The sequence below is a fragment of the Meriones unguiculatus genome, chromosome 14 (genome assembly GCF_030254825.1).
Source record: "Meriones unguiculatus strain TT.TT164.6M chromosome 14, Bangor_MerUng_6.1, whole genome shotgun sequence".
NCBI lineage: Eukaryota > Metazoa > Chordata > Mammalia > Rodentia > Muridae > Meriones > Meriones unguiculatus.
The window spans coordinates 88555577-88626583 of NC_083361.1; the positions used below are offsets into that span (position 1 = coordinate 88555577).

The following is a 71007-nucleotide window of genomic DNA, read 5'->3' on the forward strand; positions in this document are numbered from 1 at the left end:
ATCTGAAACTGAAATATGTTGCTCATGAAATAAAGTTTGATGAGGTAGATTTCAAGCATCATATCCTAATATGCCCTCTTCTGTGTTGAAAAAATAAATTGATGCTCAGCCATGTCTTAGCCATTGGGATCACAAAGTGAGTAAATGCATCCCTGTCTGCCTACTAATACAATTCTCAAATCTACATGAGATTTTTAAAGGTCTGAACTGTTTGTAACCCCAGATTTTACTGGGCTTTGACACGAACAAGCCTATTACGTGGTTTAAAAAAAATCATATTACAATCTGCTTAAGTCGCTATTGAAAATTAAACAATATATCTTTATATTTTCAAGTACAGCACAGAAGCACATGATGATAGCTATAAGTCAAATACATCTCCTCACACAGTAAAGAATGAATAGTGATTTAATTTTAAAAACAAGTGGCTTCCTAACTGATTACAAATTTTAAAAGAAGGGATAAAAGAGGGAGCCAATACATTGCCAGACTATCTTACTATGGAGGGTGTGTGTGTGTATGTGTGTGTATAGATAACACACAGGATAGACATCAATACGAGATCAGTCATAGGTAGACAGATCTAATATTCTCCCAGTCCCTTTCTCCAACGAAAGGTGGCAAAAGCTTTTATTCCACTAAGGACACATGAACTTTCAAAATTATTATCTCAGTCTACTGAACAGAGAAAAACCTTTGCCAACTGTACATCCAACAGGGAAATTCATACTGTGAATATGTAAAGGGCTCAAAAAACTAAAAGTGTGAAAAATCATCAATGGAGTATGAGGGCTATTGGGCTAAATAGACAGTGATGAACAGGAGAAAAGGGGCAACATGTGGATAAATGCTCAAGAAAATACAAAGGAAAACTGCTTTGGATTCCACTGCATCTCAGAAAATTAAAATTATGGCTTTCACAGGGAAGTGCATGCAGCTGGAGACTATTATGTTAAGCAAAATAAGCAAGACTCAGAAAGACAAATATTTCATGTTTCCTGTTCTATGTGGAATGTCAGTTTAAATTTATATATGGTGTATAGATGTAAACATCTATGTAAATCATCACAGTGGAGTTAGTATCATGAGAGAAGGGAGGGATATAGAGAAAGCAGAAATGGTGCTAGAAAAGGTTGTGCATGGAGAAAGTTTTGGGAAGAAAAGGGCCTGAGGAGGCATGGGGGGAGCAGAGAATAGAGGAAGAGTGTGGAGATGCGAAGTATAATGTTATGGATGAAACTATATGTAATGACATAGATACTCAGAACAACATATAATAATATAGCTGGGCGAAGCCTTTACAATAAAATACATTGGTGTGGGCTTACCCAAAAATTTACAGGAGGATCAGAGGCCACTATAGTTTGAGCACCCTAAACGTCCACCAATGTGATATATTATGGACACTTTTCCTTTGTTACTAGGTACAAAATAGTCTCTTCTATCTGATTGAAATATTAGACACTATTCATTTAACTATGCTTAAATATGAAAGGCAGTATCCGCCAACTTGGCCTTAGCATGAATTGGTGTGTAGTTCTTTAAAAATAATGAAATCTGCAGATCTGCTCCCTCACATCAATCACCTGGAGAATGGGACTTTGCAGGGAGGAACAGTCTCCGGGGAAGAAGCTGGTGTCAAGATGCACTTGAAGCAAACAGACCCTCAGCTTGCTTGCTTGGTGGTGAGCTTCAGCCACATTAACTTCTGTTTCATTTGTCTTTCACTGGGATGTTAAGATGTTTAATTACCTAATCTGTTGATCCATGCTCCCGGAGCACATGCTATGACAGTGTTGATTGCACTTTCTGGCAGAGGCTGCACACAATCGCACCTGAACACAATCAGCTAAGATAGGATACACTTGACTGTGTGACACAGGCTGTTACTTATTTTAAATTTTAGTTCTCTTGGTGATAAATCACTTTAAAAAATCAGCACCATTATGAGTCCATTTTCAAGTTAGCATTTCAGGATAATAGCTATATAAGTCAGAAAAATATCTGTTGTAGCAACATATGAAAATAGGCCACTCAAAAGTAACAAAAGTAACATTAAAACACTTGTAAGTTTAAAAAAAGTTAACATTCTGGACTCCAGAAAAAGTTATACATTTGTTTGTAATATACCTCCCAAAACAATTGCACCATCTTAGACTGGCTATAACAAACTATAGTCTAAAAATCATTGCCTGTTTTTATAATATCCAGTGATGGAAGTGTTAAATTTCTAACAGTGAAAGAACTTCACCACATTCCAAGCTAATATCTCTGAGTTTCAGCTTTTTAATATGCATCAGGACTGGTGCCTGATATTCTAATGCCCGGTGTATTTTGTGGACATTCGTGCGTTTATTCTTGCAAACATAAAGGTTTCCTGTACTAAGTTCTGTTTAGAGAGCTGAGCCTTATTTTAGCCAGTAGGAATTAATTACACCCATGTTCAGATCTTGCTAGAAAAAGGCCGTTGTATGAATACAACATAAAAAGGGAAAAATGTTCTGACTAAATTCCTCACCATAAAACAGAGTTGCGCCACAGCTGCCTATCAGCTTGGCTAGAGTTAAGTGTTCTAGGCTATGTGCCAGAACTGCAGAAATCATGACTTAAGCTTCTCCTGCATCTACCTCAAGCTTGCTTTGAGGGTAGCTGTGCACTTACTTGTTTCTGTTTGAAATCTGGAGTTATTTACAGGTTAGTAAGAAGGACAAAAGCAAGGAGACTCCCAGAGCCTAAATAGCAGTTCAGGACCACTTACTTATACCTCTTTTTAGGTATCTCTTGGGCCCTAGAATTTAGCCCAAGAGCATTGAGATGTATCCCTTCATAGGAGACTTGCGCAGCTAGCTCTTCCCCTGAGAGCATCCTTTTCTTCTCCTCCACAGTCTGGGAAACATTTCCTCTGGTTAGCATTCGAAGGCACTAAAATTAACACACCCAGGTTTTCTTTGCACGTCAGAGACTTGGACTATCAGTCATATCCTGTTCCCTGGAGGCCTCTATAATAACAGGGCTCTAAGACTGTGTAGGGAGGAAGTCCTGGATGAGTTTTAAAAGCCATGATAATGAGTTCTTTTTCATCATATGTCCCTTCTAATCTTAAGGCTCTTTGTTTTGCATTCTGTTCCCTGGGACACATGATAGGAATATTCAGGATTAAAGGGGTCCAAAAATACAAAAAAAAAAAAAATCACAGAAGTGCCTTTTGGCATTGATTTTATTATTTTAATTTCTTGAAGACATTAATTTTATTTTAGTAAAGTATGTGTCTATATGTAAGTATGGGTAACATGGAGGCTAGAAGCATCAGGTTACCCTGAACCTAGAGTTAAAGGCTATTGTGAGCTGTTATTATAAGATTAATGTGGATGCTAAGAACTGAACCCCCTCCATCTCTCTAGCCCAATTCCCTAGCTTATTGTAAACCTCAGAACCACTTGCTTAAGAATGGGCCCTGGTTGGCTGGCCCTCCTCGGTCAGTTAATCATCAAGACAGTCTTCCAGTGCAGTGCCCACAGGCCAACGGAATTTTATTTAAGAACTGGGAAATAGTAAGAGCTGGAGAGGACAGAGTCTCCACAAGGAGAGCAACAGAACATGAAAATTTGAACACAGGGAACTTCCCAGAGACTCATACTCCAACCAAGGAATATTCATGGCGATAACCCAGAACCCCTGCACAGATGTAGCCCAGGGCAGTTCAGAGTCCAATTGGGTTACATAGTAATGTGAAGAGGGACTGCCTCTGACATAATTTGATTGGCCTGCTCTTTGATCACGTCCCCCTTGGGGGAGCAGCCTTACCAGGCCATAGTAGAGGACAATGCAGCCACTTTTGATTTGAACTGATGGACTAAGATCAGAAAGGAGAGGAGAACCTCCCCTATCAGTGGACTTGGGGAGTGGCATGCATGCAGAGGGAGGAGGGTGGGATTGGGGGAGGAGGGGAGAGGGGCTTATGGGGGGATGCAGAATGAATAAAGTGTAATTGATGAAAATTTTAAAAAAAGGGAAAAAATAATTCAAGGACCTTAAATGACTTTCAAAAGTGGAGGAAAACATGGAGTTAGTCAATATACATGGAGCACGTCTCGCCCCTGGGGGCAATGGTCTCCTGAACCTACTCAGACCTTGGACACCACCACTGCTAGTTCTAGAACTGATGCAGGATGTTCCAACGAGGGGGTTAAGGCTTCTCATATTTCCTATAAGCCCACACCTGTTTGTTTATATCCCCCATTTTTATTCATTATTAGCCAGATAGAGCCAAGTAATTGTGGTAATGATACTTGCTTTTTTGCCCAATGCTGGAATGCTAGTGAATTTAGGTATGCCCTGGTTACTCGCATGCCTCACTGGGTGCCTGTGCCCGTTGATGCCCCTCACGCTATGACTCTCTTCAGACAGAAAAGGGATCTTGGAACTACAGCCACCACTGTTACTGCCATATCATTGGAGGCTGTTGGAGCTACCACTGGGGCATTAGCCATGAGTCATACTGGGCAGACTGCTCAGACCCTGAATAATCATTTGGCCAATGTAGCTCATGCCTTAGATGTACAAAAAGGAATTAATGCTCAAATAAAAGGAGGCTTGATGGTGTTCAATCAGAGGATTGACCTTGTGATACCCTATGGCAAATCGCTCAACTTGGCTGTCAATGAAAGTATGCTGGACTTTGAGTCACTAGCATACAACATGAGAATTTTTCCTGTGCTGCAAATCTGTCTAAACAATTGTCTAGCTATATTTTAGGTAATTGGACTGGAGAATTCGATACTACGATGGAGCAGCTGAGAGTGGCCATTGTCACGGTAAATTCTACCAGAGTGGACGCAGGACTAGCCACAGGATTATCATCATGGATTGCTGCAGCCATGAATCATCTGAAGGAAGGGGCAGGCATGGGAGCGTTATCAGGCCTTCTGGTGTTGGTCTCCTTGGTTTGCCTGTGGTATATATGCAAGATTACAGTCTCACAACAGCGTAATGCAGCCATGACCATTCAGGCCTTTACAGCCATTGAAGCAGGACAGTATCCCCAAGCATGGTTGGCTACCATAAAAAGCTAAAATGTTACGCTCAGGATGCGAGGCTAAGCACTGCACTCAGGGTCAGCCACTTTCGACCCAGAGAAGAGCAAGTCTGATTGCATGCGGGTTGATGCCCCAGATCTGCCTCTGAGAAAAAGGTATCGGACGGGTCTGATGCTCTTTGGGTGGATGACACCTAAATGAACATCGGTACAAAGTCCCAATTTATTTCTAATATCAGAGATCAGACCTCTACTCTTGCCTGATGCGTCTAAAACAAAAAGGGGGAACTGTAGAGAGCTGCATAATGCCGCGCCTGAAAGATGGAGCTGGTTTCCGCCTTCCACCTTCCCGATGGTGAGTGCTCTCTGTCACAAACAACTCCACATTTGGCTAAGGCCAAGGATCTGGCTTGCTTCCATGTATGTGGACCTATCTACATTGCCCACGTGGCAAGCTGGGGTTGGCTACCCAGAGGCTATTTAAGCTGTGGGCTGGCTTTCCCCAGGGTCAGAAGATTGTTCAAGGTTCCTGAATAAACTGCATTGATTAAAAAAAAAAAAAAGTTATATAAAGGTGGCAACAAAAGTACAAATCTAATAAAGGAAAAAGTAAACCTGAAAAAAAAAAAAAAGAAGTGGGAGGGTGACAAGAAAGTGTTAAGGATAAATATGATCAAAATAAACTCTATATGCTTAAACTGTTAAAAAAAAAAAAAAAAGGAATGGGCCCTGGTTGGCTGGGCCCTCCTGGGTCAGGTAATCATCAAGACAATCTTCCAGTGCTATGCCCACAGGCCAGTCTCATAAGGCAATTCCTCACATGATACTTTCTTCCCAGAAGACTCTAGGCTGCCTCAGGTTGACAGTTAAAGCTGATTGGAATAGGCAATTTCTGTAAACTCCGATGGCATTCCGGGAGGGGACAGACGTGTTCCATTAATTTCCTCTTTTTCTTTTTCTCCTTTTGTCGAGGATGCATGAAGCAAGCCTGCTTGTAGATGTGGTAAGGTCGACTAGGGTTTTGGCAAGGCTGCAGATATAGATAAGGGCCTCCTACAAAGTTTTTCCAAAGAACTGGGGACTTCGTGGTTCCAGATACGCTGATACCAGACACAACAGTTAGCCACAAACTTAAAGAACTTGAAAATACCAGTGTATATTAGTTGCTATGACTACTCATTTTACAGATGCTTTTCATAGTTACTCATATTTTACTATTGTTTATTTATCACATATTTTATAAGAATATGTTAATCCTAACTGAAACATAAAATATTTTATATTATATATTATAATATTTTTAATTTTAGAATATTTTAAAATATACTATTTCATATTTTATTTTATAGAGACACATGAAGAAGTGTAGCCATATGAGGTTTCTGAGTAGCTTCCACCAAAATTTAGATCATTTCACTGATATAAGACATGCATGATCTCTCAAGTGAATTTACCTGTTTTATGTTCTTTAATAACCTCCCATTATTTTTGGAACCACAAAAAACGTGAAATCAATCATAAATATGACTGTAAATTAAGAAAGTAGAAAATGAAGTGGCAAATGAACCTATCTTTTTAAACTTAGTTCTTATAACTGCTGACAAATAATAATTATGGTATTAATAGAATACAATGTATCTGTATAAAATATAGAAAGTGTCACCCCGGAAATTAACTTATCTAGCACCTTACTAACTTTCCTGATGGTGATATAATAAAGTCTATTCTTTGAAATAAAATAGATGGAGATAAACCCCATCATTCAAAGTGATGTCACATTTGGGAAGACCATTGTGGTGGTTTGTTTGTTTGTTTTTCTTTTTTCTTATATGTGAGACAGACAAAGAAATAATGTCAAAATAGAAAGACTATTATAGAATTTTTAAAAAGTGCAGCCGCATGAATGCAAAAAGAGAGGAAGCTACCAACCCAGGTGCAGCTGGGTCAGAGGGTAGTTCTAGCTTGAGTTTTAGAAGAAATCTCCCCAGTTTCCACGAGGTTGTACTAATTTTCACTTCCACCAATAGTGAATAGGGCTAGCCTACTTTGCTAAAGTCATTCTTCACTGGTTTTCTAGGAAAAACAGCTGTTCAGGATGAAGAGAGATGGACTCTCACAGCAGTTCTGTTTTACATTTTCCTCAAGGGGGGGCATCTTGAACACTTTTCAAAATGTTTATGGGCCATTTAAGTTTTGTTTTTTTTTTTTTCTTTTGAAAATTCTCTGTTCAGTGCCATGGTCAGTTCTGGTTGAGGCCATCCACAATAACAAGAACAGAATATGTCTGGCACGAATGCGTAAATCAATGAACCAGAATAGAAGATCCAATAACAAACACATACAGTGACAGCCACCTGATTTCTGAGAGGGGAAAAAAAGTGCAAAAACACTCACTGGAGAAAAAGACAGGTTTCTTAGCAAATAGTTTTAGAAAACTGGATTTTGTCTGTGGAAGAATGAAACTTGATCTTTTTTTTTTTTTCACAAGCAGAAAAAAATCAACTTCAAATTCATCAGACAGCTTAATGTAAACCCAGAAGCCTTGAAATCTCTAAAGGAAAAAGAATGCACTTCAAGACACAGATATAGGTAAGGACTTTCTGAATGAGACTCTGGCTTCTCCTTACACAGAGGCCATGCTAATTTTCTCTGCATCATTCCAATTTTAGTATATGTGTTGTCAAAGCGAGCACACGGATCTAGCTTCTCAAGACAATAATTTACACACTGACACTCACAAAATTTCACAATTTTTGCTCAGCAGTAGACTGCAAATGAAGTGAAGAGGCAGCCCATGAGCACCGAGGAACTCTTTGCCAGCTGTACCCAGGCAGAACCTTGAAAGATGAGCCATTCGGGACACAGCAGTGTCTTTTATCCATGAGTGGTCTATTACAAGAAAGATGGAATCAAGAGTCTTCTGTGTGGTTCCCATCCATTAGAAATACCTCTCCAAAAGTTGATACTCAGTTCCAAGGTCAATGCTGCTGCCTCTGAAGCTGGCTGAAAACATGCCTCAAAGCTCTCAAAATCTGTACACCTCATTCTCATTCCGGCTTGTTTTATAATCCCGTACATTCTTTCTGTCATTTGCATGTTTGCCAGACATCCCTCACCCTCTAGGATGCTATCATAATTCTTGTGCACACTCTCCACTTTGATAAACCCGGTGACTGAAAGCATTAAGTCCCAAAAAGACATTTCCATTGGACTAGTCAGAAATCTAGTGTGTTCTCACAGGACTCGCCTTGACTAGATTAGATGTGAAAGATTCCATACTAGCCCCATTACAGCCACACGTGAATGCTCTTGCTCATTTAATTGTAAGAACTTAGTATGTATTTTCATTTTAATCTTACTTCAAGCATGAGAAAACACTAAAGAGGCCTATAAAATTGATAAGCCTATGAAACACATTGAAACAATTTAGACCAATTCTTGCTCTAATCTGTTTAGGTGCTGCTGTGGATATTTAAGTGTCTGTGTGGTGTATTAATATGAATAGTGATGTCACTAGTGCTCTCCAGTGACTGCCAGAATCCCAGACTCATTTCCACATAAAAACCAAATTATGCTTGGTGTTCAGATAAAAAAAAAGTTTTCTATATTTCTGTAATTTATCTGTTCTTTATTCATCTTCACTTTTCTCTCCTAAATAAGGTCAATATGGGAATGAAAAACCAGCTGGATAGTATGGATTTTGCCAAATCAGGACCGGACGTCTCTTTTTGACCACTGGCTGAACGGATCACCATCAATGCTGTCGATTAGGTGGTCAGCAGGCTTCAGTGCACATTTTTGTTTCTTCTTACATTGAAAACTTGTAGTGATGTTTACAAATGGACAAAAAGTAGAAGAGCTCTGGGAATTTGTATAATAAAAACAACATGAGTTAATCTGAGAGAAAATTAAGGTTAAATACAAATACAGTTTTCTCTCCATAATAAACTCCTCCCTAAGTTACAGTATTTTAGATAAACTTTTGTCTTAAAGGAATGCTCCTGAATCATGAAATTATGTGTCCTACTTTTCCTCTTCCTTGGGACCCTAATCTAGCCACGTTTCTGAGTCCTGGGCTCATTTTGTGTGGCTGTTCTGTCTTAGATCTGTCGCCTGTATTTTCTCTAGTGTTCTGGGTTACAGAGTCAACAACTTCTCTCAGGGTGAAGTCGCCATGAGGAGTGTTTTCATATCAACACGTCACCACACCGAGGCCTGTCTTTGCTGATAAGGAAGACTAGCTGGAGTGAAGTTGCTGCGTCAATTAATAAAGGCATCTTGCCTAGCATTTTTGTTTTTGAAATGAATATACCTATCAGGGAAAGAGAGAATCAGGAGCTTGCTCTCAAAATAACAGTCTAGGCTTATCATAAAAGTTGTCGTTTTTGTTTAGTTTTGTTTCCTCCAAGCAAGTGCAGGTTTTTTTTTTCTAATAATACACAAAGTACATGAGCTATGTCTGTTTCAGTATGCTGAATACAAATTCAGTTTTTGAGCCTTGTGTAGGGAGTTTCTGATTAAACCCGACCAGGCACTAAAAAGAAACAATTGACAGAAAACCAAAGATGTTACATTCTGAATGACTGCATCTATAGGTGCAGCTCTTCCTCGACCTGAACCTCTTATCAATCTGTATCTCTTAGTGGTCTTCTGCACCCTGACATAAGTGGGCAGTGAGCATGTCTGCTGAGGGAAGTTGTTTGCATGAACTCTTTCACAAATTACGAAGTCCACTTGTTTCAATTAGTGGGTAAGAATCTTCAGTTCCATATGAAACAAGATGTTGCTTCCAGAAAAACTGAGTACATAAGGCTTTCCTGGGAGGCACACAGTTATAAATGCAGCTTTACTCTCTCTTAGCAGGAATGCATTTTTTTGCCCAGTGCTCAGCTGCCCCCAGTCCTCACTGACCCGATCTGTACGGATGGCTCTCTGTGAAGAGAAGAAATGATGATCTTCCCCATGTGAAAGAGAATGCTGAGTTGGATCACTGGGTTTGTATTTAGATTGTTAACTGTATCTGGACATTTTAACTGGGGATTCCACTAAGTCACTTAGATATAAACTAAAGACATTCTACTTTCCTGGGTCAGTGTGTGTGTGTGTGTGTGTGTGTGTGTGTGTGCAGGTGAGGATTACATTGGTCTGTATCCTTGCTAGTGGCCTCCAGTAAAACTTAGGAAAAACCTAAAATGTCTCACCATTCCTGTGAACAGTCATTGCATATGCTATGAGCAAAGAGTGATGATTCCCTCATCTGCAAGACTACCTTGCAAGGATGCCAAGTTTACAAGTGTTAACTGCTAGTGTATCCACATTTTACATATATATATATATACACATTCCCATCTGCTCTAACACTTGTTCTTTGCCTCTTTGATAACAGCTATTCTAACAGATTAAAGTGATCTAACAGATTAAAGTGACATCTCTTGGTGATTTTTCATTTGCATCTCCCTAATACTGAGTTTCTTTTCATGTGTGTCCTGGAAATGTCTGGGACTTCTTATTTTAAAAAAATATCTGTTTAATTCTTTTTTTCATTTCATATTCTTTTTTGTCGATTATATGTGTCCTTTATATACTTTGCATTTTAATGTGTTATAGATTATTAGTTCACAATTATTTCCTTCCATTTTAAATTGTATTTCATTTTGTTAATTATTCTCTAAGCTTTACAGAAACTTTATTAAGTCCATGCTGTTTCTATTTTACTTTTTTGTTTTTGTTTTCTCTTTTCTGTGTGTTTGGTGATAGATTTTAAAAACAAACCTGTCTTTGGTTGCTATCTAGTGAGTCAATTAAGACAAGCCCTCACTCTGTCTCCTAGGCAGGCATCAGACTCATGGTCATGACCCCCAGGAATGCACTACAACTCTGGCTCACAGCCAATCTTTATAAATTTCACCTACACTCAATTCTCAATATTTCACACCTTTCTATCTTAAGGCTTTGGGTCCTTTTAAGCACAAGGCAACAGTTCAACTTAATTTCATTTGACGGCTTTGTTCTAATCTCATAATTGCTCTCTAATTATTCATCATGTATCATAAGTATTAGTCTAAGAACTTTGCCAGACTTGCAGTAGAGGAAAAGCAATACTTGGAACTCACATTTTGTCTCTAGAACTTAGCATAACCTACATGGTTACAGAGGGAGAAAATACAAGTGTGAGATATTTCCAGTAATTACACAAACCATTTCAAAACCAGAAAAATCACCAGAAATCACCAGGTCAGAGAGAGGCAGATCTCCAACCCTGTCGTGGATATTCAAGACAGACACATTAGGAAAGTACAGACTTCTTTGGGCCATGAGCCCATGAAAGCTCCCAAGCAGACAATGACTGTGAAGAAACAAGAAGTTTCTTCTCATTTTCTCCCTGGTCCTGTATTTTCCTCCTATTCACACCTCCTGCCCTCAAGTGCAAGCTGTGAGTATGTAAGGATCCATGATCATTGATGGAAGAGGCAGGGCACAAGGGCTCAAGTATCCTCCTTTTTAAGTATATTTTTAACACATTGGTGAATTCAAAGATAAAGGAGGTTGGGAGAGGATGGAACATGTTCACAGAAAAACAAGGAAGGGAGGAAACTTAAGAGAACTGGAAACCAGGCAGGAGAAATTTAAGTGAGGTCTCTGAGGTACTGGACCACAGGTGGAAAGACAGGAGATATTTGTGAGAAAAAAAAAAAAAAAAAACTAGAAAAAAATTTACTCCAAGACTGTAAATTAAAGCCTTAGTTGAATTCTTCTCTGAGCCTAAGGAATGGGTGTCAGGGAAGGTTTCCCACACAGCAGCTGCTTACTATCTCATCGTCCATCATGAAGACCAGACATCTGTTTATTAGCTCAAAGTTAAAATGAATACCTTTCCTCTGAACACACACCTCTTCTCTTTATGTTTTATTTTTGAATGATTTTAATGAAAATAAAAATGTCATGACCTTCACCCTCCTTTTTCACTCTCCAACATATCCCAATGCCTTTATATCTTAAAGGCTTCACATAAATCCTTTCAACACACACAAATAATTAAAACACACCATGGTAATGAAACAATCATTTATTAGATAAATGCTGGATACCCAAAGGCCTCCATCATTTCCCCCACAATTGATAGTTGTTGTCCAGGGGACACAAAACCTTTGTGCATGGGCCACAGCAGGAAAGAGGGCTTAGTGGTACTTGTGAGCCAGGGCAGTGGCCACTCCAGCCACCACCTTCTGAAAGGCAGCCTGTGCACAGGGGGTGAATTCATTACCCAGGTGGTGAGCCATCTCAATCACAATCATATTGCCCAGGAGCTGTGGGAAGATAAAAGAGGCATCAACATGATAGTAGAGCAAAAATACCAGAAACTGCAAGCTCCTTTCAAATGGAATTTATGGTCATAATCTTAAACTATAGGCAGAATGACAGCTGGCTCTGCTGGCCAATTTTGATAAGAACTTTTCTGTGGCAGGCAAAATTTATATGCAAAGTATATTCTTCCCTATCAGCCTAGCCTGAAAGCCAATTATCACTAGATAAGTCTTTAGAGCTGGACAAATTAGCAGGAAAAAACTTATCTTCCTTGTTCTCAAAGCAAGTTACCAGGAAATATTTGAAAGAAAACAAAAGTTAGATAAATGATGAAGAAACGCACTTTAAAACTACAACTGATAATTAAAATTTACCGAAAAGAGGAAATCCAAACATGTTGCAAGATATTTGATCCCATTGAGAACCCCCGAGATTGTGAAGAATAAAATCCTGTTTCTTGTATTGTAGTCCAGCCCTAACAGACACCTTTAATCCAAGAGCTTTCTGTACACAGGAATCAATAAAATGAACCCCTAGGTCAAGAGGTGAGCAGGAAACCGGCAGACAGGGATTAAAGAGTAAGAGGGACTTTGAGTTGAGGGTTATTTCAGGCAACACCTAGAAGGGAAATGGCTTTTAGCTCTCTAGATCTTGAGCTTTTTGAGCTTTGAGCTAGCTTTGCCCTTTGACCTTGGTTTTTTGTATTAAACAGGTTTTTTTGCTGTTGTTGTTTTGACATGTATTTTGGGTGTTTATTTTACTCTTCAGTAGATACCTATATTTAAAAATCCATTTTTATGAACTACTTATTAATAGAGTTTAAACATCTTAAAATATTCATTCTATGAGTACTGTGCTCAAGTAGTTCTGTGCTGTTGAGTCTCAATTTCACCATTTATGAATGGAGAATGCACAACTCCTTTCACAGATGTTTCACTGAAACAATATAAACATTAAAGCACCATAGAAATGCAAAGTTAGTTCCTCTTGCTCTTTAGTCCAACAGCTATATAAACTTGGTGATAATTGTACTTTCTTTATCTTTTTCCAATTCAAAATGATGTTTTTCACAGTCTGTGATACTGTTTACTGAATTGGGACAGTACAGTTCCTCATCCATGGCTTACTCTCAGGAAATCAAATGAGCCTTTTCCAGTCCACTGCAAACAGGATCAGAGTGATTTCTTACAGGTGGACACAGGGCACAGAGCATCAAGAGTTCTGAACCATCACTGTATTCCATAGTCCAATCCCAGATTTGTCATTGATGAAACAATGAGCACACACACACTATAGGAGATGGCCTTGGGCTTTGGGGACTTAACCTCCTGGGCTAAGAGCTGAGCTAGTAAGGTTTTGGGGCTTTTTCCTCTGAGTAGGAAAGACAGCTGGTACTTTCTCTGACTCTTGAACTTGCAGGTTTTCAACCCAGTTTTTGGCTCCTCAGTCTTATCAGTAAAATAGAATGGCTGGGATTGTCGTTCATTTGAAACAACAATTTAGAACAGAGTGAAAGGAAAGAAGGAGTGTGAGTGGAGGGTAAAATGGTTGCACTCTTGGCAACACTCCCCAGGGCACCACCAGGCACCATCCAGCTACACTGCTCCCTACAAGCGCTTCCCTTTCCTTCTCACAAGAGGGTGAGCATGCAAGGCAGAGCAAGGAAACACAGGGGCCCAGCAGACTCACCTTGAAGTTCTCAGGATCCACATGCAGCTTGTCACAGTGGAGCTCGCTCAGGCTGGCGAAGGTGCCCTTCAGGTTGTCCAGGTGTTTCAGGCCATCACTAAAGGAGGTAATCACCTTCTTGCCATGGGCCTTCACCTTGTCGTTGCTCATGACAGCAGAGGCAGTGGACAGGTCTCCAAAGCTGTCAAAGAACCTCTGGGTCCAAGGGTAGACAATCAGCAGCCTAACAAGGAAAGCACAGGCAGAGGACACTGAGAGTCAGTGCCTGCTGGAGAGCAGACTTCTGTCTCCACAAGCCCAACTTCACTTGTGAGCTGCCTTGTGGCCTGGATACCAACCTGCCCAGGGCATGGCCACCAATTTCATCAGCGTTCACCTTTCCCCACAGGCCAATAACCAGGGCCTTCTGAGCATCAGTCAGGTGCCCCATGGTGTCTGTTTCTGAGCTTGTGAGTCAGCACACTAGGTCAGAAGCAAATGTGTGGAGTAATTGGTCATGCTCTGCTTTATATACCCAGCCCTGGCTCTTGCCCTCTATGCTGGTGTGAGCAGATTAACCAATGCCAGGGCGTGGCTCTCCAGGGTGAAGCTTCTGGGATGATAACCATAACCACTTAGGGTGGCTGTGGCTCAGGCTTAGGGACCACAGATCTGGGTCCTTTCTCTGAGTAGTGCTTGCTCTTACACCTGCAGCAACCCCTGGCGCTAACACATCTTCTCTGGCTACTATATTTATACTGTTTGCACCAATAGCATAGTTTGTTTGTTAGATAGTTCTCCTTTCATATTGTTACTACACAGATGAAAATTGAAGCACATTATACATCAGAAAATCGCCTGGACATTCTTAGTTTGAGGGTTTGAGGGGTTCTTCCCCATTACAGATTATGCAGCCTAAACAAGAAGACAAAATCATCATTATCCTTTTGGTTTTCTCGGCTAGCTCTCTTCAGGTCATGAATCAAACTTCAGATAGGAAAATATGTGTTCATGTATTTCAAGTCTCTGTTTTGTGTGCTCCCTCGTTTCTGTAATTTGCTCACTTCGTCAAGTGACTCTGACAAGTGGCACAGAGCTAAGCTGAACTGAGCATGCCCTGAACATTTGTTACTCTTTCTGTTTATTGAAACCAGACATGGAAACATAGAGGACTCACATCTCAGAAAAATAAAATAAAACAAAAATGAACATAAAGCTAATTAGAACCCAAAGCTTAGGGTAAATGTCAGGAGACAATTATCTGTAAGGAAAGACTGAATAAGACAGCTAAATTTCTCAGTGTGTAATCAACTGATGTCTGGAGGAGCAGGGGGACTTCCTATCACTTAAGCTCAGTGTCAGCCCAGACACAATCTCTAGAGGCAGGAAAGTTGGAGGAAATTCTTCCTGTGTTCACATTTCTTCTTTCCTTCCTTCCTTCCTTCCTTCCTTCCTTCCTTCCTTCCTTCCTTCCTTCCTTCTTTCCTTCTATACTTCCTTCTTCCCTCTATCTCTGCCTCCCTCTCTCTCTTTCTCTGTCTCTCTCCCTCCCAAACTCCCAGCCTCCCTCTGTTTTCTCTCTCTCTCACTGTGTGTGTAGCACATTCATGGATTTGCATATTCATGGATTTTTTTCAGACTCCCTTTACTTTCCATCCTCCAAACACTCACATAAAATAAGCATGAGGAGCATGAGAAAGGGGAATGAGGGTGAACATGACTAACATACATTATACAAATTTGTGAAAGTATTAAACCATGAAAAGCCCTCAAAATTTGCTGTGAAAAGAGGAAAAAGCATTTCTGAACAGTATGAGATTAGGTCTTCTCTGTCTCTGACTGTCTCCGTCTCTCTCTATGTGAACTTGTTTCCCTCTGTCTCTCTCTTTTTGTCTCTCTGTCTCTGTCTCTCTGTGTGTTTGTTTGTGTGTGTGTGTGTGTGTGTGTGTGTGTGTGCCCCTATGAGCCCTATTACTTGTTTAGTCAGTCACGTTCTGATGGAGTATAACAACCAACAGTGAAATGAGAAGTTCTGCTCACTGTGAAGACAATACTGTGATGGTTTCCTGCAGGCTTCTTCATTAGGTACTGTAGCATTTATTCCAGAGCTGCAATGTGGTTGATGGTCTTATTACTCAGATTGAACTTCAACCACAAAGGTTTTAAGACATCCTAAGGTCTGGTGTGAATGTAAAATTAAGTGGCCACCATAACAGCCTAATTCAGCCATATATATATATATATATATATATATATATATATATATATCCCATATATATGGGATATGGGGAGCCCCACCATCACCAACCCATCCCAGCACACCAAATCACATCAGGATTGACCTCATCCTCATCCACTGAGGCCAGACAAGGCAGCTCCATTAGGCTGAAGTGCTTGAAAGCAGGCAACAGAGTCCATGTTATAGACAGCACCTGCTCAACTTACTAAGGGATCCACAGGAAGATCAAACTGCCCATCGGGTATGTATGGGTAGGCCTATATCCAGTCCATGCATGCTCTTTGGTTGGTGGTTCTTTCTCTGTAGGACCCCATGGATCTAAATTAGTTGACTCTGTTGGTTTAATTGCAGAGTTCTTGTCCCTCTAGGTTCTTCTCCCACACATCCACTGGACTCTCCAATTCTACCTTATGGTTGGCTGTGAGTCTCAGCATCTGATTTGAATAGTTTCTGCTGGTGGGGGGATTAGGGGAAGGGGCTCTCAGAGAATGATTACGTTATGCTCCTATCTGTAAACATAGTAGAGTATGCTTAATGGTATCAGGGCTTGGCTATCTCCCATGCAATAGACATCAGGTCGGGCCAGGCATTGGTTGATCATTTCTTTAGTCTCTATCTTTGTCTCTGCCTATCTTGTAGGTAGGTAAATTTTGGTTCTAAGGTATTTTTAAATAAATGGGTCATTTAGTTAAATGATAGTACTTTAGCACATTCTGAGTGAATTAGGAGTGACACAGAGATAGTGAGGGATCATAGAAATTTCAGATCAATTCAACTATTAAGTAAGTACAGTATCTCCTATTTTAAGAGCACATTACCTCTACTACCTGCAGGAGAGACTGGAAACCATCTTAGTAAAGGAGGTTGCTGAAAAGACAATCAGTGCATGTTTGTTTTCTAATATGGAATTTAAAAAGAGAGAGAGAGAGAGAATATGAAAGAAAAAGAAAAGTTAGTGGGATCCGTGGAAGGGAGAGGAGAAAGAAGGGAGAGGATGTGAGAGTAATATAATCGACACACCTTGTACACATAGAAAATGTCGCAAATAATGTCATCAGTTCGGTCATTAACAAAAATTAATAGAGAAAAATACTGACAAATGAATTCTTTACCAAATTTAAAATATGTGATACATCAACACTAACTATGGTATAAAAAGAAATAATTTTATTTAATTTTATTTATTTATTTTTATTAGATTTTATTCACTTTGTATCCTGGCTTTAGCCCTCTCCTTCATCTCCTCCAAGTACCACCTACCCTCCCTCTTCTCCCCATTGGCCCTTACCCTAGTCCTAGGCCCTCCTCCCCTACTATCTGAGACCTATCAGGTCTCATCAGGACTGGCTGCTTCATCTTTTTCTGTGGCCTGGCAAGGCAAGACCCCACCGCCCCACCCCCCAGAGAGAGGTGATTTTCCCTGCCCCCTGTTTCAAATGTTGTCTCAGAGGCTCATTGCCTCCTTCTGATACTGTAGGCCTAGTCCTGGATGCTTCCAGCCTCCTTGCAATCTAACCTAGACCTAGAATGTTTTCAGCCTCTGAGATTTACTGCTTAATAAGTTTGAACGTTCTTGTTCTCCTTGAGCTCAGAGCTGATTGGATCAACTCAGATGTTCTGGATCAAACCTCTTTCCCAGATCACTTATTCTTTTTTCTTTCCTTTTTATTTTTTATTGATTACAATTTATTCACTTTATATCTAGACTATAGCCCCCTCCCTTATCTCTTCCCAGTCTGACCCTCTGTCCCTCTTCTCCCCCTATGCCTCTCCTCTAGTCCACTGATAGGGGAGTTCCTCCTCCCCTACCATCTGACCCTAGCCTATTGGGTTTCATCAGGACTGGCTGCACTGTCTTCCTCTGTGGCCTGGTAAGGATGCCCTCCAAACCAGGGAGAAGTGATCAAAGAGCATGTCACCAAGTCCATGTCAGAGACAGCCCCTGCTCCCCTTACTAGGCTACCCACATGGAGACTGAGCTGCCCGTTGGCTATATCTGAGCAGGAGTCTAGGTCTTCTCCATGGATGGTCCTTGGTTGATTCATCAGTCTCTGCAGGACCGCTGAGCCCAGAAGTTTTTGGATCTGTTGGTCTACTTTTGGAGCTCCTATCCCCTCCAGATATTTCTATCTGACCCTTCTTCCATAAGATTCTCTGCGCTTTCCAAAGTTTGGCTACAAGTCTCAGCATCTGCTTCAAAGTCCTGCTGGGTAATTTCTTTCAGAGACCCTGTGTGGTAGGTTCTTACCCAGTTCTCTGTCTTCTCCTGCTTCCAAAGTCTATACATTTTGCCTTTCTAATGAGGATTAAGCATCTTCCCTAGGGTTCTCCTTGTTGTTTAGTATCTTTAATAATATAGATTATGGATTTTATTATGTTTATCCTATATTAAAAGTCTAATATCCACTTATTAATGAGTATATACCATATGTGTCTTTCTGCTTCTGGGTTACCTCACTCAGGATGATCTTTTCTAGTTCCATCCATTTGTCTGCAAATGCCATGATTTTCTTCTTTTTAATTGCAGATTAGTTGTCCATTGTGTAGATGTACCACAATTTCTGTATCCATTCCTCAGTTGAGGGACATCTAGGTTGTTTCCAGATTCTGGCTATTACAAATAAAGCTGCTATGAACAAAGTTGATCACATGTCTTGTTTATGATGGAGCATTTTTGGGTAGATGCCCAGGAGTGACCTAGCTGGATCTTAGGTAGAATTTTCCTAATTTTCTTAAAAAGCAGATCACTTATTTCCTAAGGGGTACAGAACATTGCACTCCCACCCGGAATGGAGGAAGGTTCCCCTTTCTTCACATCCTCTCCAGCATGTGTTGTCACTTGAGTTTTTGATCTTAGTCTTTCTGTAGAATGTAAACTGAAATCTCAGGGTGGTTTTGATGACTAAGGACATGGAGAATTTAAGTTTTTTTCTGCAATTTAATATTCCTCTGTCGAGAATTCTGTTTAGCTCTGAAACCCATTTTTTAATTGGATTACTTGGTTTGTTGGAGTTTAAATTCTTCAGTTCTTTGTATATTTTGGATATTAGCACTCTGTCAGATGTTGAGCTGAAGATCTTTTCCCAGTCTGCAGGCTGTCGTTTTGTTCTGATGATGGTGTCCTTTCTTTACAGAAGCTTTTTAGGTTCATGAGGTTCCATTTATTCTCACATTTGTTTAATTTTTATTTTTTATATTAATTATAGTTTATTTACTTTGTATCCCAGTTGTAGCCCCCTCCCTCATTCCCTTCCAACCCCACCCTCTCTCCCTCATCTCCTTCCTGCTCCTCTCTAAGTCTACTGATAGGGGAGGACCTCCTCCCCTTCCAACTGACCCTAGTTTATCAGGTGTCATCAGGACTGGCTTCAATGTCCTCCTCTGTGTCCTGGCAAGGCTGCTTCTCCCTCCAGGGTTGGGGATCAAAGAGCCTGCCACTGAGTTCATGTAAGAGAAAGTCCCTGTTCTGCTTACTAGGGAAATCCACTTGGATGCTGAGTTGCCATGGGCTATGTCTGAGCAGGGCTTCTAGGTTATATCCATGCACGGTCCTTGGTTAGAAAATCAGTCTCAGAAAAGACCTCTGTGCCCAGATACATTTGGTCTTTGTGGCGCTCCTGTCCTTTCCAGGTATTGCTAACTCCTCCTTCTTTCATATGATTCCCTGCACTCTGCCCAAGGTTTGGTTCTGAGTCTCAGCATCTTCTTTGATGCACTACTAGGTAGAGTCTTTCAGACGCCCCCTTCAGTAGGAAGCTAGATTTATTGATTGTTGCTCTTAGAGCCTGCACTGTTAGTATTCTGTTCAGGAAGTTGTCTCTTGTGCCAATGAGGTCGATGCTTTTCCCCACTTTTTCTTCTAACAGGTTTAGTGTATCTGGTTTTATGTTGAGGTCTTTGATCCACTTGGACTTTAGTATTGTGCAGGTTGATAACTATGGCTCTATTTGCTTTTGTCTACATACAGACATCTTCTTAGATCAACACCATTTGTTGAAGATGCTATTTTATTTCCAATGTATGGCTTTAGCTTCTTTGTCAGAAATCAATTATCCACTGGTTTGTGGCTGTATTTCTGGGGTCTTTGATTCTATTCCATTGATCCACCAGTCAGTTTATATTTTAGTAAATGCTGTTTTTTATTATGGTTGCTCTATGGTACAGCTTGAGTTCAGGGATGGAGACGCCTCCAGAAAATGTTTTATTGTACAGGTTTTATTTATTTATTTATTTATTTATTTATTCATTCATTTATTTATTTATTTTAGCAATTCTGGGTTTTAGAGTTTTCCATATGAAGTTGAGAATTGTTTTTTTTTCCAAGTCTATAGAGAGTAGTGTCAGGATTTTGATGGGAATTGCATTTAGTCTATAGATTATAGATTGCTTTGGGCAGGATGGCCATTTTCACTATGCGAATCCTACAGATCCGAGAGCATTGGGGATCTTCCATATTCTGACATCTACTTATAATTTTTTTCTCTACAAAGTTGAAGCTGTTTTTATTTTTTTTTCCATACAGATCTTTCACTTGCTTGGTGAAAGTCACACCAGGGTACTACATGTCACCTAAGGCTATTGTGAAGGGTGTCATTCCCTAATTTCTTTCTCAGCTCACCTGTTTTTTGTACACTAGAGGATTCTGGGTTCTTTTGTGGGGGGGGTCTAGATTTTTTTTTATTAATTTTAAATTATTTGTTACAATTTATTCACTTTGTATCCCAGCACAAGCCCCTCCATCATCCCCTGCCAATTTCTCCCTCAATCCCTCTTTTCCTTGCATCTGGAAGGGATCTGGAAAACGGTGTGAAGGATCATGGTATAGGAAATAATGATGAGCATTATATCCAGCCCTGTAGACAGCAGGGCCATGGTCAGGCCATATATGATGTTGACAGTGATACTGTCACATGCCAACCTGGCAATGCCCATGTGCTCACAGTATGAATGGGGAATTACATTTCTCCCACAATACAGAAGTCGATGGACCAGGAAGATGAAGGGACCGCAGATGAAAAAGCTTCTGAGCACAGCGGCTGTGCCGATCTTGCCAATGACTGAGGAAGTGAGGATGCTGCCGTATCTCAGTGGATAACAGATGGCCACATAGCGGTCAAATGCCATGGCCAGAAGAATGGCAGACTCTGCCACAAAGATGAAATGAAAGAAGAACATTTGGGAGACAAAGCTACCAAAGGATATACTCTTGGAATGAAACCAGAAGATGGCCAGCATCTTGGGGGCTGTGGCTGTGGAGAGCAGAAGATCTGCTAAAGCCAGCATGAAAAGGGAAAAATACATGGGCTCATGGAGACTGCGTTCAGTCACTATCAGGAAGATCAGGAGAACATTGCCTATGACAGCCACGATGTACATAGAACAGATGGGGATGGCAATCCAGGCGTGCAGGTGTTCCAGGCCTGGGATCCCAAACAGAACATACCACACATCCTGTGGGCCCGTGTGATTGTGAAAGGAGGAGTCCACCTTCATTGTCCACATAAGCCCTGGTCTTCAACAAGCACTACAGGGGTGAAGACTGAGAAGGACTGCCAAGTCTGGATGAGGTCTGATCATATTCTTCCCAAATATTTGCATCTGTGTGGAAAGCACTAGTGAGGATTAACTAGCCTAAATATTCACACCTATGATCAAGAAAGTAATCATTGCATCTTGAAAGAAATGGTGATTGTTTGATATGTATTTTAGCACCTTACGTATATGAGCTCCTTAAATCTTTGTGGTGACCTACTAGAACGGTCTCTGTGTGAACCTTATAGCATCCACACTATTATTCACATGGACAGAAAAGGGAAGGCCCATAAGCTTTGAGTCTCTTTCCCTAGAACTCATTGAATCCCAAACTCAAAAGAAAACCTGACAGCTATGATCTTAGTCATCTTCTACTACTACAAATCAAAATAAAAGTTCTACTACTACATGTCAAAATAAAAGTATTAATCTATAACATATGTCAGCATAAAACTAGACACAGAATATCCACACCATCAAGTGCCTCACTCATCATATCCCTGAGGGAAAGAGATCTGAAACTGAAATATGTTGCTCATGAAATAAAGTTTGATGAGGTAGATTTCAAGCATCATATCCTAATATGCCCTCTTCTGTGTTGAAAAAATAAATTGATGCTCAGCCATGTCTTAGCCATTGGGATCACAAAGTGAGTAAATGCATCCCTGTCTGCCTACTAATACAATTCTCAAATCTACATGAGATTTTTAAAGGTCTGAACTGTTTGTAACCCCAGATTTTACTGGGCTTTGACACGAACAAGCCTATTACGTGGTTTAAAAAAAATCATATTACAATCTGCCTAAGTCGCTATTGAAAATTAAACAATATATCTTTATATTTTCAAGTACAGCACAGAAGCACATGATGATAGCTATAAGTCAAATACATCTCCTCACACAGTAAAGAATGAATAGTGATTTAATTTTAAAAACAAGTGGCTTCCTAACTGATTACAAATTTTAAAAGAAGGGATAAAAGAGGGAGCCAATACATTGCCAGACTATCTTACTATGGAGGGTGTGTGTGTGTATGTGTGTGTATAGATAACACACAGGATAGACATCAATACGAGATCAGTCATAGGTAGACAGATCTAATATTCTCCCAGTCCCTTTCTCCAACGAAAGGTGGCAAAAGCTTTTATTCCACTAAGGACACATGAACTTTCAAAATTATTATCTCAGTCTACTGAACAGAGAAAAACCTTTGCCAACTGTACATCCAACAGGGAAATTCATACTGTGAATATGTAAAGGGCTCAAAAAACTAAAAGTGTGAAAAATCATCAATGGAGTATGAGGGCTATTGGGCTAAATAGACAGTGATGAACAGGAGAAAAGGGGCAACATGTGGATAAATGCTCAAGAAAATACAAAGGAAAACTGCTTTGGATTCCACTGCATCTCAGAAAATTAAAATTATGGCTTTCACAGGGAAGTGCATGCAGCTGGAGACTATTATGTTAAGCAAAATAAGCAAGACTCAGAAAGACAAATATTTCATGTTTCCTGTTCTATGTGGAATGTCAGTTTAAATTTATATATGGTGTATAGATGTAAACATCTATGTAAATCATCACAGTGGAGTTAGTATCATGAGAGAAGGGAGGGATATAGAGAAAGCAGAAATGGTGCTAGAAAAGGTTGTGCATGGAGAAAGTTTTGGGAAGAAAAGGGCCTGAGGAGGCATGGGGGGAGCAGAGAATAGAGGAAGAGTGTGGAGATGCGAAGTATAATGTTATGGATGAAACTATATGTAATGACATAGATACTCAGAACAACATATAATAATATAGCTGGGCGAAGCCTTTACAATAAAATACATTGGTGTGGGCTTACCCAAAAATTTACAGGAGGATCAGAGGCCACTATAGTTTGAGCACCCTAAACGTCCACCAATGTGATATATTATGGACACTTTTCCTTTGTTACTAGGTACAAAATAGTCTCTTCTATCTGATTGAAATATTAGACACTATTCATTTAACTATGCTTAAATATGAAAGGCAGTATCCGCCAACTTGGCCTAAGCATGAGTTGGTATGTAGTTCTTTAAAAATAATGAAATCTGCAGATCTGCTCCCTCACATCAATCACCTGGAGAATGGGACTTTGCAGGGAGGAACAGTCTCCGGGGAAGAAGCTGGTGTCAAGATGCACTTGAAGCAAACAGACCCTCAGCTTGCTTGCTTGGTGGTGAGCTTCAGCCACATTAACTTCTGTTTCATTTGTCTTTCACTGGGATGTTAAGATGTTTAATTACCTAATCTGTTGATCCATGCTCCCGGAGCACATGCTATGACAGTGTTGATTGCACTTTCTGGCAGAGGCTGCACACAATCGCACCTGAACACAATCAGCTACGATAGGATACACTTGACTGTGTGACACAGGCTGTTACTTATTTTAAATTTTAGTTCTCTTGGTGATAAATCACTTTAAAAAATCAGCACCATTATGAGTCCATTTTCAAGTTAGCATTTCAGGATAATAGCTATATAAGTCAGAAAAATATCTGTTGTAGCAACATATGAAAATAGGCCACTCAAAAGTAACAAAAGTAACATTAAAACACTTGTAAGTTTAAAAAAAAGTTAACATTCTGGACTCCAGAAAAAGTTATACATTTGTTTGTAATATACCTCCCAAAACAATTGCACCATCTTAGACTGGCTATAACAAACTATAGTCTAAAAATCATTGCCTGTTTTTATAATATCCAGGGATGGAAGTGTTAAATTTCTAACAGTGAAAGAACTTCACCACATTCCAAGCTAATATCTCTGAGTTTCAGCTTTTTAATATGCATCAGGACTGGTGCCTGATATTCTAATGCCCGGTGTATTTTGTGGACATTCGTGCGTTTATTCTTGCAAACATAAAGGTTTCCTGTACTAAGTTCTGTTTAGAGAGCTGAGCCTTATTTTAGCCAGTAGGAATTAATTACACCCATGTTCAGATCTTGCTAGAAAAAGGCCGTTGTATGAATACAACATAAAAAGGGAAAAATGTTCTGACTAAATTCCTCACCATAAAACAGAGTTGCGCCACAGCTGCCTATCAGCTTGGCTAGAGTTAAGTGTTCTAGGCTATGTGCCAGAACTGCAGAAATCATGACTTAAGCTTCTCCTGCATCTACCTCAAGCTTGCTTTGAGGGTAGCTGTGCACTTACTTGTTTCTGTTTGAAATCTGGAGTTATTTACAGGTTAGTAAGAAGGACAAAAGCAAGGAGACTCCCAGAGCCTAAATAGCAGTTCAGGACCACTTACTTATACCTCTTTTTAGGTACCTCTTGGGCCCTAGAATTTAGCCCAAGAGCATTGAGATGTATCCCTTCATAGGAGACTTGCGCAGCTAGCTCTTCCCCTGAGAGCATCCTTTTCTTCTCCTCCACAGTCTGGGAAACATTTCCTCCGGTTAGCATTCGAAGGCACTAAAATTAACACACCCAGGTTTTCTTTGCACGTCAGAGACTTGGACTATCACAGTCATATCCTGTTCCCTGGAGGCATCTATAATAACAGGGCTCTAAGACTGTGTAGGGAGGAAGTCCTGGATGAGTTTTAAAAGCCATGATAATGAGTTCTTTTTCATCATATGTCCCTTCTAATCTTAAGGCTCTTTGTTTTGCATTCTGTTCCCTGGGACACATGATAGGAATATTCAGGATTAAAGGGGTCCAAAAATACAAAAAAAAAAAAAAAAAAAAAATCACAGAAGTGCCTTTTGGCATTGATTTTATTATTTTAATTTCTTGAAGACATTAATTTTATTTTAGTAAAGTATGTGTCTATATGTAAGTATGGGTAACATGGAGGCTAGAAGCATCAGGTTACCCTGAACCTAGAGTTAAAGGCTATTGTGAGCTGTTATTATAAGATTAATGTGGATGCTAAGAACTGAACCCCCTCCATCTCTCTAGCCCAATTCCCTAGCTTATTGTAAACCTCAGAACCACTTGCTTAAGAATGGGCCCTGGTTGGCTGGGCCCTCCTGGGTCAGTTAATCATCAAGACAATCTTCCAATGCTGTGCCCACAGGCCAGTCTCATAAGGCAATTCCTCACGTGATACTTTCTTCCCAGAAGACTCTAGGCTGCCTCAGGTTGACAGTTAAAGCTGATTGGAATAGGCAATTTCTCTAAACTCCGATGGCATGCCGGGAGGGGACAGACGTGTTCCATTAATTTCCTCTTTTTCTTTTCTCCTTTGGTCAAGGATGCATGAAGCAAGCCTGCTTGTAGATGTGGTCAGGGCGACTAGGGTTTGGCCAGGCTGCAGACATAGATAAGGGCCTCCTACAAAGTTTTTAAAGAACTGGGGACTTTGTGGTTCCAGATACGCTGATACCAGACACAATAGTTAGCCACAAACTTAAAGAACTTGCAAATACCAGTGTATATTAGTTGCTATGACTACTCATTCTACAGATGCTCTTTATAGTTACTCATACTTTTCTATTGTTTATTTACCACATATTTTATAAGAATACATTAATCCTAACTGAAACATAAAGTATTTTTATTATATATTATAATATTTTTAATTTTAGCATATTTTAAAATATACCATTTCATATTTTATTTTATAGAGACACATGAAGAAGTGTAGCCATATGAGGTTTCTGAGTAGCTTCCACCAAAATTTAGATAATTTCATTGATATAAGATATGCATGATCTCTCAAGTGAATTTACCAGTTTTATATTCTTTAATAATCTCCCATTATTTTTGGAACCACAAAAAACGTGAAATCAATCATAAATATGACAGTAAATCAAGAAAGTAGAAAATGAAGTGGCAAATGAACCTATTTTTTAAACTTATTTTTTATAACTACTGACAAATAATAATTATGATATTGATAGAATACAATATATCTATATAAAATATAGAAAGAATCACCCCAGAAATTAACTTATCTAGCACCTTACTAACTTTCCTGATGGTGATATAATAAAGTCCATTCTTTGAAATAAAGTAGATGGAGATAAACCCCATCATTCTAAGTAATGTCACATTTGGGAAGACAATTGTGTTGTGTTTTTTATTTTCTTTTCTTTTCCTAATATGTGGGACAGACAAAGAAATAATGTCAAAATAGAAAGACTATTATAGAATTTTTAAAAAGTGCAGCCCTATGAATGCAAAAAGAGAGGAAGCTACCAACCCACCTCAGCTTAACTTTGCTGAGGCCTACAGCTGTAGTGTGAGGTGTCTTCACCAAGAGATGTCGGCATTGCCTTCCGATGGTGACCATGATGGTGAAAAGAGCCTGTACCAGCAGGGGCTGTGCTGTTGGTCCTTCAGGTCCCTCTATCCAAGAGCTGACAGGGATGTAGCAACAGCAGACATGCAATTTTTGTTTGCTAATAATCTACCTAACTTCATACCACGTATGACCTACTCTGATACTATCCTTAATCCTACATACACTAGTCGAAGCCTCCTTAGGCCGAGAAAAAGAGAAAATGTAGCCTTTGTCTTCCTGGGCATGAGTTACTTTACTGGGTAAAATAGCTTCTACTTCCATCCACTTTCCCGAGATGTTCAAAAGTTCATTTTTCTTTACAAATTAATAAAACTTTGGACATATCAGCTACGTTGTCATTATCCACCTACCCATTGCTGGGCATCTAAGAGGATTCCATTTCTATTGAGAAATGATTTGCAATAAACATGGATATGCAAGCATTCATGTAGATAAATAGAAAACCCTTTAATATTTACTCAGGAGTGGTGCAGCTGGGTCAGAGGGTTGTTCTAGCTTGAGTTTTAGAAAAAATATCCCGTTTCCACAAGGTTGTACTAGTTTTTGCTTCCACCAATAGTGAATAGGGCTAGCCTACTTTTGCTAAAGTCATTCTTCACTGGTTTTCTAGGAAAAACAGCTGTTCTGGATGAGGAGCGATGGACTCGCAAAGCAGTTCTGTTTTACATTTTCCTCATGGGTAGGCATCTTGAGTACTTTTCAAAATGTTTATGGGCCATTTAAGTTTTTTTTTTTTTTTTTCAATTCTCTGTTCAGTGCCATGCTCAATTCTTGTTGCCATACATAATAACAACAACAGAATATGTCTGGCACCAGGGTGTAAATCAATGAACCAGAATAGAAAACCCAAAAACAAACACATACAGTGACAGCCACCTGATTTCTCAGTGGGAAAAAAAAGTGCAAAAACACTCACTGGAGAAAAAGACAGGTTTCTTAGCAAATGGTTTTAGAAAACTGGATTTTGTCTGTGGAAGAATGAAAATTGATTTTTTTTTCATACGCAGAAAAAATCAACTTCAAATTCATCAGACAGCTTAATGTAAACCCAGAAGCCTTGAAATCTCTAAAGGAAAAAGAATGCACTTCAAGACACAAACATAGGTAAGGACTTTCTGAATGAGACTCTGGCTTCTCCTTACACAGAGGCCATGCTAATTTTCTCTGCATCATTCCAATTTTAGTACATGTGTTGTCCTAGCGAGCACACGGATCTAGCTTCTCAAGACAATAATTTACACATTGACACTCACAAAATTTCACAATTTTTGCTCAGCAGTAGACTGCAAATGAAGTGAAGAGGCAGCCCATGAGCACCGAGGAACTCTTTGCCAGCTGTACCCAGGCAGAACCTTGAAAGATGAGCCATTCGGGACACAGCAGTGTCTTTTATCCATGAGTGGTCTGTTACAAAAAAGATGGAATCAAGAGTCTTCTGTGTGGTTCCCATCCATTAAACATACCTCTCCAAAAGTTGATACTCAGTTCCAAGCTCAATGCTGCTGCCTCTGAAGCTGGCTGAAAACATGCCTCAAAGCTCTCAAAACCTATACACCTCGCTCTCATTCTGGCTTGTTTTATAATCCTGTATATTCTTTCTGTCATTTGCATGTTTGCCAGACATCCCTCACCCTCTAGGATGCTATCATAATTCTTGTGCACACTCTCCACTTTGATAAACCCGGCGACTAAAAGCATTAAGTCCCAAAAAGACATTTCCATTGGACTAGTCAGAAATCTAGTGTGTTCTCACAGGACTCGCCTTGACTAGATTAGATGTGAAAGATTCCATACTAGCTCCATTACAGCCACACGTGAATGCTCTTGCTCATTTAATTATAAGAACTTAGTATGTATTTTCATTTTAATCTTACTTCAAGCATGAGAAAACACTAAAGAGGCCTATAAAATTGATAAGCCTATGAAACACATTGAAACAATTTAGACCAATTCTTGCTCTAAACTGTTTAGGTGCTGCTGTGGATATTTAAGTGTCTGTGTGGTGTATTAATATGAATAGTGATGTCACTAGTGCTCTCCAGTGACTGCCAGAATCCCAGACTCATTTCCACATAAAAACCAAATTATGCTTGGTGTTCAGATAAAAAAAAAGTTTTCTATATTTCTGTAATTTATCTGTTCTTTATTCATCTTCACTTTTCTCTCCTAAATAAGGTCAATATGGGAATGAAAAACCAGCTGGATAGTATGGATTTTGCCAAATCAGGACCGGACGTCTCTTTTTGACCACTGGCTGAACGGATCACCATCAATGCTGTCAATTAGGTGGTCAGCAGGCTTCAGTGCACATTTTTGTTTCTTCTTACATTGAAAACTTGTAGTGATGTTTACAAATGGACAAAAAGTAGAAGAGCTCTGGGAATTTGTATAATAAAAGCAACATGAGTTAATCTGAGAGAAAATTAAGGTTAAATACAAATACAGTTTTCTCTCCATAATAAACTCCTCCCTAAGTTACAGTATTTTAGATAAACTTTTGTCTTAAAGGAATGCTCCTGAATCATGAAATTATGTGTCCTACTTTTCCTCTTCCTTGGGACCCTAATCTAGCCACGTTTCTGAGTCCTGGGCTCATTTTGTGTGGCTGTTCTGTCTTAGATCTGTCGCCTGTATTTTCTCTAGTGTTCTGGGTTACAGAGTCAACAACTTCTCTCAGGGTGAAGTCGCCATGAGGAGTGTTTTCATATCAACACGTCACCACACCGAGGCCTGTCTTTGCTGATAAGGAAGACTAGCTGGAGTGAAGTTGCTGCGTCAATTAATAAAGGCATCTTGCCTAGCATTTTTGTTTTTGAAATGAATATACCTATCAGGGATAGAGAGAATTAGGAGCTTGCTCTCAAAATAACAGTCTAGGCTTACCATAAAAGTTGTCGTTTTTGTTTAGTTTTGTTTCCTCCAAGCAAGTGCAGGTTTTTTTTTTCTAATAATACACAAAGTACACGAGCTATGTCTGTTTCAGTATGCTGAATACAAATTCAGTTTTTGAGCCTTGTTGAGTCTTTTGAGCCTTGAGGGAGTTTCTGATTAAACCCGACCAGGCACTAAAAAGAAACAATTGACAGAAAACCAAAGATGTTACATTCTGAATGACTGCATCTATAGGTGCAGCTCTTCCTCGACCTGAACCTCTTATCAATCTGTATCTCTTAGTGGTCTTCTGCACCCTGACATAAGTGGGCAGTGAGCATGTCTGCTGAGGGAAGTTGTTTGCATGAACTCTTTCACAAATTACGAAGTCCACTTGTTTCAATTAGTGGGTAAGAATCTTCAGTTCCATATGAAACAAGATGTTGCTTCCAGAAAAACTGAGTACATAAGGCTTTCCTGGGAGGCACACAGTTATAAATGCAGCTTTACTCTCTCTTAGCAGGAATGCATTTTTTTGCCCAGTGCTCAGCTGCCCCCAGTCCTCACTGACCCGATCTGTACGGATGGCTCTCTGTGAAGAGAAGAAATGATGATCTTCCCCATGTGAAAGAGAATGCTGAGTTGGATCACTGGGTTTGTATTTAGATTGTTAACTGTATCTGGACATTTTAACTGGGGATTCCACTAAGTCACTTAGATATAAACTAAAGACATTCTACTTTCCTGGGTCAGTGTGTGTGTGTGTGTGTGTGTGTGTGTGTGTGTGCAGGTGAGGATTACATTGGTCTGTATCCTTGCTAGTGGCCTCCAGTAAAACTTAGGAAAAACCTAAAATGTCTCACCATTCCTGTGAACAGTCATTGCATATGCTATGAGCAAAGAGTGATGATTCCCTCATCTGCAAGACTACCTTGCAAGGATGCCAAGTTTACAAGTGTTAACTGCTAGTGTATCCACATTTTACATATATATATACATACACATTCCCATCTGCTCTAACACTTGTTCTTTGCCTCTTTGATAACAGCTATTCTAACAGATTAAAGTGATCTAACAGATTAAAGTGACATCTCTTGGTGATTTTTCATTTGCATCTCCCTAATACTGAGTTTCTTTTCATGTGTGTCCTGGAAATGTCTGGGACTTCTTATTTTAAAAAAATATCTGTTTAATTCTTTTTTTCATTTCATATTCTTTTTTGTCGATTATATGTGTCCTTTATATACTTTGCATTTTAATGTGTTATAGATTATTAGTTCACAATTATTTCCTTCCATTTTAAATTGTATTTCATTTTGTTAATTATTCTCTAAGCTTTACAGAAACTTTATTAAGTCCATGCTGTTTCTATTTTACTTTTTTGTTTTTGTTTTCTCTTTTCTGTGTGTTTGGTGATAGATTTAAAAAAAAAAAAAAACCTGTCTTTGGTTGCTATCTAGTGAGTCAATTAAGACAAGCCCTCACTCTGTCTCCTAGGCAGGCATCAGACTCATGGTCATGACCCCCAGGAATGCACTACAACTCTGGCTCACAGCCAATCTTTATAAATTTCACCTACACTCAATTCTCAATATTTCACACCTTTCTATCTTAAGGCTTTGGGTCCTTTTAAGCACAAGGCAACAGTTCAACTTAATTTCATTTGACGGCTTTGTTCTAATCTCATAATTGCTCTCTAATTATTCATCATGTATCATAAGTATTAGTCTAAGAACTTTGCCAGACTTGCAGTAGAGGAAAAGCAATACTTGGAACTCACATTTTGTCTCTAGAACTTAGCATAACCTACATGGTTACAGAGGGAGAAAATACAAGTGTGAGATATTTCCAGTAATTACACAAACCATTTCAAAACCAGAAAAATCACCAGAAATCACCAGGTCAGAGAGAGGCAGATCTCCAACCCTGTCGTGGATATTCAAGACAGACACATTAGGAAAGTACAGACTTCTTTGGGCCATGAGCCCATGAAAGCTCCCAAGCAGACAATGACTGTGAAGAAACAAGAAGTTTCTTCTCATTTTCTCCCTGGTCCTGTATTTTCCTCCTATTCACACCTCCTGCCCTCAAGTGCAAGCTGTGAGTATGTAAGGATCCATGATCATTGATGGAAGAGGCAGGGCACAAGGGCTCAAGTATCCTCCTTTTTAAGTATATTTTTAACACATTGGTGAATTCAAAGATAAAGGAGGTTGGGAGAGGATGGAACATGTTCACAGAAAAACAAGGAAGGGAGGAAACTTAAGAGAACTGGAAACCAGGAAGGAGAAATTTAAGTGAGGTCTCTGAGGTACTGGACCACAGGTGGAAAGACAGGAGATATTTGTGAGAAAAAAAAAAAAAAAAAAAAAAACTAGAAAAAAATTTACTCCAAGACTGTAAATTAAAGCCTTAGTTGAATTCTTCTCTGAGCCTAAGGAATGGGTGTCAGGGAAGGTTTCCCACACAGCAGCTGCTTACTATCTCATCGTCCATCATGAAGACCAGACATCTGTTTATTAGCTCAAAGTTAAAATGAATACCTTTCCTCTGAACACACACCTCTTCTCTTTATGTTTTATTTTTGAATGATTTTAATGAAAATAAAAATGTCGTGACCTTCACCCTCCTTTTTCACTCTCCAGCATATCCCAATGCCTTTATATCTTAAAGGCTTCACATAAATCCTTTCAACACACACAAATAATTAAAACACACCATGGCAATGAAACAATCATTTATTAGATAAATGCTGGATACCCAAAGGCCTCCATCATTTTCCCCACAATTGATAGTTGTTGTCCAGGGGACACAAAACCTTTGTGCATGGGCCACAGCAGGAAAGAGGGCTTAGTGGTACTTGTGAGCCAGGGCAGTGGCCACTCCAGCCACCACCTTCTGAAAGGCGGCCTGTGCACAGGGGGTGAATTCATTGCCCAGGTGGTGAGCCATCTCAATCACAATCATATTGCCCAGGAGCTGTGGGAAGATAAAAGAGGCATCAACATGATAGTAGAGCAAAAATACCAGAAACTGCAAGCTCCTTTCAAATGGAATTTATGGTCATAATCTTAAACTATAGGCAGAATGACAGCTGGCTCTGCTGGCCAATTTTGATAAGAACTTTTCTGTGGCAGGCAAAATTTATATGCAAAGTATATTCTTCCCTATCAGCCTAGCCTGAAAGCCAATTATCACTAGATAAGTCTTTAGAGCTGGACAAATTAGCAGGAAAAAACTTATCTTCCTTGTTCTCAAAGCAAGTTACCAGGAAATATTTGAAAGAAACCAAAAGTTAGATAAATGATGAAGAAATGCACTTTAAAACTACAACTGAAAATTAAAATTTACCGAAAAGAGGAAATCCAAACATGTTGCAAGATATTTGATCCCATTGAGAACCCCCGAGATTGTGAAGAATAAAATCCTGTTTCTTGTATTGTAGTCCAGCCCTAACAGACACCTTTAATCCAAGAGCTTTCTGTACACAGGACTCAATAAAATGAACCCCTAGGTCAAGAGGTGAGCAGGAAACTGGCAGACAGGGATTAAAGAGTAAGAGGGACTTTGAGTTGAGGTGTATTTCAGGTAACACCTAGAAGGGAAATGGCTTTTAGCTCTCTAGATCTTGAGCTTTTTGAGCTTTGAGCTAGCTTTGCCCTTTGACCTCGGTTTTTTGTATTAAACAGGTTTTTTTGCTGTTGTTGTTTTGACATGTATTTTGGGTGTTTATTTTACCCTTCAGTAGATACCTATTTTTAAAAATCCATTTTTATGAACTACTTATTAATAGAGTTTAAACATCTTAAAATATTCATTCTATGAGTACTGTGCTCAAGTAGTTCTGTGCTGTTGAGTCTCAATTTCACCATTTATGAATGGAGAATGCACAACTCCTTTCACAGATGTTTCACTGAAACAATATAAACATTAAAGCACCATAGAAATGCAAAGTTAGTTCCTCTTGCTCTTTAGTCCAACAGCTATATAAACTTGGTGATAATTGTACTTTCTTTATCTTTTTCCAATTCAAAATGATGTTTTTCACAGTCTGTGATACTGTTTACTGAATTGGGACAGTACAGTTCCTCATCCATGGCTTACTCTCAGGAAATCAAATGAGCCTTTTCCAGTCCACTGCAAACAGGATCAGAGTGATTTCTTACAGGTGGACACAGGGCACAGAGCATCAAGAGTTCTGAACCATCACTGTACTCCATAGTCCAATCCCAGATTTGTCATTGATGAAACAATGAGCACACACACACTATAGGAGATGGCCTTGGGCTTTGGGGACTTAACCTCCTGGGCTAAGAGCTGAGCTAGTAAGGTTTTGGGGCTTTTTCCTCTGAGTAGGAAAGTCAGCTGGTACTTTCTCTGACTCTTGAACTTGCAGGTTTTCAACCCAGTTTTTGGCTCCTCAGTCTTATCAGTAAAATAGAATGGCTGGGATTGTCGTTCATTTGAAACAACAATTTAGAACAGAGTGAAAGGAAAGAAGGAGTGTGAGTGGAGGGTAAAATGGTTGCACTCTTGGCAACACTCCCCAGGGCACCACCAGGCACCATCCAGCTACACTGCTCCCTACAAGCGCTTCCCTTTCCTTCTCACAAGAGGGTGAGCATGCAAGGCAGAGCAAGGAAACACAGGGGCCCAGCAGACTCACCTTGAAGTTCTCAGGATCCACATGCAGCTTGTCACAGTGGAGCTCGCTCAGGCTGGCGAAGGTGCCCTTCAGGTTGTCCAGGTGTTTCAGGCCATCACTAAAGGAGGTAATCACCTTCTTGCCATGGGCCTTCACCTTGTCGTTGCTCATGACAGCAGAGGCAGTGGACAGGTCTCCAAAGCTGTCAAAGAACCTCTGGGTCCAAGGGTAGACAATCAGCAGCCTAACAAGGAAAGCACAGGCAGAGGACACTGAGAGTCAGTGCCTGCTGGAGAGCAGACTTCTGTCTCCACAAGCCCAACTTCACTTGTGAGCTGCCTTGTGGCCTGGATACCAACCTGCCCAGGGCATGGCCACCAATTTCATCAGCGTTCACCTTTCCCCACAGGCCAATAACCAGGGCCTTCTGAGCATCAGTCAGGTGCCCCATGGTGTCTGTTTCTGAGCTTGTGAGTCAGCACACTAGGTCAGAAGCAAATGTGTGGAGTAATTGGTCATGCTCTGCTTTATATACCCAGCCCTGGCTCTTGCCCTCTATGCTGGTGTGAGCAGATTAACCAATGCCAGGGCGTGGCTCTCCAGGGTGAAGCTTCTGGGATGATAACCATAACCACTTAGGGTGGCTGTGGCTCAGGCTTAGGGACCTCAGATCTGGGTCCTTTCTCTGAGTAGTGCTTGCTCTTACACCTGCAGCAACCCCTGGCGCTAACACATCTTCTCTGGCTACTATATTTATACTGTTTGCACCAATAGCATAGTTTGTTTGTTAGATAGTTCTCCTTTCATATTGTTACTACACAGATGAAAATTGAAGCACATTATACATCAGAAAATCACCTGGACATTCTTAGTTGGGTGGCGTGAGGGACTCTTCCCCATCACAGATCATGCAGCCTAAGCAAGAAGACAAAATCATCATTCTTCTATTGCTTTTCTCAGCTAGCTCTCTTCAGGTCATGAATCAATCTTCAGATAGAAAAATATGTGTTCATGTATTTCAAGTCTCTGTTTTGTGTGCTCCCTCGTTTCTGTAATTTGCTCACTTCGTCAAGTGACTCTGACAAGTGGCACAGAGCTAAGCTGAACTGAGCATGCCCTGAACATTTGTTACTCTTTCTGTTTATTGAAACCAGACATGGAAACATAGAGGACTCATATCTCAGAAAAATAAAATAAAACAAAAATGAACATAAAGCTAGTTAGAACCCAAAGCTTAGGGTAAATGTCAGGAGACAATTATCTGTAAGGAAAGACTGAATAAGACTGCTAAATTTCTCAGTGTGTAATCAACTGATGTCTGGAGGATCAGGGGGACTTCCTATCACTTAAGCTCAGTGTCAGCCCAGACACAATCTCTAGAGGCAGGAAAGTTAGAGGAAATTCTTCCTGTGTTCACATTTTTTCTTCCTTCCTTCCTTATGTCCTTAGTCCTTTCCTTTATCCCTGCCTCCCTCTCTCTCTTTCTCTGTCTTTCTCCCTCCCACACTCCCAGCCTCCCTCTCTTTTCTCTCTTTCTCTCTCTCAGTGTGTGTTGCACATTCATGGATTTGCATATTCATGGATTTTTTCAGACTCCCTTTACTTTCCATCCTCCAAACACTCACATAAAATATCAGCAACTGTTCATGCTAAGAAGAATCTCTGGTGTGCTTTTCCTTTTTGGTGTTAAAATCTGCAGGAAACCTCAAATATACTCTGAGGTTCACACAAAAAGAAGGCATGAAAGTAGGAGGAGGATCTGGGAAGAAAGGCTTCAGCATGAGGAGCATGAGAAAGGGGAATGAGGGTGAACATGACTAACATACATTATACAAATATGTGAAAGTATTAAACCATGAAAAGCCCTCAAAATTTGCTGTGAAAAGAGGAAAAGCAACAAGCATTTTTTAACAGTATGGTATTAGGTCTTCTCTGTCTTTGACTGTCTCTGTCTCTCTCTATGTGAACTTGTTTCCCTCTGTCTCTCTCTTTTTGTCTCTCTGTCTCTAGTTCTCTGTCTCTCTTTCTCTGTCTCTCTGTCTCTGTCTCTGTCTCTGTCTCTCTCTCTGTCTCTCTCTCTCTCTCTCTCTCTCTCTGTGTGTGTGTGTGTGTGTGTGTGTGTGTGTGCCCCTATGAGCCCTATTACTTGTTTAGTCAGTCACGATCTGATGGAGTATAATAACCAACAGTGAAATGAGAAGTTCTGCTCACTGTGAAGGCAATACTGTGATGGTTTCCTGCAGGCTTCTTCATTAGGTACTGCTCCTCCCCTTCCATCTGACCCTAGCTTATCAGGTCTCACCAGGACTAGCAGTCTTGTCCTACTCTGTGGCCTAGCTAGCCTGCTTCTCCCATGGGGATTGGGGAGGTCAAAGAGCCAGCTACTTAGTTCACGTCAAAGAAGTCCCTGTTCCCCTTAGTAGGGAACCTACTTGGACAAAGACCCTGTGCTCAGATATATTTGGTCTTTGTGGAGCTCTTGTCCTCTCCAGGTCTTACTAACTCCCTCTTCTTTCATAAGATTCCCTGCACTCTGCCCAAAGTTTGGCCATGAGTCTCAGCATCTGCTTTGATACACTGCTAGGTAGAGTCTTTCAGTGGCCTTCTGTGGTAGGCTCCTGTCCTGTTACTTGTTTTCTTCTACTTCCAATGTCCATCCCATTTGTCTTTCTAAGTGAAGATTGACCATCTTACCCTGGGTCCTCCTTCTTGTTTAGCTTCTTTAGGTGTGCAGAGGAATGGACAGAGAAATTGTGGTACATTTACACAATGGACTACTACTCAGCAATTAAAAACAAGGAAATCATGAAATTTGCAGGCAAATGGTGGGACCTAGAAAAGACCATCCTGAGTGAAGTATCCCAGAAGCAGAGAGACACACATGGTATATATTCACTTATAAGTGGATACTAAAAATAAATTTAAAAAATTAGAATGGCTAAGATCAACCACTCAAATGACAATACATGCTGGCAAGGATGGGGAAAAAGGGGAATGCTCCTCTATTGCTGGTGGGAGTGCAAACTTGTACAATCACTCCAGAATCAATCTGGCACTTTCTCAGACAATTAGGAATAGTTCTTCCTGAAGACCCATATTGTACCACTCCTGGGCAGAGTCCCAAAATATGCTCCACCATACAACAAGGAAAGCTGCTCAACTATGTTAATAGTGGCTTTATTTGTAATATCCAGAAACTGGAAACAACCTAGATTTCCCTCAACTGAAGAATGAATATAGAAATTATGGTACATTGACACAATGGAGTACTAATCAGCAAATAAAAAAAATGAAATGAATTTTTGCAGGCAAATGAACAGAACAAGAAAAAGAACATCCTGAATGAAGTAACCCAGTCCCAGAAAGAAGCACATGGAATGTATTCACTTATAAGCAGATATTATCCCATAATAGTCCAGGGTAACCATGCTACAATCCATAGACCCAAAGGAACTAAGTAACAAGGAGATTGGAAGGGAGGCTGCCGGAACGCCACTCAGAAGGGGAAAGAGAACAGACAGCAGGAGTGGATAAAGAGAGGGACCTGGGCAGGAAAACTGTTCATTTTAAGAATTTAATCATCTCATATTTTATCCAGTATTGATCAATATGATGCTAAACATACATTTATTAACAGTTGAGTTGATCTGAAATTGTAATATCTTTTATGGTATTTTAAAGTAAATGAGTCATTAAGTTAAATAATAGTGATTCTTGCATATTCTGACTGAATTCAGAATGACACAAAGATAGTGGCGAATCACAGAAACAGTATGGATCTGTTTTAAGTGTAATTAGATTTGAATATTAAAAAAGTTATATTCCAGCTGTATGGCAGGCACAGAGAAAGCTAATTTTGAAGTTTTGTCTTCTTGCTTCTAAACTACCTAACAACTTCTACCTGTTTAGGTTGAACCAATTGGGAAGTTAACATTTTAAGATGGCAGCTACATAAAGCAGATACATCTCAATCTCATTAAGACATGACATTACAGCCCTTGTCAAATAGAAATCATTAAAAATAAAGTTTCAAGCATATCTAACTTTCTAGATTTCATGTGTATGCTACTCTAAAATAAGATGTTATTCATTTAGGATACCCTAAATACTAAGATATGCTTTATCATACTGGCTACCTAAACAGTAAATTTTAGGGTAATTTGTTATTTATTTTTATAAGGTAGAAACAGTAATGTAATCAGTACATTCAGCTTCAAATCTTCTTCCTTGGACTTCAGTGTAACATCTTTGTATCTTTGTTCCAGAGCAGGCAGAGTCACTGTCTCTGAATATAAGCTACCTAATTTCTACCTGAGAGTATACAAGTTCTCAGTGAATTTTGTTTAAAAAAAAATGCATACATGCATACAGGTATATATTTTTATTTAAAATATTTAACTATTAAATTTAAATTAAGATATCATAATTTCAGATCAATCAACTATTAATAAAGTTAAGTGCAGCATCTCACAATTTTAAAGTGATAATAAATTCTACTATCTGCAGGAGAAACTGGAGGCCATCTTGGTAAACGAAGTAGTTCGGCCTCTGAAAGACAAGAATTGGATGTTTTATCTAATGTGGAAACAAAATGGGAGGCAATATGAAAAAAGAAAAAAACTGAATGATAAGGACAAGGGGTATCCACAGAAGAAGAGGAAATGGGAAGAGAATGTAAAGTAATATAATCAACATACCTTGTACACATAAAAAAAAATGTCCTAATGAAGTCCATCAGTTTGGTTAAGTAATATACACAAACAAAAATTGATAGATAAAAATAATGACAGATGAATTCTCTACCAAATTAAAATATGTAATACATCAACACTACTTATGGTCATCAGCCAGTGCAATCGGTCACTGCAACTCACTGTTCTAACATAAGAGCAACTACCAACTTCCATCAGCAACTCCTCTAAATCTTCCTCATCCATTACTTCCATGTCTACCAAATTTCCAGGTCATTGTTTTCATCATAGTCTGAGATATCCAAGACTTAGAATATTCTGGTAAATGAGTCAAACACCCTTTATTAATTCTTATAAGCAAAAATCTTCATTGCAAATCAAAACAGATAGATTTGGTTGGGCGCACACTTCACTGTTGGAATACCCCAGCAACTCCTGTGACTTCCTGATCAAATCTTCAGCACCAAATGGAAATAGGTGAAAGAGGAGAAATGTGAGTAGCAGCTCTGGGAGGAGAGTTGGGGAGACAGATGGGAGAGGAGCTGAAGGCCAGAATTTATGCCTTCTGACAACATATAGGGATTTTCATATACCAGTTGTATCTCTTTCAAGTGCCAGTTGACACCACTGGCTCTCCATCGTTGTGTGTGTGCATAGCAGGAGTCCTGGGAAACTCCCTCCCACCCATGCTGTCAATACAGACTCGTCTCTGCATCAGATCAGGCACTTTGTGTCTAGACAAACAGAAAGAGCGTGGGTCTCTGTGTGAAAGCATTCTCGGTGCTGGAGCTATTGTGACTAAATTCTATGAACTTCTAAGTGCATTTCTTTGTATTCTTTAACTCAGTACTCCATACATTTATTTTATGGCATTAACCATTGTTTTAGTATCACTGTATGGCCATCAACAACCAAATGAAGTATTCCTTGGTGCTCAACAGGCCCTGGATAGAGTGCTGACATGTACTGAAAATTTGGGGTTAATTATTCATTATGCCCATTGGCCTGTGTCTTTTTAGCTTCTAATAAGAGAGAAGATAATAGATAACATTCTCCATTTCTCTGGTTGTCTGCATGAACAGACTCAACTGCATTGTATGACAGACACATAAACCACCTTTAATGATCATATTCATCAACCTTATTAATATATTTTCAACAGGATTCATACATATGCTTCATATTACTCTCATGCCTGCTTCTCCAGTCTAAAATGAGCATGCCTTTCATGGGGAATAAATCAAAGCTCTCAACACTTTTGTTTCCCATGTTCTGGATTTCCTCAAGTGTTTATTGTCTTATTCTAGGAGTATCTGTTTTGTTAAACACTCCACTCTCACCAAGGGACAGATCATCTAGACAGAAGCCAAATATGGAAATAAAGGCACTTACAGAGGTCCTAATCCAAATGGACCTAATAGATGTCTACAGAACTTTTCACCCAAACTCAAAAGAGTATACCTTCTTCTCAGCACCTCATGGAACCTTCTCCAAAATAGACCATGTAGTTGGTCACAAAGCAAGCCTAAACAAATACAAGAAGATTGAAATAATCTCTTGTATCCTATCTGATCACTATGAACTAAAACTGGACCTCAATGACAAAAATAGCAAAAGGCCTACACACACATGGAAACTGAACAACTTACTTCTAAATGACAGCTGGGTCAGAGAAGAAATAAAGAAAGAAATTAAAGACTTCCTAGAATTCAATGAAAATGAAGGCACAACATACCCAAACTTATGGGACACAATGAAAGCAGTGCTGAGAGGAAAGTTTATAGCACTAAGTGCCTTCAAAAAGAAATTCAAAACATCTCATGCAAGCAACTTAATGGCTCACTTAAAAGCCCTAGGGAAAAAAAGAAGCAGACACACCAAAGAGGAATAGACAGCTGGAAATAATCAACTCAGGGCTGAAATCAATAAATTAGAAACAAATAAAACAATTCAAAGAATCAATGAAACCAAGAGCTGGTTCTTTGAGAAAATCAACAAGATAGACAAACCCTTAGCCAAGCTAACTAAAAGGCAGAGAGACACCACCCAAATCAACAAAATCAGAAATGAAAAGGGGGATATAACTACAGACACTGAGGAAATCCAAACAATAATTAGGTCTTACTTCCAAAGTCTATATGCCACAAAATTTGAAAATCTAAATGAAATGGACAATTTTCTTGATCGATTCTACATGCCAAAGCTGAATCAAGACCAGGTAAACCAATTAAATAGTCCTATATCCCCTAAGGAAATAAAAGCTGTCATCAAAAGTCTCCCATGCAAAAAAAGCCCAGGGCCAGATGGCTTCAGCGCAGAATTCTACCAGACCTTCAAAGAAGAGCTAACACCAATTCTCTTCAAACTATTCCACAAGATAGAAACAGAAGGAACACTACCAAACTCATTATATGAAGCCACAGTCACCTTGGTACCTAAACCTCACAAAGACCCAACAAAGAAAGAGAATTCGACTTAATTGGTTAGGGTTACACCAAGGTAGTTTATGCCATTTGTGACTATTGTGAAGGGTGTTGTTTCCCTAATTTCTTTCTCAGCCCTTTTGTCTTTTGTATACAGAAGGGCTACTGATTTTTTTTTTTTGAGTTAATTTTGTATCTAGCCTCTTTGCTGAAGGTATTTATCAGCTGTAGGAGTTCCCTGGTAGAATTTTTGGGGTCACTTAACTATACTATCATATCATCTGCAAATTGTGATACTTTGACTTCTTCCTTTCTGATTTGTATCCCCTTGAACTCCTTCAATTGTCTTATTGCTCTATCAAGGACTTCAAGAACTATGTTGAAGAGATATGGAGAGCGTGGACATCCCCTAGAGCTGTTGATCTAGGGCTTAAAAGAATATTGCAAAATAATACAGGCTACTGTCATTGCCCTGTTTGCTTCTGAGAAGTTGAAGGCAACACCCATTGCTGAAGACATTGTATACTCTGGCACAAGATTTGGAAAAACTGAGTTGGAACTCTTCCCTGAGGATAGATTCTCAGTCATGAAAGTATGATGCAAACTGCCCAGGGAGAGGAACTATTGGTAGTCCTATCCAGTTGTAAAGTCTATAAACTACAAACATGACTGGCCCAACAAGCTATCAGTGGTACAGCTATACCATTTTTATTTTGCTGGTTACCAACAGTTGCCTAATTGGATGCAATGCCTGCTCAATAGGAACGAATCCGTGCCTGCTTCCATAAACACAAACTACCTGTGACAGAAGGAGTCATGGATCCTAGAGGAGAATCTACTGCTGCCATTTTCTTAAACTAATGTAATTACTAACTGTGCTCTAACTACTTATCCTCATACTCACAGATAAATGTAGCTCTCATCTCCCATTTTTAAAAATCTTTTTGCAACAAATTAATACATTTACAGAGATCCACAACTGCTCAAAATGTAGATATTAAGAGCTTTTGGGGTACCCAACCTCAACTGATATATCAACAATGCAATCCCTACATTTAGATAGATGTCAGGGAACACAGCGAAAAAGGTGCAGAAAGTAAGAGTCAGAGGACCAGAATGTTTACCGTGAGATAGTGTCCTCTAGCTAGAACAGGGGAAGTAAGTCCATGACCTCTCAACAATATGATTGCCTGAATAACAGTGGCAGTTGACATGCCAACAGAGACACAGGAAATTCCACCAGATCCTACTTCTAGATGAACATCTACAATTGGCCAATAGCTGTGAAGAGAGGAAGAATCCATTTATGCTAGGGACCTGATCCCACACAGGCTGTCCAACGACAAGTGCCAAGGCCTAGACATATGGACATATAAGCAATGCTAAATGAACTCAGTAGGTTAGGTGTGTGTGTGTGTATCTGTGTGTGTGAGAGAGAGAGAGAGAAGAGAGGGACTATGTGTGAATATACACGTGTAATAAAAACAATCAAAGACTAGGCGGTCATGAATTTGGGAGGCTAAGCATGGCCAAGGTTAGCAGGAGGGGTAGGAGTGATGTTTTCGTGCACCACATTGTGGACTTTCCAACTAAGTGAAGCCAAGCAGTGGTGGTGCAATCCTTTGATTCCGGCACTCAGGAGACAGGCAGGAATATCTCCGTAAGTTTGAGGCCAGCCTGGTTTGCAGAACGAGTCTCAGGACAGTCAGGGTTGCACCCCAGAGCATCTGGTGCTGCACTCCAGAGCCACCACTTATTCTGCTTACTGCTATTTTGAGTGTCTACGATGCTCAGAAACACTCTAAACCAGAAGTACAAAAAACAATGTTGTGCTGTTCCTGTAGTGAAAAGACAGATTTAAATATGATTAACAGGTCAAACTCTGACCCACATATGCGGTGTAGGAAGCGGGTAGTGCACTTAGTTTTGCCACGACACAGCACTGTGGGTTTTAGCATCTGAAGATCTCCAGATTGAGGTTCAGAGGCTGAGTCAGATCTTTGCGGTCAGCCTTCTCTGAGGAAGCTGCACTCATTCAGGAAGATTCACCACATGCGGGTCCCAGTCACCACATGGCCTCTTTGTGTATTGACTCCAGATTGGTAATTTCAGACATCCGCATCTCTTTCCACCCATATACTCTGGCAAATCCGACACCATGCCTTACCCACTCTACCTCTGCCCATCCTTCACTGGTTCAAAGTCCCACTTCCTAGGTTTAAACTATTATATTAGCTTGATGCCCAGTGTCTGCAAATTTGAATCTATTTTTACGCACAAATCACTTTCCCAATAATTCTGTTTCTTGGATCAGTTATCCTAAGGAAAGAGGTCATTTCATATTAATTTACCCTGTTGTTTTTAGGTTGGGTTAGAGAGAATTGAACATATGGCCAAAGGGAGGCATCAGAGTCACAGAGGACCACCACTCCAGTTATTGGGGGTTCCGCAAAAAGACCAAGCTGCACATCTGCTCCATATGTACAGGAGGCCTAGGACCAATCCATGCATCCTCTTTGGTTGGCAGTCCAGTCTCTGTGTGCCCCCATGGGCCCAGGTTAGTAGACTCTATAGATCTTCTTGTGGAGTACTTGATCCCTCCAGCTCCAGAGGTACCCCACCACCACCTCTGATTTTTCTTCTCTCATCTGGCCTTCTCTCCCCTGCTCTCCCTTCTCCTAATCCCTACCCCTGCTCCTCTTCCTTCTTCTGGGTCTTACACCATTTTCACCTCCTTCTTCAAAATGATTCCCAACATTGAAACTAGTAGAATATTTGGCTGTGCTGAAATATTTATATGCAGTACTATTGTTTCATAAATATTCTGCTTTAATAAGAGAATCTAGATGGCATTTTCAGCACTATGTTCTCTATCTGTACATAAGTAAAAACAATATTCTTTATTCACTCGTATATAAAAGATCAAAAAGTTGTTTCAGTTGTAAATAGAAAAATGCTCCTGATATACTAAGCTCTCCTCTACGTGGTCATAGTTATTTCCATCTGTAAACTGATATAAGCTTTACTAGAGATGAAAGTGATCAAACAATTCATCTTCATTATTAATTTCCTACCATTTTGAGACAGTAATGGATAAACTGATTGGAAGGTAGAATCTCCCTTTTCTCTGCCCTTTACCCTCATCTTCATTATTGAGTGGGCGAGGATTTGTGTGGTAAAAAGAAGAGGATGACAACTGGTTCTAGAGAAGGAATTGTGCCATTTGTTTCATATTTATTAACTAAAATGTTATAACCCCACCCCTTCCTTAACATCTGCTCCCTGTGCCCCTACCTGCTCGGGAGCATGAGCATCAAGAAGTGGCTCTGGAATAGCTGCTTCTGGCAGATAAGCCCAGGGATCTCGTAGAAGTTTTTCATATACAAACCTTTCTCAGGGTCTGTTATGTGTTATGCACTGAAAAGGACACGTGGACACAAAACAGCCTCTTCGCTCAGGCTTGGTAAAACATGGACAGTGTATTGTGGTAGTTTCTACAGCAGTACTTTCACAAAGAATCTTCTTAAAAACCCTCCTAATTTCACATATGGCAGAAAGAGAACTCAAAGAAAGAAATTTTTCTACCCGTGATCAGAATTCTCTGGTTTCTTCTTGTTTCCTCCGTGTAACATGTAGCGTTTTTAATAATCAGATAGTGTTACTGTTCGGGTTGGCTCCATCCACAGAAGTTTTCATGCAGTGTAATGATCCCTTAGATCATAGACTTTCACAGAAATAACATGCGAGCTATATAACATTACTAGCTACGTAATAACTTAATTACAAATTACAATAAGGATACAAGAAAGAATATAGCCAGAAAATTTGTAAAATAAATGATGTGTGTGCATGTGTGTGTGAGTGCATGTCTGTGTTAAAAAGAAATTTAAAAGTTGTGAGAGAGTTTCTTTAGGCAATATAAAAAGTTCATTGAATCTGGGGCAACATAATTCCGGAGCTAAATTTTAAATTGAATTTTGCCTAATTTAAAGTAGGGACATATACAGAAAATATTTATACATTTATTTATATACTTATTTGCTTTTCTTTTAAATGGTTGGGGACTAGTAAGACAAGGACTTTTACTTTTCTTATAGAAAGAAGATTTGATATGTTATAGTGTAGGCAAGAGTCTACAAATGAAGGGAAAACGGTCGTGGCAGTGTTTTGGATAACCAGTTTACACTGGATTGGTGTTATGGTTGCTTGGTTAATTGGCGACCACAACAGTGGCCGGCCCTGAGCCTGTATCTCCAGTTTGAGGTCTCTCATAAATCCTCTAAAGTGCCAGGACCCTCCTTGTACGAAACTCTTCTGACACTTTCTCTTCTTGGGAAAAATCAGTGTTTGTCTTCCCTTAGTATCTATAGAGTTGAGAAAAACATGAATGAAACAAATCATAAAACTGTTTATTGGACAGATGCTATAACATAAGGGTGGTCATTTTCTCCCAAACTTCAAAAGACAGGACTTCTAGGGAAGGGTTTTCTAGTGACCATGGGACAGGAGAGGTCTCAGTAGTACTTGTGAGCCATTGCAGCAACTACAGCAGCCACCAGCTTTTCCAAAGCACCCTGCAGTGCTGGGGCGAATTCATTGCCAAAGTGGCGAGACAGCACAATCACTATCATGCTGCCCAGGAGCTGTGGAGAAGAGGAAGATAGCCATATACATATGATAACAACAGAAATTAATCTTGGCTTCTGAAGAACTGTACGATACCCTGGTTTTCTGCCCACAATTCTGTCCTTACATGACCCCTGGCTAATTTCTTCCAAAATAAAAAAAACAAATATATGCATATGTGTATTTATGTATACATGTATGAATATGCTTGTTCTATATGTGCGTATGAGTCCTATGTGGATGCTTAATAATCAGTTGATTAGTAAAGTTGTGGGCTATCTCTTTACAGCTATGTTGCCACATCTCTAATATGATGTTCAAACCTTCCATCCACAGACGCTAATTTTTCCTTTCTTATCTCCTAATTTACTCCTAATTTCAGAAAATTCTGATTGTCCTTTTTCCCATGTTCTCTAGAACCACCTGTTCTATCTCTCTTCCTTCAGGAGACACTCAAAGCCCCCTATTTTAGGGGGAGACAACAGAATGTTTTCCCACATCTAGAAGTAGTAAATGAGAGGCAGGAAGTATAATTTGATAGTCATCTAAGCAAGGGACTTGCAGATAAATGTAGACAGAGGCATGAGTGGAAGAAAAAAGACAGAATATAAAAATAAATAAATTCTCCAGTCCAATTACCTAAAATATAGCTAGACAATTGTTTAGACAGATTTGCAGCACAGGAAAAATTCTCATGTTGTATGCTAGTGACTCAAAGTTCAGCATACTTTCATTGACAGCCAAGTTGAGCGATTTGCCATAGGGTATCAATTTGCTCCTGCAAGAGGTCAATCCTCTGATTGAACACCATCAAGCCTCCTTTTAGTTGAGCATTAATTTCTTCTTGTACATCTAAGGCATGTGCTACATTGGCTAAAAGATTATTCGGGGTCTGAGCAGTCTGCACAGTATGACTCATGGCTAATGCCACAGTGGTAGCTCCAACAGCCGCCAATGAGATGGCAGTAACAATGGCGGCTGTAATTCCAAGATCCCTTTTCTGTCTGAAGAGAGTCATAGCGTGAGGGGCATCAACGGGCACAGGCACCCAGCGAGGCATGCGAGTAACCAGCTAGTAAATTTACTAGCATTCCAGCATTGGGCAAAAAAGCAAGTATCATTAGCACAATTACTTGGCTCTATCTGCTAATAATGAATAAAAATGGGGGATATAAACAAACAGGTGTGGGCTTATAGGAAATATTATGGGAAGCCTTAACCTCCTCGTTGGAACATCCTGCATCAGTTCTAGAACTAGCAGTGGTGGTGTCCGAGGTCTGAGTAGGTTCAGGAGACCATTGCCCCCAGGGGCGAGACGTGCTCCATGTAAATTGACTAACTAGCCACAGGATTATCATCATGGATTGCTGCAGCCATGAATCATCTGAAGGAATGGGCGGGCATGGGAGCGTTAGCAGGCCTTCTGGTGTTGGTCACCTTGGTTTGCCTGTGGTATATATGCAAGATTAGAGTCTCACAACAGCGTAATACAGCCATGACCATTCAGGCCTTTACAGCCATTGAAGCAGGACAGTCTCCCCAAGCATGGTTGGATACCATAAAAAGCTAAAATGTTATGTTCAGGATGCGAGGCTAAGCACTGCACTCAGGGTCAGCCACTTTCGACCCAGAGAAGAGCATGTCTGATTGCATGTGGGTTGATGCCCCAGGTCCCGCCTCTGAGAAAAGGTATCGGACGGGTCTGATGCTCTTTGGGTGGATGACACCTAAATGAACATCAGTACAAAGTCCCAATTTATTTCTAATATCAGAGATCAGACCTCTACTCTTGCCTGATGCGTCTAAAACAAAAAGGGGGAACTGCAGAGAGCTGCGTAATGCCGCGCCTTAAAGATGGAGCTGGTTTCAGCCTTCCACCTTCCTGATGGTGAGTGCTCTCTGTCACAAACAACTCCACATTTGGCTAAGGCCAAGGATCTGGCTTGCTTCCATGTATGTGGACCTATCTGCATTGCCCACAAGGCATGCTGGGGTTGGCTACCCAGAGGCTATTTAAGCTGTGGGCTGGCTTTCCCCAGGGTCAGATGATTGTTCAAGGTTCCTGAATAAACTGCATTGAAAAAAAAAATTAAAATGATAAAATTGAAAAAATAAATAAATAAATAAATAAATAAATTTATTTTAGGGAAGGTTGTGAAAGAGGGAAGTTAAGAATATTGAATAAGTGTTGAAATTCACTAAATGGAGAAGTACAGGGAAGTGAAAGAAAATGTGGAAGAAAAGCAGCGATGAGTACAAATCAGCAGCATGAAAAGGAGAAGGCAGAGCATCCGGCGATGCCACCTTGAAGTTCTCAGGATCCATGTGCATCTTGTCACGGTGGAGCTCGCTCAGGCTGGCAAAGGTGTCAGTCAGGTTGTCCGGGTGTTTCAGGGCTTCACCGAAGGAATCCATCACCTTCTTGCCAAGAACCTTCAAGTTGGGGTCGTCCTCAGTGGCAGAACGAAAACGAGAGACTGCAAACTGGTCAAAGTATCTCCTGCTCTGTGGATAGACAATCAGCAACCTAGAAGGTGGAAACGCAAGGGTAGAGAAATTCGGTGTCTCCACATAACTAGCTTCCACTTGCTCCCCTGTGCTGTCTGATACTAACCTTTCCAGGGCCTCACTGCCAAGTTTTTCAGTATCTACTTCTAGCCACATTCCAGTGAGGGCAGCCTTCTCATCAGCAGTCAAGTCTGCCATTGTGTCTCCTGTGAGGTGGTTAGCAAACGCACTTGGGTCAGAAGTGCAGGCACAGCTGTCCTGCTCTGCCCTTTATGCCCGGCCCAGGCTCCTGCCCTCCCTGCACTAGGAGCGAGATACCCTGAGATATGAAGACGTTGTTGGGCTTGTGAATGAAAGACGTATCCACCCTCTCCAGTTCACGTCAACTGGCTGTGGTGTCGGCTATCCTAAATTGTGTGCTTTGACTCAAACATTCTCCCTCTGCTTATCTCCCAAGCCTGCCTCAGGCTTCAGTCTCATGTAGTGGAATGTGTTATGAAATTATCAACATTGACTCCTCAGTTACCCTTTGTCTCTAGAAATTTGTGTCTTCGGAAGTATGTTTTATTTGACTTATTTTTTATTAATTACAGTTTATTCATTTTGTATCCCAGCAGTAGCTCCCTCTCCACCCCTCCTGATCTCACTCTTCCTCTTCTCCTCCCATGCCCCTTCCCCAATCCACTGATACGGGGGTCCTCCTCCCCTTCCATCTGACCCTAGTCTATCAGGTCTCCTCAGGACTGGCTGCATTGTTTTCCTCTGTGGCCTGGTAAGGCTGCTCATGTGGGCAGAGTGCAGGGAATCTTATGAAAGAAGGGAGAGATGTAAGACCAAGACAGGAGACAGGAGAGAACCAAAAAATCTGGGCACAGGGGACTTTTCTGAGACTGATACTCCAACAACGGACCATACATGGAGATAACCTAGAACCCCTGCACGGATGTAGCCCATGGCAGCTCAGTCTCCAAGTGGGTGCCCTAGTAATGGCAGAAGAGACGGAAGTATTTTTTTAAATTTTATTTAAAATATTTTTGTTACTTCTTATCTAACATCATACGATGCATTTTAATCATATTCATTCTCAGTCTCTCCCTTTCCTGCTCCCAGATTCCCCCTCACCTCCTTACAGACCCATGACTTTTCTCACTCATTTTTTCAAATATTATAACGCATGGACTCATGTGGCAATATGCATATAGGTTTTGTCTTGAATTTGTTTTATTTTCTTTCTCCTTTGGCAAAATCCTGACAAATACAAAATACTTTTTATTTTCCTTTATCGAAAGTAGTGTTCATTAAAAAGTGAAATGAATGAATAGTGCTAGGGCACCTACAGAAATAAATTTGGGATGATGGGCTGCCATCAGGACATTCTGGTGAGACCTAAAGTCACAACCTGATATTTACCACATAACTGTTTAAAGTTCAAATATGAAAAAGACCACAGGGAAAGCACAAATCGTACTGATCTTTATTCCAATGGGCTTTTTCTACTAGTGCTTTGGGAAAAAGGGAGCAAAGAAAGCCACATATTATTTTTCTAAAAGAAAATACTAGAGTGAACTGATAGGAACCGATACAGAGATCCATAGCCAAACATTAGATGGATCTCTGGAAACCCCTCAGAAAAGGGAAGAAAATGATTGTAGGAGCTGGAGGGAGAGGGGTTTCAAGGAAACGAGGAGAACAGAGACCACAGAATCGACTAAGCAGGGCTCCTACGGCTCAGACAAGCCCAAATCATGGGGCCTGCAAGGGTTTGCACTAGGTCCTCTGCATATAGGTTATGGTTTTTAGCTTGGCCTTCTCGTGAGATTCCTAACAGTCAGAATGGGGTTGTCTCTGACTCCTTTGCCTGGTCTTAGGACCCTTTTCCCACTACTGGGTTGATATGCGGGTTTGTACCCAGTCTATTGCATGTTGTTTTGCCTTGTGCAGTTATAATACCTGGGACCCTGCTCTTTTCTGAAGGGAGGCAGAAGAGGAGTGGTTTTCGGGGAGTTGGTGGGAACTTGGAGGAGTGGAGGGAGGGGAAACTGAAGTTGGGATGTATTGAGAAAAGTACAAAAACAAAACAAAACCACCAACCAACCAAAAAACCTGCTAGATGTTTTTGATGAATTCTGAGACTAAACGTAATTGTGCAAGTAAGGATTTACCCTGTGTGTAGCTGAGACAATCCACATGTAGCGTTGGAAAACAAGGAACACTATTCATGGAGGCTTATAATGTGAAATTATGATCATCAGTTCCACTGGAGACTGTCTATCAGAATGGATAGGACTGATAGCTATACCTTCTTACTGATACAAAATGTGTGGTGATTGAAATAGCAGAAATGAGAGTGGAGAGTGCAAGAAAAGTAGATATTGGAGGCCAGAAGTTAGAAAGAAGGAAATGAGTCAAAAGAATGTCATTTATTTTTTATTTGTTTAAAATAGATGCCTGTGTGACATTCCCTCTCAAAAAGATACTTAAGGGTAGCAAGTCGGAACATCTTTAAATCTCCAAGTTTTGGAAACAGAATGATTATTCCAGGAAAGCAGCCTGTCACTACAACATGGCAAGAAGCCTTCAAGGATGAACTGTGTGCGCGCACAACTTTCTAACAAACTGCTGATGGTCTTCAGGAAGCTCTTCCCGTGCGAAGCAACAAAACATGGCCTGTGTCATGCATTGAGTAAAAAAGCAACATAAATGCAATACAGCCGTGAATGCTAGAGCTGAAACGGCAAAGCTGTGAGGGCTGGGTGGAGAATGTTCCTGAGAACATCGGAACCCTGCTTCTCCCTGGGTATCACAGTCCATCAGACAAAAGCCCATCTCCAGGCATGGAGTACCTATTTTTGAGTTGTTGGTAAAAGAGATCCTGTAAGTCTCCTCCGATATGAGAGGCTATGTCCAGTGCTCTTCGTTACCCTCCAAAACTGTATCGTAGGACTTTTCAATGCAGGTACTAAGTACATGAAGCACAGGACACAGAGAACTGAAACCGATATTTACCCGGAGACATTCTTCCTACCAGATAGTAATCGCGCAGCTAGAGGCTTCTGTGCATGATTCTATGAGGTAACATAATAAAAACGCTACACGCTGTAAACTAAGATAAGATAGCCTGGCAAGATATGCCCAGGTGTGCGACAGAAGCGAAAATTGTGCCGGTAGCAGCCACTTTCTGTTTGAATTTAAGCTGGAAGCTCATACCTGATACCATTAACTGGGCCAAAGGTTCACGAGTGTGTAACTCAAAGAGAGGATATAACTATAATTATGTTAAATGCAAATAATTAAAAGCTATACACCCGATTTCTTCACGTGATAACTATAGACTAGAGGATTTCTCAACCGTACTCAGGGAAGCTGCTTCTCACTGTATATGGCAATTACTAAAGAGTCCCACTACACTCCTTCTCCAAGGCACAGGCATCGTCACAAAAGAGGGGAAGAAAAGATTGTTAGGTATTGCGCACCAGCAGTAAAACTGTGTTCGTTGGGCACAACAGGGCCAGTGTGTGTGAACTCAGTGGTTGAGACTGAGTGTGTAAGACCTGCACAAAGTCAAGCCATGCAGCATCCCAGCATAACCGAGGCAGAGGCTCAGGCAGTGCCACCTCTCTCTAAGTGAGAGTCAGTTTTTATCAGACATGTGATCCAAAAGAGGCAATGTTCTAGTCGATGTACATAAAATAGCCCTAATTGTCTCAGACAATTAGGAATAGTGCTACCTCAAGATCCAGCTATACTACTCCGAGGATATAACCTACAATATATTTGTTCAACCATGTTCATAGCAGCTTTAATTGTAATAGCCATAAGTGGGAAACAACCCAGATGTCTCTCGAAGGAGAAATGGATACAGAAATTCTGATACATTTACACAATGGAATACTACTCAGCAATTAGAAAAAAAGGAAATCATGAAATTTGCCGACAAATGGTGGGAACTGGAAAAGATCATCCTGAGTGAGGTAACAAAGAAGCAGAAAGACACACATGGTATATACTAACTTATAAGTGTAGATTTTTAGACATATAATATAGCATAAACATACTAAAATCTGTATACCTAAAGAAGCTAAGCAAGAAGGAGGACCCTGGGTAAGATGCTCAATCCTCATTCAGAAAGGCGAAGAGGATGGATATCAGAAGAGGTGGAAAACAGGAAACAGGACAGGAGTCTATCCCAGAGAACCTCTGAAAGACTCTACCCAGGAGGGTATTGAAGCAGATGCTGAGGCTCATAGTCAAACTTTGAGCAGAATTCAGGGAATCTTATGAAAGAAGGGGGAGATAGAAAGACCTGGAGGGGACAGGAGCTCCACAAGGAGAGCAACAGAACCAAAAAATCTGGGCACAGGGTTCTTTTCTGAGACTGATACTCCAACCAAGGACCATTCATGGAGATAACCTAGAACCCCTGCATAGATGTAGCCCATGGCAGCTCAGTCTCTAAGTGGGTTCCCTAGTAATGGGAAGAGGGACTGTCTCTGACATGAACTCAGGGGCTAGCTCTTTGATCACCTCCACCTGAAGGGGAAGCAGCCTTACCAGGCCACAGAGAAAGACAATGCAGCCACTCCTGATGAGACTTGATAGGCTAGGATCAGATGAAAGGGAGGAAGACCTCCCCTATCAGTGGTCTGAGGGAGGGGCACAGGAAAATAAGAGAGAGGGAGAGTGGGAATGGGAGGGGATGAGAGAGGGTGCTACAGATGGGATACAATGTTAATAAACTGTAATTAATTAAAAATGAATACATGTATTTAATAAGTAGCACTAAATGGACTCCATGGGTTTAAAAACAAAGTACATGGCATTGGTAGGGGAAAATAGTAAGGTATAGTGCAAGAATTGAGAGAGAAACTCGGAGGCTGAATTTGTCCAGAACACTTATTTCCCCAGAGAACATGTTTTCTCCCTTTTCAGTTATGACTCAATAGAGAATAAATATTGTGCTCTGGAAAGGACAAAGTCACACACGCTACCAGGGCTAACATGGCAGTGTTGGGGAACATCGCACTGCTGTGTGTTTCAAGCTGTCCCAATCTTCATTTCCCTTTAACATTACATCCCCAAGGGGCTCATCTACCTCCGAATCTGAAGGAGCCCCCTGAGCAGCCATAGCCACCAACTTGATCATGTGTTCTCTGCTTCCTAAAACAACCTGGTCTCAGAGAACATAAGGCAATATTACGGATACAGACACGAAAATCAAATGGGTCCTCCTTGTTTAGCTTCTTTAGGACTACAGATTTTAGTATGTTTATCCAATATTATATGGCTAATATTCACTTATACATGAGTATATACCATGTGTGTCTTTCTGCTTCTGGGATACCTCACTCAGAATGATCTTTTCTAGTTCCCGACATTCGTAGGAAAATTTCATGATTCCTTTGTTTTTAATTGCTGAGTAGTATTCCATTGTGTAAATGTACCAAATCTATAGTCCTAAAGAAGCTAAACAACAAGGAGGACTCTTGGGAAGATGCTTAATCCTCATTCAGAAGGGCAAACAGGATAGACATCGGAAGTAGGAGAAGACAAGGATCAGGACAGGAGCCCTCCACAGAGGATCTCTGAAAGACTCCACCCACAAGGGTATTGAAGGAGACAGTGAGACTCATGGCCAAACTGAGTCTACAGAGCTGTGACACTCCAAGTAGACTGGGTTTATTTCCAAATCATGGGCTTGCAAATAGCAATTGAAAATATGTGACTGTGTGTTCTTTCTGCTCCTTCACTTGGTGTGTTTGTGTTCACCTGTCTATCAAGCCACCTGTTTAAGGACTTCATATTGTTAAATAGAAGTGATCAGAGAGCATTGTTAGTTAACAAATATCCAAGAAATTAATCAAATGGGGAGTTTCCAGTAATAAGATCCTTACACAAGTAAGGTAGTCTGTGAACTGTTGGTAGGTAGTCAATAATTACTCCTCTTAACTGTCTCTGTGTTGCCACAATCTAGGAATTCAACTGTGAATTGACCAATTTGCCTTTGTTTCCCTCATGTGTGCTTTTAAGCTCTTTTAAATCAACCTCCCTTGCTCAAAATATTTTTATGTTTTATACAATGAAGGGTCACACAGTTTTGAAATGAAAAATTGTACGATTTTCCTGAAGAAAATGTGTTGTATGCTTGACTTTATTTTTGAAGAATAATAAAGGAGTTATACCTATAATTTATATTCTTTGTTCTTATCAGATCCTATTAGGATGACTAAGCATTTAGTTTCACTAATGATAAGATTATAAATTTAAAAAGGCAGAATGTTTTTGCATTTGTTAAATAGGGTGTATTTGTATTTTCAAATCCTTCTCTGTATTTATCTCACTTTGAGGAGGAAATCACCACCAGCAACAAAGTTATACACTATCTTATTACAGATCTATAAATAGAGAGAGATAATGGCTAAAACTAAAGTGAGCTTTAAAGTTCAGGAAAAAATAATAAATAAATGTATTTCCTTTTCAGATTGAAATGCTAAATCTTTTTATGTTAGTATTTTCAGAGGTTTGGCTGAGTAATTCCTTTTGGAAACGTTTTCAAGTGATGCTGGACCAGGGAAGAATTTACAATGATATTTTCTGTTTGTAGATTACTACCCTTGGTACTTTCTACCAAACATACAGCATGCTTGGTTTTAACACGGCAGGCAACATTACATGTCAACACATTGGGTCTTTCTTCCTGGTTGGTATTCCTGGGTTGGAAAACTTTCACTGCTGGATTGGCATCCCTGTCTGCCTCCTGTTTGTCCTGACCCTGCTGGGGAACAGCGTAATCATAGCTACTATCAAGCTAGAGCCGAGCCTCCACCAGCCTATGTATTTCTTCCTTTGCATGCTGTCGGTGAATGACATGTGTCTTGCCACTTCTGCAACTCTGAAGATGCTTGGCATCTTCTGGTTTGATGCACATTGGATTGACTTTGATGCCTGTCTAACACAAATGTATTTTATCCACACGCTCTGCATCATGGAGTCGGCCATCCTAGTAGCGATGGCATTCGATCCCTTTGTGGCCATTTGTATCCCCCTTCATTATCCAAGGATCCTGACAACATCTATGATGACTAAACTAGGTCTAGTTGGCCTGGTCAGAGGTGTGCTCATGGTCTTACCATGTCCTCTTCTCACTAAGAGGCTGCCCTACTACACAGGCTATGTCATCCCTCATGCCTACTGTGAGCACATGGCTGTGGTGAAGTTGGCCAGCGCCAACACTCTCATTAACAGAGCGTATGGCATCTCAGTGGCCCTTTCAGTGATAACAGTGGACCTAGGACTCATAGCGACATCCTACATAAAAATCCTCCAGGCAGTGTTCCGGCTTTCTTCCCAGAATGCCCGCTCTAAAGCCCTGGGCACCTGTGCTGCGCATGTCTGCACCATGCTGGTCTCCTATACACCTGCACTGTTTAGCTTCCTAACTCACCGCGTTGGCAAGAAGGTGCCCCCCAGTGTTCACATCATTGTTGCGAGTGTGTACCTCTTAGTACCTTCCGCAGTTAATCCAGTGGTGTACGGTGTCAAGACCAAACAGATTCATGATTGAGTGAAAGATGTTTTCTTTTTTTTTCCTTTCTTTTAGTTTTAATTTTCTTTATATTAATTACAGTTTATTCACTTTGTGTCCCAGCTGTAGTCACCTCCCTCATTCCCTCCCAATCCCAACTTCTTTCCTTCAACTCCTCCCATGCCCCTCTCCAAGGCACTGATAGGCGAGGTCCTTTTCCCCTTCCATCTGGCCCTAGCCTATCAGGTCTCATCAGGACTGGCTGCACTGTCTTCCTCTATGGCCTGGTAAGGCTGCTTCCCTCACAGTGAGAGGTGATCAAAGAGCCAGCCACTGAGTTCATGTCAGAGACATTCACTGTTCCCCTTTCTAGGGAACCCACTTGGATACTGAGCTGCAATGGGCTACATCAATGCAATGGTTCTAGGTTATCTCCATGCATGGTCCTTGGTTGGAGTATCAGTCTCAGAAAAGACCCCTTTGCCCAGATTTTTTGGTTCTGTTGCTCTCCTTGTGCAGCAACTGTCCCCTCCAGCTCTTTTATCTCCCCCTTCTTTCATAATATTCCCTGAACTCAGCCCAAAGTTTGGATATGAGCCTCAGCATCTGCTTTGATACCCTGCTGGATAGAATCTTTCAGAGGCCCTCTGTGGTAGGCTCCTATCTGATAGATGTTTTCTTTACACAAAAATAAAACTTCCTCAAAGGTAAAATATTACTATAAAACTTATTTTAACAGATTGTGTTTTGTGCAGTCAGGATACATTAACAATAGTTAATGCTTGTTTTGAAATTTTTATTTTGATTTAACTAATATTTCTAAATCACCTTTAATGATCATATTCATCAACCTTATTAATATATTTTCAATAAGATTCATACATATGCTTCATATTACTCTCATGCCTGCTTCTCCAGTCTAAAATGAGCATGCCTTTCATGGGGAATAAATCAAAGCTCTCAACACTTTTGTTTCCCATGTTCTGGCTTTCCTCAAGTGTTTATTGTCTTATTCTAGCACTATTTTTTGTTTTGTTTTGTTTTCCTGGAGACAGTTTTTCTCTGGGTATCTCTGGTCTTGTCTTCTTTATACTTTCAGAATCTATTTATGAACTTCACTCCTATGATGAACACAGTCATGAGTACCACAAGACCATGTAAGATGTTGTCTTCAAAATAGGCAGAAATCCTGAGAGTTCTCAGGCAGTCCCTGCCAGATGGATGAGATAAGGAAGAGTCAGTGGCAACTTCAATCCATCACCATGGGAATCTGCTCTCTCATTCAATCATAAGAACTTAGAAAATATATTCATTTTAATGCCACACAAACTGTCAAAAATACTAATAAATATCAGATAAATTACTAGCCTTATAAAACAAATTTCAGAAGGAAAGCGATCTTGGAATGAGTCTGAGCTAACAGCGTTTATTGCTGTGAATATTTAAGTGTGTGCAGTGCTGAATACTGCAACTTTTGCACAGCCTGTCCTGATGGACGGCCGTCAGAATGTGAGAACTCTTTCCATATAAGTGACAATTTATACCTCAAATTTCAGATGAGGATAACACTATGTCATTCATCTATTCTTTTTTTTTAATTTTTCATCAATTACACTTTATTCATTCTGCATCCCCCCATAAGCCCCTCCCTTCTCCCTTCCCAGTCCCACCCTCCCTCCTCCCTCTGCTTGCATACCCCTCCCCAAGTCCACTAATAGGGGAGGTTCTCCTCTCCTTTCTGATCTTAGTCTGTCAGTTCACATCAAAAGTGCTGCATTGTCTCTACTATGGCCTGGTAAGGCTGCTCCCCCCCAGAGGGAGGTGATCAAAGAGCAGGCCAATCAGATTATGTCAGAGGCAGTCCCTCTTCACATTACTATGTAACCCAATTGGACTCTGAACTGCCCTGGGCTTGAAAAAAAAGTGGGATATACCCTAGAACTCATTGGTACAGGGGAAAACTTCCTGAACAGAATACCAACAGCACAGGCTCTAAGAGCAACAGTCAATAAATGGGACCTCATGAAACTGAAAAGCTTCTGTAAAGCAAAGGACACCATCATCAAAACAAAGCGACCACCTACAGATTGGGAAAGAATCTTCACCAACCCTTTATCTGACAGAGGACTCATATCCAGTATATATAAAGAACTAAAGAAGCTGAAAAGCAGCAAACCAAGTAATCCACTTAAAAAATGGGGAACAGAGCTAAACAGAGAATTCTCTGTAGAGGAATACCGAATGGCAGAGAAGCACTTAAAGAAATGCTCAACCTCATTAGCCATTAGGGAAATGCAAATCAAAACAACCCTGAGATTTCACCTTACACCCATGAGAATGGCCAAGATCAAAAACTCAAGTGACAACACATGCTGGAGAGGTTGTGGAGAAAGGGGAACCCTCCTTCACTGCTGGTGGGAATGTAAACTTGTACAACCACTCTGGAAATCAATCTGGCGCTTTCTCAGACAACTAGGAATAGTGCTTCCTCAAGATCCAGCCATACCACTACTGGGCATATATCCAAAAGAGGCTCAAGTACACAAAAAGGACATTTGCTCATTCATCTATTCTTAATTCATGTTCCTTTTATTTTCTCATTGTGTGAATGAAGGAAAACTACAACCAGATGCTATGCTATACCAAGTGAAACCATTTCTAACAATTCCCCTCTGGATAAATAGCTGTTCATTGATGTCTATTAATTTAGTGATCATAGAGGTTTGTGGAACATTTCTTTCTTTCAAAAACATTAGGAAGAGAATTTGGGGAATTCAGGTAACAGGAGACACAAGCTGATAAATAAGGATATTAATGTCATGTACCTTGTTGTTTGTTTCCATAATAAACTCGTCCTTGGTTTAAAGCCTTTTGCCCATGTAATGCAGGGAAAAAATTATCTTGTTAAGAAGAGAACCATAAAATCACTCCTCATAAGTGACTATCCTGTTCCTCCTAAGTCCCTTCTTTAGTTTTCCTGCATTATCATCATTTCTTCCACTCTTACCCTCATTCTGTGTGGAAGTTTGTGTGCTGAATTGCATGATCCTCCTCTCGTCACCTTACACACTCCTCTTTTTCACCTTTCCTGTTCCCCAACCCTCTTTTCATCTGGACTGATGAGACTTTCTGCACTTGTTTGCATCCTCCATATACAATCTCATTCATTCTCAGATCAGCGGGTTCATACAGAGACTAAACTAGGTTATCACCAACTTACACAGTCTCTTACTATTTCTGGACTTGGCAAACTATCTGGTACCCATGTCTGTGGAGAATGTGTTGAATATCACTTGAATGCTGGCTTATTTTCATTTTTGATACTCCACTTTCAACTAACACGTTATCAGGATGTGGTAGTAAACAGTAACATTCTCGCATCAACACATCAGCACATTAAGGACTGTTACTGCTGAGAGGGAAAGCTAGCAATTTGGAGTGAAGTTGCTATATGACTCTTAAAAACACATACTGCCAAAGGTATTTGTTTCTTAGGAGAGAGGAAGGAAGGGGGAGAGAGAAACAGACAGACAATACAAGACAGAAAAAACAAAAAAAAAGGAGGGAGGGAGAGAAAGAGGAATGGAGGAATGGAAGTAGAAAAGGAAGGAGGAAGGGAAAAAACCTTGCATGTTCTCTAGCTCCAGTGGTTCCAGGGAGTAACATTCAACCAGGCCTCTGGCTCTTGCAGATCCAGAGAGCACCTCTGGACTAGACCCCAACTCCAGCAGGACCTGGAAGTATCATGAGGACACCAAAGAGCCTTAACTGAATCAGAGCAAAACAAAACAAATACATTTGAAGTAGGATTTAGTAAAGCAGTGCTGCTGTGAAATGATGTGTACCATCACCTCTCTGTAAACCAGTGTCCATTACTGGTCTTTGCTACATGCAGAAAAAGTAGTCAAGGATTCTACCTAGAGAAAACAAACAAACAAACAAACGGGGGGTGCTGCTCATCCTAGCTTTTATGGGTAGACAAAAGTCCCACTTATATGAAATACTGAGCAGTTATTTAAAAAAATCCAGGCCCGTTTGATAGCAGAAGATTCTGCTTTGAGAAAAACAGGAAATTGGTTTCAGAGTACTAAATACCACATTCTGAGAGGACCACATTTTATAAATGCTCTTTGGCTTCTTAGTAACAAAAAATGTGGATTATAGCAATGCATGACATGCATAGCCCCAGACCTCTCTCCATGGGTCCTAAATTTTATTCTAGATGGTCCTAAATTTTATTTTTATGCTGTCTTCAATTCATTTGGAGTTGCATTTGTTTCTTTCTTTCTTTATATATTTATTTACTTAGTTAGTTAGTTATAATAAGCTACATACAGAAAGAAAAGTTAGGAAAAAATTCAGGACAGCCATATTTAAAAGCTACATTCATAATGTTTAGCTCATTTGCATTGAGAAACCTTGAATCAAATACCATCTATGCTATCTAGGTGAGTGAGTCCAAAGTTTTGTACCTAAGTCATTCTCTATCGTATCTTGTATTTATCAATTTTAAAACAGTTTTCCTACTTAAGTAATAATTTTAGTCCGTCTTCAGTCTCTGATGGGGTTGAAGACTAGATAGTAATAGTTTCACAGTTAGGCTCAATTTGTTTAGAATTTAAGAAAATGTTTTAAGTTATGGAATTTCATTTTTTATGCCTGATGACAATGGCTTAGTCTTACAAGATTTGGGGTATATTACTCTATAATCCAATAAGACCTATACAGATGATTATGTAATTAAAGATCACTTATTATATGAAGTTATTTCAAACTCTTACTAAACTACACTAGAGAGGAATGTAAGGAACAATTGAAACTCATATTTTGGAGGAGTGTGAGGGAAATTACACTCGTATTTTGTTCTCAGGATTACCAGAGCCTGGGTATTTATGGAGAGTAAAACAAAGCAAGGGTCTGATACCTATGGTGTTAACGCTAGTAACTGCATTAAAAAAAATAAAAGCTATCAGACAGTATGAAAGACAGATTTGATCCCAACTCATTTCTGGGTACTGAAGATAGACTTACTGAGGAAGAATGGGACTTCCATTTACAGGTTGTGAAGGGAAATTCCTAGGACCAGTTATGCACCATAAAAGCTGGATTTCCTTATTCTCTCAATCATAACCCCGAACTCCTAAGAGCATGGTGTGATGTATAAAGGCTCCACGGAAAGCACCATTTGAAAACTAAGGGTAAGCATTGACTGTGGAGATCAGGGAACATCTCAAGTGACAACCAACGCACTTCCATTCTGTCTTCAAACATTCCTCGATAGCACAGTGGAGCTGTCTAAGGTAAGGAAAACCAGGAAATGTGGCCAGGAAAATATGGAGGGAAATCCTTAGGAAGAAGTGGAAAATTTAGGTAAGAAAAATTACTGAATAGATGTCAGTGAGGCACAGTGTAGGCAAGAGAAAAAAACAAGAGACATTTATGCCAATGACTAGAGAAAAGAAGTAATTTACATAAAACGTAGCCAAAATTTAATGTGCAAATGAAACCGTCACTCTGAATGAAGTATGCGCAGGTAGCTGTGGTTTACTGCCTGCTGTCTCGCACACATCACGAAGCACGAGGTATCCGTTCATTTTCCCAAGGTCTGAAGTAAACCCTCCCTTCTTTGTATCTTGAATCCTTACAATAACACACCTTCTATAAAACACACAAATAACTTAACACACCATTTCAGGGAACATAAACGCCTTTTATTAGTCAGAAGAAAGATGCTCTGAGGCCTTTATCATGTTGCCAACAACTGGCAGTTGTTTTCTCAGAGACAAGGGACCTTTGTGCAGAAGCAGAAGGAGAGGGACATTAGTGGTACTTGTGAGCCAGGGCAGTGGCCACTCCGGCCACCACCTTCTGGAAGGCAGCCTGTGCACAGGGGGTGAAATCCTTGCCCAAGTTACGGGCCAGCACAACAAGAATCGTGTTGCCCAGGAGCTGTGGAAAGATGAGAGGCGTCAACAAGGAGGCAGAGCAACAATACCAGAGGCTCTTTTCAGACGGCAGCTGCGACTCTTAGATACAGGCAGGCTGACACCTGAGACTTATTGGTCAGTTCAGAGAGAAATACTTCCATGTCAGGCAGAATTCAGATCCAAAATATATGCTTCCCTGGCATCCTAGCCTGAAAGCCAATTATCACTCTGTTATTCTTTACAGCCTTGCAAAGAAGCAGAAAATTGCTTATCTTCCTTGACCTCCAAGCAAGTTACCAGGAAATAGCTGATAGAAACAAAAAGTAGATAGAAGAAGAAATGCCTAAAGGCAAAAGGGAAGAAGGGTGAATGTGGAGAGGGAAGGTTAGAAGGAGGGACTGGGAAGAGAGGTGAGAGAAAAAGCTAATAAAAGAATGTAAATAGCGATCTTCAGTAATGAAAAATTAAACAACAACTAAAATTAAAAATTACCTAAAAGAAGAAATCAAAACACAGAAGAAGACAATGAAAGGAAAGAAGGAGTGTGAGTGGAGGGTAAAATGGTTGCACTCTTGGCAACACTCCCCAGGGCACCACCAGGCACCATCCAGCTACACTGCTCCCTACAAGCGCTTCCCTTTCCTTCTCACAAGAGGGTGAGCATGCAAGGCAGAGCAAGGAAACACAGGGGCCCAGCAGACTCACCTTGAAGTTCTCAGGATCCACATGCAGCTTGTCACAGTGGAGCTCGCTCAGGCTGGCGAAGGTGCCCTTCAGGTTGTCCAGGTGTTTCAGGCCATCACTAAAGGAGGTAATCACCTTCTTGCCATGGGCCTTCACCTTGTCGTTGCTCATGACAGCAGAGGCAGTGGACAGGTCTCCAAAGCTGTCAAAGAACCTCTGGGTCCAAGGGTAGACAATCAGCAGCCTAACAAGGAAAGCACAGGCAGAGGACACTGAGAGTCAGTGCCTGCTGGAGAGCAGACTTCTGTCTCCACAAGCCCAACTTCACTTGTGAGCTGCCATGTGGCCTGGATACCAACCTGCCCAAGGCTTCAGCACCAACTTCATCAGCGTTCACCTTTCCCCACAGGCCAATAACCAGGGCCTTCTCAGCATCAGTCAGGTGCACCATGGTGTCTGTTTCTGAGCTTGTGAGTCAGCACAGCTAGGTCAGAAGCAAATGTGAGGAGAAATTGGTCATGCCTCACCTTTTATGCTCTGCCTGGCCCCTGCCCTCTATCTCCTGAATATACAGATTGGCCAATGGCAGGGTGTGGCTCTACAGAATCAGGCTTCGGCGATGACAGCCATATTTCTCCTGGAAGCTACGTCTTAGGAGTCTCCGCTCACATTCCTTTCTCTGAAGAGTATCTGTGCTTATCCTTGCCACAAATACTCTCTAAAACATCGGTTGGCACCTTATTTGCTCAGTCAACTACCAAATGGGTTGCTATAATTACTCTTCCAGGTTTCCCATTATACAGTGGAGAAACTGAGAAACATAAGTTAGAAGGGAATTTTTCATTGTTCTCCTGTTTGAGTGTGTGGAAGCATCTTCTCTCTCCACGATGCCCCAAAACATGCAACAGCATCTTTAGCACAGACTATGATGCCTCTAGTGTGCTCTTAAGTGTGACTTCCTTCCAGCTCCAATTAAGCCTTCTGATGAGAAAATAAATCTTACTTTGTTTGCTGTTAAGTTTCTTTTTCTTCTCACCTGTAAATGTGTGGTTTACTTGGGTATATGTGTTATCAAGTTCTAGGAACACATGTGTGTAGGGGTGTATGAGGACCTCCATACACCCTTCAGGGACTCTTCCTCAATTGCTTTGTACCTTTTGGGTCAGGACCTCTCGAGGAAACGCAGAGCTCACCAGTGTGGCTGGTCTGCATACTCTGCTTTTCCAGGCATCCCCTGTCCTACCTTCCACTTTTTAATTACACATAGACATCCCTGAGCTTCACTCATGAACCAATTCCTCAGCACATCCTGCTTATGTGTGTGTATGTGAACTTTCCTGTTTCTTTTATTTTTACACATAGCCACACTAATAATCCTTGAAAAATAAGTTTGAATTGAGCATATCTTATGCAGTAGTGGCTCTATTCGATTACAGGGATCTAGAGATGCAAATAGAGAATCCTCAAATCTGAAAAAATGAAAATAAGTATCATACTGTTTAGAACCCAATGTTTTTAAATATTAGGAGAACCAATTGTCTTAAAGTAGAGACTACGTATGTTGTCTGCAGCAGCCTGAGAATGCAAGTGGCAGGATGGTAGAAAGGCATTTTACCAGGGACTAGCTGACACTTTCTTTCTTTCTTTCTTTCTTTCTTTCTTTCTTTCTTTCTTTCTTTCTTTCTTTCTTTCTTTCTTTCCTTCCTTCCTTCCTTCCTTCCTTCCTTCCTCCTTCCTTCTTTCCTTCCTTCCTTTCTTCCTTCCTTCCTTTCTTTCACTCATTCATTTTTGTGCCTGCTGGACAGTAAGTGTACTATATTTTGAATCATTTTCTTGACTGAAATATTTTGCCTAAAGAACCTAAGCAAGAAGGAGGACCCTGAATAAGATCCTCAATCCTCACTCAGAAAGGCAAATGGGACAGACATTGGAAGAAGGAGAAAACAGGGAACAGGACAGGAGCCTACCACAGAGGGCTTCTGAAAGACTCTACCCTGCAGAATATCAAAGCAGGTGCTGAGACTCATAACCAAACTTGGGCAGAGTGCAAGGTATCTTATGAAAGAAGAAGGAGATAGGAAGATCTGGAGGGGACAGGAACTCCACAAGGAAAGCAAAAGACCCAAAAAATCTGGGCACAGGGGTCTTTTCTGAGACTGATACTCCAACCAAGGACCATGCATGAAGAGGACATAGACCCCCTTACAAATTTAGTCCATGGGCAGCTCAGTCTCCAAGTGGGTTCCCTAGTAATGGGAATAGGAGCTGTCTCTGACATGAACTCAGTGGCTGGCTCTTTGATCACCTCCCCCTGAGTGGGGAGCAGCCTTACCAGGCCACAGAGGAAGACAGCACAGGCAGTCCTGATGAGACCTGATAGACTAGGGTCAGAGGGAAGGGGAGGAGGACCTCTCTTATCAGTGGACTTGGGGAGGGGAATATGATGAAAAGAAAGAGGAAGGATGAGATGGTGGGGGTGAGGGAGAGGCCTACAGTTCTGATAAAAGGTGAATAAATTGTAATAAATAAAATAATAATAAAAAGGAAAAGAAAAGAATTGTCTCTGAGAGGCTCTACCCAGCAACACCTCAAAACAGAGACTCACAGACAAACATTGTTATATGCATAGGGATCTTGGGGAATAGTGGAAGGAAAAAGAATAAGACCTGGAAATGACAGGAGCTCCACAAGAAAAACAGCATAGCCAACAGGGCACAGAGGGGCTTGCTGACATTGAAGCATAACCAAGGAGGATGCATGAACTGGTTCTAGGCCCCTACAAAGATGTAGCAGATGGGCAGCTTAGGCTTCAAGTGGAAGCTTCCCTACTAAGGGAAGTGGGGACGCATCAGACACAGACTCACTTACCAGCTTTTAGATCACTTTTTCCTGGTGAGGCTGCCTTGACAGGCCACAGGGGAAGAGGACATGCTCAGTGCTAATGCAACTTGCTGAGCTGGGGTGGATAAGAAAGGGAGCTCCCCTTTCTGAGGAAAGGGGGAGGGAGAAACGGTGGGACTGGGAGGGGAGGAGGAAAGCAGCCACAAGGATGTAAAGTTAATAAATTAAATAAATGAGAAAAAAAATGGAACAAAAAATGGTTATCTCACCACACTAGAAAATGCCCTAAGTGTCTTTAGTTGAGCCTGGGAGCTCAGTTCTGGGTCACCATTTTGCTAAGCTGGTGACTGAAAACTTCTGCAGATTAAACACTCTTTGCTTTTGGATTAAATATATACATAGATATAGATAAAGATATAAAAACATCCAAATTTAAAGCAGCAGTTACTGTAGAACACCATCACCAGTCAAGTCCCTCAGCAGGGGGGGAACTGTTTCTCTTTCCTTCACTGGACATTGTAGATATTACAGTTATGGGATTATGAACAACATAAAAATAAGATGTAGTTTTGTTAATTTATTAGTAGTAATTGATGTTCTTGCTTTGGAAAAAAACCTCTTACAACACTATTTCACATTCTTTTGTTTATAAAATCACTTTTTTCATTTTTTGAGGTTATAATACTTCACATCATTTCTGCTTCTTCTTTCTCCCTCCAAACCCCCTCAAATATTCTTTTTTCAATTTTTCAAATTCATGGCTCCTTTTTTTAGTAATTGTTGTTACAATATATGTATATATATATGTGTGTGTGTGTGTGTGTGTGTGTGTGTATTTCTAATTATATAAGTACAACTTTGTTGGTATCTGTACTACTGTTTGTGTTTATGCTTTAATTCTGACCATTGGCTAGTGAGTGATCAGTCAGTATGTTCTGCTCTGGGGAGGACTCCTTCTCTTTCTTTGAAAGTTCGTTAGTGGCCTACAGCTCCTTCTGTGTAACTAAGCCCCTTAGACTTTCCCCGTGGCTTATCTTGTGGTTGTTTTCCCAAAACTCATGTTTCTTTTGTCATGTTGATGACAGGTTGGACAGTCTTGATGGCTTTTTAACTATTTAATAGGCAGGAAGTACTCAGAGATACAGTAGTGGCTGTAGATATATAGAAACCAAGGTCCACATGTACTTCCTTATTACCGTTGTGCCATTCAACATATGGCAAATTCTTTTTTTATTTTATTAATTATACTTTATTCACTTTGTATCCCCCCATAAACCCCTCCCTAATCCCCTCCTGGTCTCACCCTCCTTCCCCCTTCTTCATGCATGCCCCTCCCCAAGTCCATTGATAGGGGAGGTCCTCCTCTCCTTCCTTCTGATCTTAGTCTATCAGATCACATCAGGAGTGGCTGCATTGTCATCTTCTGTGGCCTGGTAAGGCTGCTCCCCCCTCAGGGGGAGGTGATCAAAGAGCAAGCCAATCAGATTATGTCACAGGCAGTCCCTTAAATGCCCAATTTATTCAAAATAGACATCACACAGTTAAGAAAATTCTGTATTTTTTAGAACCAACCAAATTAAAATAATTGCCAATTATTTTATGCTACAAGTGAGGATATAATTAAGAATCTATACACCTAAAGAAACTAATCAAGAAGGAGGACTGTGGCTAAGATGCTCAATCCCTATTCAGAAAGGCAAAGAGGAAGGACATCAGAAGAGGAAGAAAACAGGGAACAGTACAGGAGCCTACCACAGAGGGCCTCTGAAAGACTCTACCCTGCAGGGTATCAAGGCAGATGCTGAGACTTATAGCCAACCTTTGGGCAGTGTGTAGGGAATCTTATGAAAGAAGTGGGTAAGACTTGGAAAGGACAGGAGCTCTACAAGGAAAACACAAGAACCAAAAATATCTGTGCACAGGGGTCTTTTCTGAGACTAATACTCCAACCAAGGACCATGCATGGAGATAACCTAGAACCCCTGCACAGATGTAGCCCATGGCAGTTCAGTCTCCAAGTGGGTTCCATAGTAATGGGAACAGGGACTGTCTCTGACAGGAACTCAGTGTCAAGCTCTTTGATCACCTCCCCCTGAGTGGGGAGCAGCCTTACCAGGCCACAGAGGAAGACAATGCAGCCACTGCTGATGAGACCTGATAGACTAGGATCAGAAGGAAGGGGAGGAGGACCTCCCTTATCAGTGGACTGGGGGAAGGGTATGGGTTGAGAAGAGGGAGGGAGGGTGGGATTGGAAAGAAGGAGGGAGGGAGCTACAGGTGGGAAACAAAGTGAATACACTGTAGTTAATAAAATATATAAAAAAGGAAAAAGAATTAAGAATAATGTGAATTTTATAAAAGACTTCTATCTCCTATAGATTGAAAAAAATATAAAGTATAATTTATATAGATGAGTAATTCTGAGAAAAGAGCTGAGCTGTGATGCCAACTAAAATAGTTCAGATTTTATGATTGCTTTGTTTCTCTTTCTCTAATAATTCATATTCAAAAGAGGTGTGTTGTTTCAACCATACTATTTCCACAGGAATTATTTAAGACTTACAGGGAGTAAAGTGCCTCTCTGCAGCACCAGAAAGGAGAATTGCCCACGCATTTCCCATTCTCCTGAGGAAATTGCCAACCATGACATCACTGTGCACCTGCAACAGGCTCTGATGTTCTCTAGACTGACTCTCAGAAGTGCAGTATACAATCCAATCCCATGAGGCCATGGACATTATTATTTCAACATAAACCTGCCTGCTTTCCTGGTAACTCTGAACACTAGATCTGAATGGTCTATGTCTGTCTAGATGAAGTTTCTGCAATGATAAAAACAACTAAGAATCAAGTCTCTATTTTTCTGGTATGAAAATTTAATTATTTGTTCTCTCCCAAAGCAAATAAATATTATTAGAAATTAGAGTATAGAGTATGTAAAGTAAAATAGCCCTCTAGCTATAATTTATAATTTCTATCAACGTCTGTTATCTGATGTCAAACATAAGTACCTCTAGATTTGTTCTCACTGGATTTCCTGGCCTGGAAGTTTACTATATCCTGTTTGCTATTCCTTTCTCAACCATCTGTATGATGGTGTTCCTGGGAAACTGCATGGTGCTGCATGTGATCCGGACTGAGCCAAGCCTGCACCAACCAGCCCATGTTCTATTTCCTGGCCATGTTGGCCCTCACAGACCTGTGCATGGGGCTGTCCACTGTGCACACAGTGCTGGGCATCCTTTGGGGCTTCATTCAAGAGATCAGCCTTGATGCCTGCATTGCACAGTCTTATTTCATTCATGGTTTGTCCTTCATGGAGTCCTTTGTCCTCCTGGCCATGTCCTTTGACCGCTACATTGCCATTTGCAACCCTCTACGCTATGCCTCCATCCTAACCAATGACAGGATCATGAAAATTGGAGTGGCCATCTTATGTAGGAGTTCTATGCTCATTCCTCTAGTCATCATCCGCCTGAAGTTCTTAAACTACTGCAGACCTCATTTCCTCTCTCACTCTTTCTGCCTGCACCAAGACTTAATTAGGATGGCTTGTGGAGATATTCGGTTCAATAGCATCTATGGTCTAGCCCTGGTGATCAGCAACTTGTTGCTAGATTCAGTTCTCATATTACTGTCCTACATGATGATCCTGCACACAGTTCTATCCATTGCATCCCGGGAGGAGAGAATCAAGTCCTTGCAAACATGTGTGTCTCACATCTCTGCTGTTTTGGTTTTCTACATCCCCATCATTGGTCTGACCATGGTTCACCACTTTGGGAAGCATCTCTCTCCACTGGTTCAGGTCCTCATGGGCAACATTTACATCCTCTTCCCACCCTTGATGAACCCCATTATATACAGCATCAAGACTCAGCAGATACGAGTGAGGATTCAGAGATTATTTTCCTTAAACAGAACCTAAGTCCTCAGGTCCACAGTGATTGTATTTGAAAGTAAAGAAGTGCACTCTCAAAGTAAGACTGTCAGGAACTGAAACTCCAGTAGTTGTCTCAGCTTTTATTGACTATTTACACTTCACAAATACTTTCTTTTACTTTTTACTTAGGCATCATGAATTATTGACATTGACTCCTATAAATTTTATGTATTTATATATAAATCAGAATGTGATTTTTATAATGTGCTGACAATCATACTAGTGGACAAGTTTGGTTAACTAGGAAATTCCTTCCATTGTTGTGGCCAGGGGATTTAAGATGCATTCATTTCTTCCTTCTAGGAGGAAAGTACATTTTTATGGATATATCCATTCATGAAATTACCAAATTATCTTTTTCCATTCTTGTTAGTCCATTCAACATATTAGTTTTGCACTTATGATCTTTGCTTCCCAATTTATTCAAATGGTATTATAATGAGTGAATATCACAACGGGTTGGGCTTTTTAAAAATATTTACTTTATTTTTAATTATGTACATATGTGTGGTAGAATATGTGCACATAAGTACAAGTACAGGTTTCTCCTGATGTCACGGTCACTAGGTCTCCCTGAAGCTGGAGGTACAGGAGGTTGTGAGTAGCTTGGCATGGGTGCTGAGAGCTAAGCCATCCATTTAATTTGAGAAATTCACTATTTTTGATCAGTTAAAGGATAATAAAATAAATATGAATAGACGTACTTCTGTTGGTGAGTCTCTATCCAAATATCTACCTAATTATATCATATGAATAGTAATGAAGCTATAAACATAAGCCATGGCTTAAATCAAAGTAACTGACAGATTAGGACAGATTAGACATTTGTGATTATCACATTTACCAAAATGTAAGAGTAACATAATAGTGACTTAAATAGAGGAAGAGTTGAGTGAGTCTTTAATTATTCATATCTTTGTATCGTTTTAGTTAAAATTTTTTTCATAATACAATTTATTATTCAAATCATCCAGTTTTCTCCACCCATAGATGACAATGGAAATTCTTGTATTTGTTTTGATTCACTTTAGTAATGCAATGTGTCTCATATTATTGGAAAAGTATGAATTCAGTCAGTGTGGTAAAGCTCTGAGTTCTCAATTTTTCTTTACATTTGTGAAGAACTTCATACAGAAAAAGGAGGCTATAATATAAACCATATAATAAATTTTCTAACAATCACAGGTATCTTCAAAGACCTGCAAAATCCCATAAAGAATGGGAAAACTATGAATGTAAACAAAGTGTTAAAACCTTCAGTTAAAATTTGAGTC

At 40.4% G+C, this 71007-nt stretch overlaps 5 protein-coding genes, 2 non-coding genes and 2 pseudogenes across 7 annotated transcripts; 2 read left to right on the forward strand and 7 right to left on the reverse strand.

Annotated features, from left to right (window-relative positions):
* Positions 1-7620: 7620 nt before the first annotated feature.
* Positions 7621-7728, reverse strand: LOC132647789 (U6 spliceosomal RNA). The gene has a single exon (XR_009586132.1). It is a non-coding gene; the product is annotated as a U6 spliceosomal RNA (small nuclear RNA).
* A 4358-nt stretch (positions 7729-12086) lies between these two features.
* Positions 12087-14527, reverse strand: LOC132647279 (hemoglobin subunit beta-like). The gene is made up of 3 exons (XM_060367757.1): positions 14368-14527; positions 14030-14252; positions 12087-12342 (listed from the first exon to the last, which is right to left on the reverse strand). The coding sequence occupies exons 1-3, from the start codon at positions 14457-14459 to the stop codon at positions 12214-12216; spliced, it is 444 nt and encodes a 147-aa protein (XP_060223740.1). The 5' UTR covers positions 14460-14527; the 3' UTR covers positions 12087-12213.
* Positions 14528-21008: 6481 nt separating this feature from the next.
* On the reverse strand, positions 21009-21740 carry LOC132646996 (olfactory receptor 52Z1P-like). Its single transcript, XM_060366230.1, has one exon. The coding sequence runs from the start codon at positions 21738-21740 to the stop codon at positions 21009-21011; it is 732 nt and encodes a 243-aa protein (XP_060222213.1).
* A 6412-nt stretch (positions 21741-28152) lies between these two features.
* On the reverse strand, positions 28153-28260 carry LOC132647822 (U6 spliceosomal RNA). Its single transcript, XR_009586163.1, has one exon. It is a non-coding gene; the product is annotated as a U6 spliceosomal RNA (small nuclear RNA).
* A 4383-nt stretch (positions 28261-32643) lies between these two features.
* Positions 32644-35087, reverse strand: LOC132647280 (hemoglobin subunit beta-like). The gene is made up of 3 exons (XM_060367758.1): positions 34928-35087; positions 34590-34812; positions 32644-32902 (listed from the first exon to the last, which is right to left on the reverse strand). Exons 1-3 carry the CDS (start codon positions 35017-35019, stop codon positions 32774-32776), a joined length of 444 nt encoding a protein of 147 aa, XP_060223741.1. The 5' UTR covers positions 35020-35087; the 3' UTR covers positions 32644-32773.
* An 11109-nt stretch (positions 35088-46196) lies between these two features.
* On the reverse strand, positions 46197-49014 carry LOC132647063 (hemoglobin subunit epsilon-1-like). The gene is made up of 3 exons (XM_060366293.1): positions 48923-49014; positions 48613-48835; positions 46197-46325 (listed from the first exon to the last, which is right to left on the reverse strand). The coding sequence occupies exons 1-3, from the start codon at positions 49012-49014 to the stop codon at positions 46197-46199; spliced, it is 444 nt and encodes a 147-aa protein (XP_060222276.1).
* A 6439-nt stretch (positions 49015-55453) lies between these two features.
* On the forward strand, positions 55454-56392 carry LOC132646997 (olfactory receptor 52P1-like; annotated as a pseudogene).
* Positions 56393-62158: 5766 nt separating this feature from the next.
* LOC132646998 (hemoglobin subunit beta) lies at positions 62159-63400 on the reverse strand. The gene is made up of 3 exons (XM_060366231.1): positions 63309-63400; positions 62971-63193; positions 62159-62287 (listed from the first exon to the last, which is right to left on the reverse strand). The coding sequence occupies exons 1-3, from the start codon at positions 63398-63400 to the stop codon at positions 62159-62161; spliced, it is 444 nt and encodes a 147-aa protein (XP_060222214.1).
* Positions 63401-68766: 5366 nt separating this feature from the next.
* Positions 68767-69718, forward strand: LOC132647064 (olfactory receptor 51V1-like; annotated as a pseudogene).
* The last annotated feature ends 1289 nt before the right edge of the window (positions 69719-71007 follow it).

Coding starts and splice junctions, on each gene's coding strand:
- LOC132647279 (XM_060367757.1), bottom strand. CDS start 14,459: ATGGGGCACCTGACTGATGCTCAGAAGGCCCTGGTTATTGGCCTGTGG. Junction 14,253..14,367: donor GGTGGCCATGCCCTGGGCAG/GTTGGTATCCAG, acceptor TTTCCTTGTTAG/GCTGCTGATTGTCTACCCTT. Junction 12,343..14,029: donor TGGATCCTGAGAACTTCAAG/GTGAGTCTGCTG, acceptor ATCTTCCCACAG/CTCCTGGGCAATATGATTGT.
- LOC132647063 (XM_060366293.1), bottom strand. CDS start 49,014: ATGGCAGACTTGACTGCTGATGAGAAGGCTGCCCTCACTGGAATGTGG. Junction 48,836..48,922: donor GGCAGTGAGGCCCTGGAAAG/GTTAGTATCAGA, acceptor TCCACCTTCTAG/GTTGCTGATTGTCTATCCAC. Junction 46,326..48,612: donor TGGATCCTGAGAACTTCAAG/GTGGCATCGCCG, acceptor TCTTCTCCACAG/CTCCTGGGCAGCATGATAGT.
- LOC132647280 (XM_060367758.1), bottom strand. CDS start 35,019: ATGGGGCACCTGACTGATGCTCAGAAGGCCCTGGTTATTGGCCTGTGG. Junction 34,813..34,927: donor GGTGGCCATGCCCTGGGCAG/GTTGGTATCCAG, acceptor TTTCCTTGTTAG/GCTGCTGATTGTCTACCCTT. Junction 32,903..34,589: donor TGGATCCTGAGAACTTCAAG/GTGAGTCTGCTG, acceptor ATCTTCCCACAG/CTCCTGGGCAATATGATTGT.
- LOC132646996 (XM_060366230.1), bottom strand. CDS start 21,740: ATGAAGGTGGACTCCTCCTTTCACAATCACACGGGCCCACAGGATGTG.
- LOC132646998 (XM_060366231.1), bottom strand. CDS start 63,400: ATGGTGCACCTGACTGATGCTGAGAAGGCCCTGGTTATTGGCCTGTGG. Junction 63,194..63,308: donor GGTGCTGAAGCCTTGGGCAG/GTTGGTATCCAG, acceptor TTTCCTTGTTAG/GCTGCTGATTGTCTACCCTT. Junction 62,288..62,970: donor TGGATCCTGAGAACTTCAAG/GTGAGTCTGCTG, acceptor ATCTTTCCACAG/CTCCTGGGCAACACGATTCT.